Source organism: Rosa rugosa, chromosome 3, assembly GCF_958449725.1.
Source record: "Rosa rugosa chromosome 3, drRosRugo1.1, whole genome shotgun sequence".
NCBI classification, from domain to species: domain Eukaryota; kingdom Viridiplantae; phylum Streptophyta; class Magnoliopsida; order Rosales; family Rosaceae; genus Rosa; species Rosa rugosa.
In genome coordinates, this window is record NC_084822.1 from 54742649 (window position 1) to 54800829 (window position 58181).

The following is a 58181-nucleotide window of genomic DNA, read 5'->3' on the forward strand; positions in this document are numbered from 1 at the left end:
ATAAGCAAATTTGTTCGAATATTTGTATCAGAACTTCCAATTAGAAAATTTACAGATATGTTGGCTTCCCATGTGAATTCATCTGATAAATACATATCTCTTGTAGTTATGTGCTTATGTTACTATTGATAAAGTTGTGACATAGGAACTTACATCCAAAATCACATTATTTAGTTTTGTTTTCTAAGGGAAAAAAGTTATTTAGTTGTATATTTTGCCCTATTTCGTTCATTTCTGAACAATAAACCCGAAAACTTAAAAGGCAGGTCAAAATTTTAACAACACCAATACAAACAGAACATGCTTAATTCAGATTAATAGCAAGAGTACATTAGGGAATATATTATCTTTTTCTTGTTCATTTTTTGCTTTAACACGGGAAATCCTAATTTGACACCGTATTTGAGATTGTCGACAATGCAGGTAAGTTAGGTCTAGCTAGCTAGGTAAGTTATTTCATATCTCCCCTGCTTCCACATTCTGGCGTCGACAAACTGGGCATAAATTATTGATCATCATCCACTTGATAATGCAATCCCGATGATAATAGTGTAAGCAAGGCAAGCGAGTAATGGTGATCAGTTGATCATCATATCCTTCTTCAGCAAGCACCTCCAGACAAATAGCACAGTTTGGCGTCTGCCCAAGCATTTCCAATTCCGAACCAAGTACTCTCAATTTCTTCAAATCCTCCATGAATGATTCAGATGCAGGAGTCAGATTGTCCCCGTACGATGTGTCGTCCAAATCCTCGAATCCCTCCTGTTCAGAATCCTCCTCCGTTTCAGACTCCTCCTCTTGTTCCGACTCCTCCTCCGGTTCAGACTCCTCCTCCAGCTCAGATTCCTCCTCCGGTTCAGGTTCCGGTTCGATAAATGTGATGTCCGACATCTGCACATCGATAACCCGGTCGTGGACGGCGGCTTGAATCATCTCCACCGTTTTCAGAATAATACAAGGGTGCTGATCCTCTTCAACACCCACGGTATCAGAAAGATACCTTGCCAGCTTGTCTACTAACTTATCCATCTGCCAACCACACTTAGCAATCGTCCTTTGATACCTAGCCAACCTCTCCATCGTTATCTTTGAATTCCAGCTCCGCCACTCCGCCGAGAACCGCAGCAAATATACATGTGTAGATATGGGAATTGGAGTTTCGAGATCATAATCGTGGAGAATCGGATTATAGTTAGCAGTTACCTTAAAGAGCCGGAATCTGATCGGAAGTACGTCCACGCCGGCGCTGCTTGTGAAGGATCGGTTTATATGGTCTTGGTAAACTACGGTGGAAATATTGCGTCTCTCATCCGGAGATTCACGGCTTCCGGTGACGGTGGTGGTCATGGTTGCTTCTGCGACTAACGTGGTGGACTGCTTTTTTCACTGGTCATAATGGGCGGCGATTAGGTGTTTAATTATATATTAGTCTAAAGCGATTATATTGGTTTTGTATGATTTATAAGACAAAAAGAAGCTTCCGAGCTCATTAAAAAGTCGTCGGAATAAATCCACGTCAATATCGATCAGCTTAACCTTTTCCTTTGTCGTTGTTTAGGCATTCTTGTTTCTTAAGAGTTAAGCATAACTCTCAAGTACTGTGCTGCTGAGATTCCGATCGTGTTGTCAACATTATTTCCGTGGAGGGAGCAACTGACGTGGACCCGAACTATGTGACTTTATTTGGGAACATATATACCAAGGCCAAATGAGTCCTATTCGCTAATTACTTAGTTTCTTGCATGGATCTTAATAATTCTATACTCTATAGGGTTTACATAGTGGCCAAGGAAAGATGAGCTCAAATATATGGAATGGCTTGCACAAAGATGAAAGATTCAAAAGGACATAAAGTAATTCCTTCAATGGGCGCAAGTCACTTGATTCTCATTAATTTCTTCTTCAAGCTGAGCTTGTTCCTTTAACAACTATTAAACTTTCTCTCACACATTTCTTCAACCATATCTATTATCTAGCAAAAAGCATGGTCGGCATGGAGCCCTATTTGGACTTAGTCTTTGCGTTCCTACATCGTTTGTTCATAGCGAGTGACTTTTCGTCATTTACGTCAATTTCATTGAAAAAAAAACACTTGCCGGCCTTCGTGAAAAATATTTGGGCTTGTTCCTTTTTCGACCCAATCCACCTGGGAGCCCAAATCTCGGGTCGGGTCCTCCATCTCCCTCCCCAACCCCGCCATCCGGCATTTCATTTTGTCTTCTATCTCGGTTTACCCGCCACCTTTCTCATCCACCTTTTATTTTTTAAAGGTCTCAACCCATACACGCCTACGCTTTCCACACCTCTCTCTCAATTCCAAAATGGAATCGAGTCTGTCTTCACTGCACGAGCCTCACCATTTCTCTCATAACCTAACCTTTCGAACCCTAAACCCCATACTGAATCGCCGGAATCTCAACCTAGGGTTTCGAACCAATTCCACAGTCTCCGTTTCCGTCTCCAGCTCATTCTCCAAAACCGAACCGATCACCTCCTCCACACCCGAACCGGCCGCGAGCCCGGTCTACACTCCCACACCTCCGAACCGGGACCTCCGGACCCCTCACAGCGGGTGAGTCTTCATTTTGAGCTGAAAATTCTCTGATTCTTTTAGGGCTGTGAATTCAATTGAGTGTGATTTTCAGGTATCATTTCGATGGAACTGCTCGGAAATTCTTTGAGGGATGGTACTTCAAGGTTTCGATTCCGGAACGGAGGCAGAGCTTTTGCTTTATGTACTCCGTCGAGAATCCGGCGTTCCGTAAGAGACTGACGCCGTTGGAGTTGGCTCAGCACGGACCTAGAACCACCGGAGTCGGAGCTCAGATTCTCGGCGCGGGTGACAAGTACATTTGCCAATACAGTGAAGAATCTAGTAACTTTTGGGGAAGTACGTATTTTCTGATTTTGTGTTATTCCTTTGGTTGTTAGATTTTCCGTTCAAATTGTTAGTTTGTGGAGAAATGAAATGCTATTGCTCTAGTGGGTGCCCTGTTTTATTTGCTTTCGTCCGATGAATTATATTAGTATTCTCAGTGTTTCCACCTTAATGTCTTGATTGTTAACTTTGGAATGCATATAGGTAGGCATGAGCTTATGTTGGGGAATACTTTTGTCGCAGAAAAACAATCAAAGCCTCCAAACAAGGAGGTTCCTCCTCAGGTAATATTTGTTATGTTTGTGCACAACTGCATTTTCATAGTTCTTTTACAAGTCTAGCATTTCTGGCACATAATAGATTTGGATACGATTTTGTATGAAGTGTGACGATTCACATTTTGCATAATCTAATGTTATTTAAGACTGCTGTCAAGATATTAGAATTGCTGTGCAAGGTATTTTATTTCCTGTAATAATCATTTGGAGGAATTTTAGGTTTTTTTTTTCTTTTTTTTTCTTGGTTTTCTTTTAAATCTTTTCCCCCACTCATGCGCCGAATTGCACAGGAATTCAATAAGAGAGTAGTGGAAGGTTTTCAAGTAACTCCACTTTGGCACCAGGGTATTATTCATGATGATGGCAGGTAAATACCCCTTTCCCTTTTTAAGACAAATAATACCCTAGCTTTCTGTTAGAGGGTTAGGAAAGTATCTCCAATTTTCAAGTATTTCTGTTTCCTATCATATATATTAAGAGACACTTACCTGCATATGGATGCCATGTTCAAATATGGGCTTCCTCATAAGGGTCTTCAGTACTTTAAAGTACAATCTTGTTCGCGTTGCAGGACAAATTATGCGGAAACTGTGCCGACCGCACGTTGGGAATACAGTACCCGTCCAATTTTTGGGTGGGGTGATGTTGGCTCCAAGCAGAAGCCTACTGCTGGATGGTTAGCAGCTTTTCCTGTATTTGAACCCCATTGGCAAATATGCATGGCTGGTGGATTGTCAACAGGCATTTGCTTATCTCTTGCGTGCTTGCAAATAATTCTCTGGTTTATGTGGATTGATGACTTGTTGTTAACTTTGGAGATAAAACTTTTCTTGCCAAATTATCTTTTAGCTTTTTAAAATGGAATCTCAAAGTCTCCCCATGGTACCTTAGAAACATACAATGGGAAATTTACAAAAGAGCAGGTTTTGGACAGAAAGCTACAATATATTCTTCGCTACTCTCTGATATGAACCAAATGATTATTGCTGCACAGCATAAGAGTTTATGGTAATATTATACTGTTGGTTGAGTTGGAATCCATCTGCGTATGTTGTAGTGCCAAATCTAGTTATTGTTTGACACTAAAAGGAAAAAATTTATAGAGATAACCTTACTGTTAGAGACAGAGGATCTATATACGTTCAACGCTTTTCCCATGATGATTGGAATGCTAAAGTGATTTGTGAAAAGAACTATAAAACACACCTTCAAAAAGGCTTTGTACTTTAGGGATTAGTCTACAAATTAAGTATTAATTGTTGTTTACCTTTTGAATTTTATGGAATTTAATGTACTTGTATCAGGACAGGCCAAGCATTTCAATTATTGTATATAATTATCTGGCTCTAGTTCAGCTCTATCCTTTCCATGTTAGCGGGGGTTAGTTATCTGTCTTGTTGTGGAAAGTACCATTAAGGAACTTTATGCTTGGACGGTCATTGTTTTTTTTGTTTCTTGTATTTCTTTTTACATATGTTTTTTATTTTCTTCACTTTGTGCCAAAATTTCTTCTTTCAAAAACCTGCATACGATTTTCAGGTCATTGCCTCAGGTTTAAATTTAAATCTCAGGTTGGATAGAGTGGGATGGTGAAAGATACGAGTTTCAAGATGCCCCTTCTTATTCTGAAAAGAACTGGGGTGGAGCATTCCCAAGAAAATGGTTCTGGGTAGGCTTTTTATCCTTACATCGACATCTTATAGTGGTAAAATTAAGCTCATTCTTCGTCCTATTATTTGTTAGCATGTGAGCTTCATCCAGTTCCCATTGCGGAAAGGTAGCAGATAAACAAGATCATTTACCCACAATTAAGAAAAAAAGATTCCAATGCATAGTTTTCCAGTTTGCTATAGGGATATTTTGAAAGTTCTGGCTCCTAGTATGTTATTTTCACCAAAATAACTGGAGGATTCTAATGAATGTACGTGTTGGTTCTGAGCCAAACAATTAAATGCTGCAGACCCCGTCTTTTGCAGGGCCTGCTTCTCATTGGCCAAATCATACAATATGCTTCCCTAAGTTAAACACTTAAACTTAATTGTTGCAGCCTTGTACGAACATTTGATATAATTACGGTGTTATCTTTCTTCCTCTAGTGCTTCATCGCTTAACTGATGTCATACTGCAGGTCCAGTGTAATGTTTTTGAAGGGGCTAGTGGAGAAGTTGCTCTTACTGCAGGTGGTGGGTTGAGGCAAATACCTGGGTTATCAGAGACTTTTGAAAACGCTGCCCTGGTACCTCTCTGTGGGAATGCTCTTTAAAATGTTCTTTTCCTCCCTAGTTGCTTCAATTCACTTTATGTTATCCGTTTATGTGCTTTGCCATTGAAAATTAGGTCTAAAGTAGGTCTACTTTTAAAAGTATTTGTTCAAGTACTGTGATTGGTGTAAGTGAGTGTAACATTTTTCTTTTTCAAAATACAATGGGACAAATGCCGAAGTGAAAATTCATGTCTATATGTTCTTGGATTTGCTTATTAGGTAGACGATACAAGCACTTAGTTAAAGCAAATATATGAGAAACAGATAGTTCTGGATTCTTTTCGCATGATATGTTTGTGTACTTATGATGCTATATTTTGCAGATTGGAGTTCACTGTGGTGGAAAGTTTTATGAATTTGTACCATGGAATGGTGTTGTTAGTTGGGAAATCGCTACTTGGGGTTATTGGTCCATGGCTGCAGAGAATGAGACGCATATGGTAATTGAATATCTCATTTATTGTATCCTTCTATGTGGTAGTAACAAGAGTGTCATCCCATAACTTAGAAATTAAGTTTCTATGGCTGGCCCAAATGGTAGGTGTTCTCTAATTTTTTTGGAACATGTGATGCTACTATTACCGTAAATGTTTGAGCTGGTTCTTGCCTTCTATTTAATATCAGTAAGCATCTCATTTATTGAACCACTAACAGATTGGTCTTGTTAATGAGCAGGTTGAATTAGAGGCAACAACAGAGGATCCTGGTACAACATTGCGTGCTCCAACATCAGAAGCTGGACTTGCCCCAGCTTGTAAAGATACTTGTTTTGGTGTGCTAAAATTACAGATGTGGGAACGTAGATATGATGGCAGCAAGGGAAAGGTGCACATTTACTCACACTAACATATACATATGTTTTGTGCTATACTAGCAAAATTAACCTGTCTGATGATAAACCGAGGGGGAAAAAGTGCTGACCTGTTTCTACACAAGCCAACAACTCTAAAAAATGGTTAATTATTTGACATTCACATTTTATATTCAGTAAAAGCTAAAAGTTTTGTTGATTATGCCATGGTAACACCATACTCTGCATTAAAATCCCCCTTTCATCTGCCCTTCCGGAGATGGCATGGTAAAAGCAATGGTTTTCTCTACCTATGAAATTTCTGAATCAATGATCTAGGTTATAACATCTCTACAGAAAGTTATTTTTTCATGTTTGAAAGCCGTGTGCATTTTCTGTTTGGGGAGAGGAGTGTTGGAATACAGAGTTTTTGATACATCACTGTTGTGCACTGCATAGCTTTCTGTGCCCAATCTTAAGCATGACATGAGCCCAAAATCTTCTAAAATGGCGACTAGTTCTATATAGAAATGTAGTATGACTGAATGAGTCATAACACTCACAGTAAAGTACTAACTACAATACCGACTGTTCCTGTATATGTTAGAAATGTAGTATGACTGAATGAGTCATAACACACACAGTATTCAGTCATACACACACAGTAAAGTACTAACTACACTACCGACTGTTCCTGTATATGTTAGAAATGTAGTATGACTGAATGAGTCATAACACACACAGTGAAGTACTAACTACACTACCAACTGTTCCTGTATATGTTAGAAATGGTAGTATGACTGAATGAGTCATAACACACACAGTGAAGTACTAACTACACTACCGACTGTTCCTGTATATGTTAGAAATGCATTTAAATTGTGATACTAAACAAGCCATGCGGTGGATAGAATTGTATCGGTCATTTTCCAAACGTTAAATGTATGTTAGAGTAGGCATCAATAATTTTTAAATGGTCTCTTGGCTCTATTATGGGCAGTTATTAGGCAATGGATCATGGGGTCCATCTCAATTTGATGGTCCATGGATCCAACAAGGACAGTGGTTTTACAGTTTAGTGCTCATTTCCACTAATGTCAAAGAATCATTCTGCTTCAAAATTTTCCGATCTTACTGTATTTTGGCTTACATGTTATTACAGTTCAATTATTCTTATGATTTTGATGACTAATTCAAACTCTTCCTCATATTTGACCATTTTGATTGCATCTCTTTTGTAGATGATATTAGATGTTAAAAGCAACATGGCCGCAGTAGAAGTTGGAGGGGGTCCATGGTTCAGTGCTTGGAAGGGAAAGACCTCTACTCCGGAGCTTCTTAAGCGGGCTATAGGAGCTCCGGTCGATGTAGAAGGGGCATATAATTTGGTTCCACTATTCAAACCCCCTGGTCTTTAGTATCCTGTTCTTTGCCATGTTGAAGGAATGAATCTACCTGTTGTTTTTTTAACTCTAGAACAAAGCATGGACCATGATGATGTTGGTTTGGTGTAAATACAATTGGCTCTTCATTTTTTTCCTTGGCTTCAGAACATTTGTGCGGCCACATCTCTTCAATTTTGTTTACTCTTTAGTTTCTTAAATTCATACTTTTGCTGCTCGTGAGGGCATGGAGCAAGGCATATTGTCTTCCATACGGAGTAGAAGAGTGGTACTAGTCTACTAGAGATGGAAGCATGGCCACAGTGATTTTGGTTTAGTACATACTGCAATACAATAGCACCTCCATTCAAATTGCCCTAGCTTCAAAATCTGTGTACACAGACCTCCATTCATTCTTCTGTCGCTTATTAAAAAAGCTAGTCGCTATATGTAATGAGAGGACAAGGCCAGTGGAACATTTTCTAACAGTAATTCCTTTTGACTATCCCAATTATCGAAGGCAGTAATCTCTGGTGAGTCGTGAGTAACTCAATTATCCAAAGGCATCATATGTATTGCTGTCACCTTCTCCGTGATTAGTTTCAATCGCGAACTTTGTCTCTAGTGTGCTTGCGAATTGCGTACATGAGTCACTCAATGCAAACTTTGAAAGGAAGATCTTGTTTTAACCTCCAAATGCTGTGTTTCAATCTTAACCTCTTTTAACTCTGGTTTTCTTTAAAAAAAATCTTGTTTTTCGCTGTTTTTTAGTTAATAAAATAAAAAATAAAAAAAACAAAACCAATCATCACAACCTTTCCAAATCCCTCATAAAGATCACCCACATTCATATTAATGGTGCACTGGCACGTTGCACCGGTATTGATAGGTATTGTTCATGCACATTACTGGCACTTGCCACCGTTATTGATGGGTAGGCTGCTCACACGACCATGCATCATTAGCATGAGTTTCGCACTGGGTAACAAGTCACCGTCGTACGTGCATAGCATAGACGTAGCAAAAAATCTCTTAAGAGGGTCATATTTTATTAACTAATAAATTAAACTTATTTTCAGTTGTTCTCTAGAAATAACACAATCTTTATATATATACATCAGGGCCGGTCCTGAGATTCTAACGACCTGAGGCGAAAAATTAAAATGTGGCCTCTCATGTGTTTTGAATTCAATCGAGAAAAAAAAAATGTGTATTGATTAAAATGAATTGAACAAAAATATTTAATTTTTATTCATACATAAATTTTTAAAATACAAAAATTGTCTATATGAAAAAGGATAAGGAAAGCTGGGCGGCAATGTGTTATTAGAAAAGGAAAAGGAGAAAGTTATGTCAATAATTCATTGGAAGGGAAAAAAAATGAAGGGTCAGAGCCAAGGGTCGAACCCAGGCCGTGAGGAAAGGAGAAAAGTCATTGAAAAGGAAACAAAAAAAGTGAAATGTTAGAGCCAAGGATCGAACCCAGCTGGTGCTAGACGATTTCCTCTGTTTGTTTTACCAAAACAGCCAAAATATATTCGCAATACATATAAACAAAATTAAAACTCGGAGGCCCCCGGAGACCGGTGGCCTGAGACGGCTGCCTCAGGTGGCAGCCCTCAGGGCCGGCCTTGATATACATACACACATATTGCTATAAGAAAATTTAAGTGTAATGTTTCTAGCAGAAATTGAAAGACCCTTAAATCATGTTGAATAAATTTTGAGATTTGAGATGGACGATAAATATAAAAAAAATTATGTATTACTTTAATTTTGTTAAGAATCGTAAATACGCACATATAGGCATAATGCCATTATGGGCATTATCGATCAATAAGTTAAGAAAACTTTGCAAAGATTTGTATTAATTGGATATATGTAGTGTATTAATAGTGTAACATATTATTTTATTTTATTAAAGTTCAAGAATAATTAAGACTAATTAAGATAAGTGTGTATTAATTTTTGAAAATTAAGACTAATTAAGGATATTCCAAAAATTAAGAAGAGTCAATTTTATTTCATTCCATTAAGGTTCAAAATCTTTGATTCATATATTATTTCATTCCATTAAGGGTCAATTGCTAGCGCCCTTCGCCATGCACATCCCTTTGTTCTGTAAGTTTGGGCTTTTCTTGGCTACTATAATTTTGCGATTCATATCTACCTACCTCTTTATTTTCGTTTTTGGCGCCCTGAATATATCAAAATGGGGGTAGCTTGGCCCTGCGTAGTTGTTTATGCTGTGAGCATCAGCTTGATGATGCTCAACGGAGCTGCACTACCTGAAGAAACATTGGAATTGATAGCCGAGGCCAACAAGAATGGCCCTTATTTAGGCTTGGTCATTCCAAATTCTTTAGAAATGGATCCTCTCCTTCAATCTCCGAACTTCACTTCCTCTAATTTGACTATAGATTTTTCTGGTAATTATACGTTAGTACTGATTTTAATAGAATCCCCATGTTATTAAAATCTAATAACGACAATAATCTCGTGCTTATTATACCGTACCTCTGTGTTTTGTTTTTGTGGGTCTATCTATCTTCAAGGAAGGAGATTTCGGTTTGGAACGATTGCTGAAAAAAAAGTCATATTAGTCATGACCGGACTTGCCATGGTATATATTACTTACTATTAATTGTTTTCTCAATTTTCTTAGCTTCCCTTTAGTCTCTTCTCTCTCTTTCTCATTTCTATCTACAATCCTTTTCTTTGGGGCGTATTTGGTTGAAGATTAATGCAGGAATAACCACTCAGCTCTTGCTAAGCATATTCGATATAGAAGGGGTGGTGCATTATGGCATAGCTGGCAATGCAAACCCAGATCTCCATCTTGCAGATGTGGTCATTCCTCAGTATTGGGCGCATACTGCTCTTTGGAACTGGCAGGTAAGTTAAACCTACCTAAATACATCAATAAGGTCATGTTTTTGACCATAAATGATTCATTGATTTGTTAAGCATGGCGTATCATATATATATATGGTGCTTGCAGAGATATGGAAATGGACCAGAAGATGAGCTACCCCTTGAATCACAAGGAGACTACACCAGAGACATTGGCTACTTAAAATTTGCAAATTATACAGTCAATATGACAGATAGAAGCTCATACGACAACCTGTTGAACAATATCTGGTATCAACCGGAGGAAGTCTTCCCCGTCGATGGAACTCCAGAACAAAGAGAGCACGCCTTTTGGATCCCTGTTGATCCATTCTACTATGAAGTTTCCCAAAAGCTAGAGGTATCTAATTAAAAACAATACACCCTTTCTGAATTATAATTTTGCAAGCACTTTGTAATCCAATTTGTTTACTAAATGATAGAGTAGAGTAGTATATACTAATTAATATTATCTATACTATTTTTTTTTGTTTTGAAAGATGAACAATTCTTAGGTTCACCCCTTGGGTGAATGATCATATTCACCATCTCTTACGTTAAACGCATAATAAACGCATAATTTTCTAATCTAACTATTCATGTTGTATAACGTAATACAAATATTAGCTCTATAAAAAATCAATCAAATTGAAGACCTTTTAGTTATTCATTTCTATGAAATACATGGACGGTTCATCATAATAGTAGTAAGTGTTGTTAGAATCATTCATTTGTTTGATTCAATTAGATAATTAAACGATTTTCGATTCGATTGATTTTTTACAGAGATGATCTTTAAAGGCTAATTTAAGAGATGGACCATTGGATTATAAATTTATTCAGTAAAAGTATGTTAATTGACAATGGAGGTGAATATGCTCGTTCATCCTAAGAATTGTCCAAAAAAGATTATCTATACTATTATTAAGAGAAGAGGCTTTGTTAGCCAAAATAGAAAAAATGTACCATAATGACCCTGAATTATTAAAAAACTTTAAAACTCATAAAATAGATAGAGGTAAAATAGTCAATTTATAAAATAAACATAAAATTGAAAAAAAGAAAAAAAATGGTGAAAGTGGGAAGCAGATAAGTACGTGAAAAAAAAACTACAAACTTCCACAAAAAACTACCCACTTTTTTTTTTTTTTTAAATGTCAATTTTCACACACAGTGTGTATGGGTCCGTCTAGTTTTGTTTATTGAAATAAGGATCCACTTTCATTTATTTCTCAAGATAAGCATAGTATTGACGTGTATATTATTTAGGATGTGATACTGGAAGGTTGCCTAAACTCAACGACGTGTTTGTCACATACACCAAGAGTGGCAAGAGTCCAAAGGGGAACAAGTGCAAGCATTTACCTTGACAATGCTGCATATCGCGACTTCATATATGATAAGTTCAACATAACTCCGGTGGATATGGAAAGTGCTTCTGTTGCTTTGATATGTCTTCAACAAAAGGTGCCTTTCATTGTCATCAGAGCGCTCTCTGACTTGGCCGGTGGTGGCTCTGCAGATTCGAATGAGGCTGACACTTTCGTCACTCTTGCTTCCAACAATTCAGTCACAGTTCTTTTGGAATTTGTGAAACACTTATCTGCTGCTACTATCTCATTGAGCAACATTAATGTTTAATGATGTTTAAAGTTGCGGTGATGAATAATGATGTTTAATGATGTAGTGATGATGAATAATGATGTTTAATGCATGCCCCACTATTTTGCTTCTCTCTGTTTAACTGCATGCTACTTATTGAAATTTTGATGTATTCTGAAACATATTAGTTGGTCAGTGAACTAAAACATATTCGTGTTGTAACAACAATAACGCTCGAAAATAACATTGAAAAATGTTAGTAATAGTTTATTATCATTTTCACCGGATCGGAGAAAAACAGAGGCCCACCGGTCGTTTGCTTACTATATATATATATCTGGTCCCGTGCCAGAATATTAAACCCCTCACGACTTATATTCAAGTGGTAAGCTTGCTTTATTGCTAAAAAAAATCCAAGTTCAGGGTTTAGGAAGGAAAAAAAAAATTGCATTAAACTTTTTTTTTTATCTGATAATTTGCAGACCTAGCTTATGCCTTTGCCAAAAAAAAATACCAATTAGCTAATGCAAATTTATATATAGTTTTTCAGGTTTGGGAAGAAACTTTTTTTTTTTTTTAAATAAGATAAACAACTCAAATGTTACAACTAGTATTTCGTGAGTCGAACTCACAATCTCCTACTTGCGAAGGAGAGACTATGCCACCAGACCAAATGGAACTGGGTGGAAAGGAACTTTTTCTTAAGTGTTTGGTTTAGTTTAATTTCCAATAAATCTAAGATAGCGATTTGATTTGACCACATTAATTAAAAATTAATTATTTACCTAAATGAGCAGTGTCGGATCCAGGATTCAAAATAAGGGTGGGCTTGAAGTTTTCTTTTTTGACTGAAGTGAAAGGAAAATTTAGCACAGTGCCAGTATTTAACTAAAATATATTAGATATATACTTTATTGATATATTAAAAATAAAAACTCATCCAAAACTACTATTTAATCGATTACCGGAAAAAAATAAAACAAAATTTATTTAGTTAGTTAATTATTTTTTGAATAAAGAGCTGGTGCGGCTGCCCTCAAGTCTTGATTAAAGAAACTACTGAATACAAGGGAGGGACATTGAGCCTAAACCCCTTATTACAATAAGCATATTGAGAACATCCTGAATATAAGGAGTCTCTACAAAATAACTGTATTCGAACATGCACCAACTAGCAAAGAGTGCTCTACTAGCTACTCTATTTGCTTTGACAAAGCGGTGACATAACAGAAAGATAACTCGATTACAACGTAGCATAATTACCAATTCACAGCTTTCTTACTATGTTGCCGCTGGAAAATAAATCCGACGACACTTTGTTTCATCCTGCCACTAGGAGCTTGCGATCATTTAACCAATGATTGTCGCATCACTAGGCCAGACAAGGCACTTAGAGTGCATACACAGGCATTTAGCCCGACTAGCCCTACAAGAAACATGCACGGATTTATTACCCACCAAAAGCGAGACAAACCTAAGCAACTAGTGAAACTAAAACTAAAAACATAAAATAACCAAATAGCCCAGGCCTAGCCCAAATGAGGGCCCAAGCCCAAGCCTTGACCCAGGAAAAAGGACGACCATGGGAAATCAACCAAGTCTAGCCCAACCCCACCACAGCCTCCGGCGCCAGACCACTTCTTACTCCACCCCACCTCATTCGCCGGACCGCCACCTTGAACCTACCGCCATTCCCGACGAACCATGAATAAACACCGCCCCAACTAAACAAACCCAATCCCATATCGGATCCAATAGTTCCAACCCAGGACCGATTAATCCGATTGCACCACACTGAGCCTCCAAGCACACGCCACCACCCACCAACCTCCGATCGGTTCGACAACATGTCGCCACGAGCATGCCACCCCCAGCCCTTTGATCCCGCGAAACCAAAAAAGTCCCCCGCACGAGACTTCGAGGAGTGAAACCAAGCCTGATAACCACCACGATCTCCCCCTCCCTTATTGCACCAACAACCACCATGATCTACACGGAGTCAACAAAAGCCAGTCCGACGACGGCGCAAGGGCTCGCTGCCGGACATGGATGGAACGAGAGAGAGAGAGAGAGAGAGAGAGAGTTTTAGGGCTAGAGAGAAAAAAAGATAAAACAAAGTTTATATTTCTTTGCAATATACTCACTGAAAAAATAACCTAACATCTACAAAAAAAAAAAAAAACAAGCCCAACAATAATAAATAAAAAAAACAAACCTAAAGACCAAATAGTTTCAAATCCACACACAATAGAGGCCTTAAAAGACCAGATAGATCCAAAGCCACACACAAAGGAGGCCCAATGTCCAACTTCGAGTCCAATATGCATTGGGAGAAAGAAAAAAAAACATTTAGAAGAAATCAAGAAAATAGGAAGTTTATTGGGCCTCCAACTTCGAGTCAAGCATGTATTGCAGTATTGGGAGAAAGAAAAAAAAAACATATAGAAGAAATCAAGCTAAAGGATTGTTAATAAGGTGTTTCGAACTTGGGGTGGGCTTGGTATTAGTTAGAACACTAAACCAACCCTACATACATGTAGATCCGCCCCTGACAACGAGTAAGATAATCAGGAAGTAAATTATTACTTCCCAAAAACTCAAGGGATAGAGTATGGCGTAAGCTAAATCTATTCCGCCCTTGTATATAACTCATTTTGGATCCCTAACTATATCTGATGCAGGAGCATATAGAGAACAATTAAGTGACTTTAATAACAGCCAAAATCAAGGCAGCAATAAACATGGCAGCACATTAGTGTTGATTTCTTTCTCATATATTTATTTATAATTGCATAGATTTAGCGGTATTTTTATTATTAATTAGATAGATTTGATATTCATTTTGTAATTTTCCATTTATTACTTTTCCTTATCTTGATTTGACTCTTATGCTATTTTAGCAAGAGTTTGTCATATTTGTAAAGAAGTTTTCTTGACATTATAATGAAAATATAGCCGCTTTTCAGCTGCCTATAAGGAGTTGTGTTCTTCTTATTGCTGGTGATGTGTGCTATTACACATGTTATGGTCTGCAACAGATTTTGTTGACCACATCATGATTGCTCAGCAAGAAAATAAAGTTAGAGAAATTAGTTAGGCTAAAACAGAAACTGTTAAGCATTGCTTAGTGTGTAAGCAAATCTGTTACGATCGATTACTATATAAAACCATGTAATTAGCATTGTATAATCATTCTCTAGAAAAAGCAATACAGATTCATCTTCGTCCTCATCTCTCTCTTCCTCTATCTGTTATTTCTCTTAGTCTTTCTGCAAATCTCTAAATCTCAGCACCGTCGCCATCAATATCAAAAATGAGGGTGGCTTGGCCTTGTTTAGTTGTTTATGCTATGAGCATCGTAGTAGTGCAGGCTGCACTCTTAGTAGAGACGTTGAAATTGATCGAAGAGACCAACGATAGAGGCCCTTATTTAGGGTTGGTCATTCCTAATTCTTTCGAAATGAACCCTCTTCTTCAATCTCCAGATTTCATTTCAGCTAACCTGACTATAGATTTTTCTGGTAATTACATGCAAATTAACACAATCCATACAGGATGAAGGTACGTACTATATATACACTAATCTCATGCTTATTGATGTTGCCTCTACTTTTTCTTTTCTTTTTGTGGGTTTGATTCAAGGACGGAGATTTCGGTTTGGAACAATTTCTGAAAAGAAAGTCGTATTAGTCATGACAGGACTCTCCATGGTAATTAATCACCACTGTTTTTTCAATTTGTTTTATTCATTTCCCATTAGTCTATATGTAATTATATATCGATCTGCAATCCTTTTCGTCTGGGCGTCTTTGGCTGTAGATTAATGCAGGAATAACCACTCAGCTCTTACTAAGCCTATTCGATATAGAAGGAGTGGTGCATTGTGGCATAGCTGGCAATGCAAACCCAGATCTCCATCTTGCAGATGTGGTCATTCCTCAGTACTGGGCACATACCGCTCTTTGGAACTGGCAGGTAAATTAGGCCTATCTATCTAGCTAGGTAGATTAAATTGATGTCTTTGATTGACCTGTATATATTGTTCCATAAATGGTTAATCAATTTATTTAAGTCTTGCGGCATATATATGGTGCAGAGATATGGAAATGGGCCGGAAAATGAGCTACCCCTTGAATCACGAGGAGACTACACCAGAGAAATTGGCTACTTAAAACTTGCAAACTATACAATCAACGTGACAGACTCATCTGACAACCTGTTGAGCAACATTTGGTATCAACCGGAGGAAGTCTTCCCCGTCAATGGAACTCCAGAACATAGAGAGCATGCCTTTTGGGTCCCTGTTGATCCCTTCTACTATGAAATTTCCCAGAAGCTAGAGGTATATAACTGTAGTCAAGGGTATCTAACTGAAAACAATGCACCATTTTTCAATTATAATCTTGGCGAGCACTTAATATGTTCATTAAATTAATTTGTTTACAAAATGATGAAGTACAATAATATTCTAATTTATATACATTTCACTATGTACGTATTGGTCCACTTTAACCTCTTTTATTTCTTAAAAAAAGCATAATATTCACATTTATATGCTGTTTAATTAGGAGATGAAACTGGAAGGTTGCCTAAACTCAACAACATGTTTGTCACATATACCAAAAGTGGCGAGAGTTCAAAGGGGAACAAGTGCAAGCATTTACCTGGACAATGCTGCTTACCGCGACTTGATATACAATAAGTTCAACATAACTCCGGTGGACATGGAAAGTGCTTCCGTTGCCTTGATATGTCTTCAGCAAAAGGTGCCTTTCATTGTCATCAGGGCTCTCTCTGACTTGGCCGGCGGTGGCTCTGCGAATTCGAATGAGGCTGATACTTTCATCGCTCTTGCTTCCAATAATTCAGTCACAGTTCTTTTGGAATTTGTCAAACATTTATCAGCTGTTACTGTCTCACGTACCGAGCAGCATCTAGCTAGGTGTTGTGGTGATGAATTATGATGTTTAGTGCTGCATGTGGTACTTTTATTAGTGGCATGCTCGGCTATTTTGCTCTCTTCTGTGATTAATTGTAAAACTAAAAGGTATGCACTTGGTGAAGAAACAATACTGTTTGACGGTAATATTTTGTGAATGTTATTAATCGTCGGTACCATTTTCACAAGAGAAAATGTGACAATTTGAGTGGTACGTTAATTCGAAGTAGAATTCTTTTTTCCATGATTCTTTTTGGAGATATTTAATCTCCTTTATCCTGAGAAAGATCAACGACTTTGAATACGTGGACAACTTTTGGCTAATGTACATTTTGTGAGCCAAAACCACATCCTAGCAATTGTCTGATAAACAAATATGATTGTGGAAATAATGAATACAAAGATGGCATGGATAAGTTTTTTAAATGGAGAGTGATAACATTCATGGTTTATTACTTTATTAAAAACGAGACACAAAGAAAGAAGAAGAAAAACAAAAAGAAAGCGGAGAGAGCTTTTAAGACTACATTGTTACTAAGTTGAATTCTAAACAGAAATGAACATCCCATTTATAGGCATAACAATTGCAAATTACAATACTACCCTTTTCATATTCCTAACACACACACACCCCCCCCCCCCCCCAACCATCGGTTACAAAAATATATATACCAAAGCAATTTTATAAATGATATTGAAATTAAGTTCATGGCAGAGCTTGATGAATGCATATTTTTAGCCCAGAGTACAATATATTCGATTAGGCTTGTTAACGGAAAAGGTAGAAACCTAGCATACAAAACCCTAGTCTCGATCGAGAAGAGATTACAGTAAGGTATTATCAGCATGACAAACCCTAGTTGAGTTCAAATATTCAAAATAAAAAACCCTAATAATAATACAAACCCTAGCCCACATTATCTAACAAAGCTTTTAGTTCATTAATTTGTTATAATTTATGAGTACTATGGCACATATATGGTGCTCGCAGAGATATGGAAATGGGCCTGAAGATGAACTACCCCTTGAATCACAAGGAGACTACACCAGAGACATTGGCTATTTGAAGTTTGCAAATTACACGGTGAATGTGAAAGATGGAAGCTCATATGACAACTTGTTGAACAATATCTGGTATCAACCAGAGGAAATCTTCCCCCTCATTGGAACTCCAGAAGAAAGAGAGCATGCCTTCTGGGTTGAGGTTGATCCCACCTACTACGAAATTGCCAAAAAACTTGAGGTAATCAATTACGTACTTAGGCTTAAACTTATTCATTCGGAAGATCCTGCTATATGTATATACGTTTTTGTGAGATTAACAGTCAACCAAAGACCTACTGAATCAATAGCTCACTTAAAGGTGCATGAATGTGGTTCAATATAGTAGAACAGCGTACTCAATGATCAATCAACACCCTTTTATCTTATTAACAATAATTAGGCTAGTTACTAACTAATCATATATATGCTTATTTATTTAGGACCTAACACTTGAAGGCTGCATAAACTCAACTACGTACGTGTTTGTCTGAAACACCAAAAGTGGCAAGAGTCCAAAGGGGAACTAGTGCAAGCATATACCTAGACAATGCTGCTTACCGGAACTTCACATAAGATAAATTCAACGCAACTCCAGTGGACATGGAAAGTGCTTTTGTTGCCTAGATATGTCTTCAGCAAAATATGTCTTTTATAGCCATTAGGGCTCTCTCAGACTTCGCCGGTAGCTCCTCCGATTCGAACGAGGCTGATACCTTCATCACTCTTGCTGCAAGTAATTCGGTTATAGTTCTCTTGGAATTTATCTCAGAGTTGTCAGCTGCTACTTTATCTAAGAGCACCATCCCCGTTTTGTAGTGTGATTATATATATGATGCCTATTTTAGAGGCATGCCCATGCATCTTTTGCTTATTTCCATGATTAATCTCTATGCGACTTTTGTATTACAATAATGTAGATACCTCTACTCTCTACTAGCAAAGGCTAGTTTGCTATCTCACCAAGCATAATTAACACTCTCTTTGGGACACCCACAAGCCATGGTGAGGCCCAACCGCTACTTGCATCTTGTAGCCCTATGTTCAAGCTACGCTACGTACGGTATCCGGAAGTCACAAATCCGTTGCCGGGAAGCCACCTTTCCGGCCTTGCAAAGTTGCCTTCACAAACATGTTTTCTAGACTAGAATAGTGATTTCTAATATCCCACATCTAAGAAAATGTAAAGGAGAAGCATTCCTTCACCTATAAAAGGAATGCCTCCTCCCACTTAAACTCCACTCCATTACATCTCTGGTAATCTCGTTAGGCCGCAAGGCTCGACACACTAGTACACATTCAAGTGGACGTAGTCTCCCGCTAAGGCGGGAGGTGAACCACTATACTTCGCTTGTGTCGCTCTCTCTCTCTCTCTCTAAAGCTAACTAGAGACCCCTCGGTCACTAACGTTAACATTGGCGCCGTCTGTGGGAAGCCAACAAAAAGGCTTCGTCACGTACCTTGAACTTTTGGTCCGCTAGCATGACCGGCGGAGACATTTTCCGCTAGCGGGTCCGGCGGTGACATCTTCCGCCAGCATGTCCAGCGGCAACATTTTCCGCTAGCGGGTCCAGCGGCGACATTTTCCGCTAGCGAGTCCGCGGCGACATATTCCTCCAGCGAGGCTAGCATGTCCGGCGGTGACATCTTCCGCTAAGAAAGTCCGGCGGCGACATCATCTTCCGCTAGCGGGTCCAGCGGCGACATTTTCCGCTAGCGAGTCCGCGGCGACATATTCCTCCAGCGAGGCTAGAGTGTCCGGCGGCGATATTTTCCGCTAGCGAGTCCGGTGGCGACATTTTCCGCTAGCGGGTCCAGCGGCGACATTTTCCGCTAGCGAGTCCGCGGAGACATATTCCTCCAGCGAGGCTAGCGTGTCCAGCGACAACATTTTCCGCTAAGCGAGTCCGGCAGTGACATCTTCCGCCAGCATGTCCCGCGGTGACGTTTTCCGCTAAGCGAGTCCGGCGGCGACATCTTCCGCCAGCATGTCCAGCGGCGACATTTTCCACTAGCGGGTCCAGCGGCGACATTTTCCGCTAGCGGGTCTAGCGGCGATATTTTCCGCTAGCGAGTCCGCGGCGACGTTTTCCGCTAAGCGAGTCCGGCGGCGACATCTTCCGCCAGCATGTCCAGCGGCGACATTTTCCACTAGCAGGACAACGGCGACATTTTCCGCTAAGCGAGTCCGGCAGTGACATCTTCCGCCAGCATGTCCCGCGGCGACGTTTTCCGCTAAGCTAGTCCGGCGGCGACATCTTCCGCCAGCATGTCCAGCGGCGACATTTTCCGCTAGCGGGTCCAGCGGCGACATTTTCCGCTAGCGAGTCCGCGGCGACATATTCCTCCAGCGAGGCTAGCATGTCCGGTGGTGACATCTTCCGCTAAGAAAGTCTGGCGGCGACATCTTCCGCTAGCGTGTCCGCAGCGACATATTCCTACAGTAAGGCAAGCGAGTCCAGCGGCGACATTTTCCGCTAAGCGAGTCCGGCGGCTACATCTTCAGCTAAGCGAGTCCGGCGGCGACATCTTCCGCCAGCATGTCCAGCGGCGACATTTTCCGCTAGCAGGACAGCGGCGACATTTTCCACTAAGCGAGTCCGGCGGTGACATCTTCCGCTAGCGTGTCCGCGGCGACATTTTCCGCTAGCGGGTCCAGCGGCGACATTTTCAGATAGCAAGTCCAGCGGCGACATATTCCTTTGCTAGCGAGGCTAGGACAACTCCAACATAATTTGGGCACTTAATCAATTCCAACTCCAACTCGCTCCAAATCGGCATAAGATAAGTCACTATATCTTCCTTTACGCTCTTTCAATTTGAGCTAGTGCCATGCCAATGCCATGCTTTTACTACTTCTAAGCATGCCTACAATATATCACACTTGATATGCTTTTACATGCTTCCATAAACTTTTGAGCATGCCAACAACATTTCATAGATTTGGCAACACTTTCTAGACCTCACATGCTAGATATGCCATGCTTCGTACACCGATCTCAAACGATCTCTAAGCAAGTTTACAATAATACATAATGTTATTAGCAACTTTACTACAAGTACATGCTATACACATATGTCATGCTTCTATTTTAATTGCAACTCAATTAAATAAACATGGGACACTCAAATAAAATATTATTACTTACTCTATGTGTTTGTCATTTTTTCATGCAGATACAAACTTTACGAGTCTATGGTCTACGACCAACCGCCAAGCGGTAAGGCAACGCCTCATAATGACAATGACCGCTACGCGGCATTGCAGTCAAGTTTCTCCTCCGAGAAATAGTAAAGGGACTAGTTAACACAGCCTACGGCAGCCATTGATCCGATAGTTAACCCCGACGCTTGGGTACCAAAGATTGGGCTCGCTACCCAACACCCTCTGCTCCGCGCAGCTCCCCTCATCAAACAATTTTCCGACCATCCGGAGGTCTATAGCCAGGAGTGGGGGACTCCTCGCAGGGCCTAGCAGGGGCCCACCCGAAAGGGCAAAAGCGTTCGCTCCAACCAATTCTAGATGGATGACGCACTCGCACTAATTATATATGCTTGATATACGGCACAAAGCTACGCTTTGGTATCAACCTGCAAGAACACCCTCCTTGACTGGGGACTTCGGGGACTTATACATACAGCCCAACATAATTAGCAACGGCCACGCTCATGCCTCAGGGCATCACCATCGAGCTACCCGTTAATGCCTCATGGCAACACCGAGCTCCTGGCTCGTGCCTCAGCGGCACCGCCGAGCTTTCACTCTCTCGCCTCAGCGGCAACCACCAGGCTTTCGCGCTCGTGCCTTAGCGACACCGCCAGGCTTTCGCGCTCGTACCTCAGCGGCACCGCCGACTTTCGCCCTCGTGCATTCCCGGCACCGCCGAGCTTCCGCTCATGCCTTCCCGGCAACCCCCGAGCTTCCGCTCATGCCTCCCCGGCAACCCACGAGCTTCCCGCTCATGCCTTCCCGGCACCCCGAGCTTCAGCTCATGCCTTCCCGGCAACCCCCGAGCTTCCGCTCATGCCTCCCCGGCAACCCCGAGCTTCCGCTCATGCCTTCCCGGCACCACGAGCTTCCGCTCACGAGCTTACCGCTCATGCCTTCGCGGCACCCCGAGCTTTCCGCTCATGCCTTCCCGGCACCACGAGCTTCCGCTCACGAGCTTACCGCTCATGCCTTCCCGGCACCCCCGAGCTTCCGCTCATGCCTTCCCGGCAACCCACGAGCTCCCCGCTCATGCCTTCCCGGCACCACGAGCTTCCACTCACGAGCTTACCGCTCATGCCTTCGCGGCACCCCGAGCTTTCCGCTCATGCCTTCCAGGCACCACGAGCTTCCGCTCACGAGCTTACCGCTCATGCCTTCGCGACACCTCGAGCTTCCGCTCATGCCTTCCCGGCACCCCGAGCTTCCGCTCATGCCTTCCCGGCACCCCGAGCTTCCGCTCAGGAGCTTCCCGCTCTTGCCTCCCCGGCAACCCTTGAGCTTCCGCTCATGCCTCCCCGGCAACCCACGAGCTTCCGCTCATGCCTCCCCGACAACCCTTGAGCTTCCGCTCATGCCTTCCCAGGCAACCCTTGAGCTTTCGCTCATGCCTTCCCGGCAACCCACGAGCTCCCCGCTCATGCCTTCCCGACAACCCCGAGTTTCCCTCTCACGAGCTTTCCGCTCATGCCTTCCCGGCAATCCTCGAGCTTTACGCTCATGTCTACTCGACACACCACACGTTAATGGAACATTGAATTTTTCTACCATTTGTCGTTTACCGACCGCGACAAATCAAATTCTTTTCGCGTTCCATTAATACGAGCGAAAACCAAACAGACACAACCGTACGCGCGGTCATCGTTCATGAGTTACAAAAGCATACCTTCGCGGCGCTCATGCAACTTGCATCTCACGAGCATAACCCCGTCAAACTCGACCTCGTTCGTCTCCTTGCGCGCGTCACGCATTTATCATATGCAATCCATATGCTCACACGACCATGTATCACGCACCTCATACATTCGTATATACCAACACATATCAATGCAACTCACATTTGTTGCCCAATGCAACAAGCATTCTACATATGCCTATTTTTTGTCTTTGTCGTGCAGGTTAACGAGTCCCTTCTTGCTTACGGAGTTCGGGGACTTGTAGGGGCTCCGTACCGCCCGGTTACTTATGCTTGGTGACATCATGTGTATAACTCCCCAACCAAGAAGCTCCTCTTACTTGGGGACTTCGGGGACTTGTAGATACCTCTACTAGCAAGACTAGTTTGCTATCTCACCAAGCATAATTAACACCCTCTTTGGGACACCCACAAGCCATGGTGAGGCCCAACCGCTACTTGCATCTTGTAGCCCTATGTTCAAGCTACGCTACGGTATCCGGAAGTCACAAATCCGTCGCCGGGAAGCCACCTTTCCGGCCTTGCAAAGTTGCCTTCACAAACATGTTTTCTAGACTAGAATAGTGATTTCTAATATCCCACATCTAAGAAAATGTAAAGGAGAAGCATTCCTTCACCTATAAAAGGAATGCCTCCTCCCACTTAAACTCCACTTCATTACATCTCTGGTAATCTCGTTAAGCCGCAAGGCTCGACACACTAGTACACATTCAAGTGGACGTAGTCTCCCGCTAATTCGGGAGGTGAACCACTATACTTCGCTTGTGTCGCTCTCTCTTTGTCTCTCTCTCTCTCTCTCTAAAGCTAACTAGAGACCCCTCGGTCACTAACGTTAACAAATAACGAATAATACAACTGGCTGATCTAGTTTTGCACAGTTGGGTCAAGTATGGTCCAATCGGGCAATGTGATTGGTTTCAAGATTTAAGGGGAATGGCTTATTCGAGAGCTTAATGATTGCATATTGTTCAGCTCAAGCTTAATTTTTGAAGGTATATACTAAAGGGTTTTTTACCTCATTTTTAGAGATTTTTTTCCCACTTACCCCATTAAGTTTTTTTATTTTCCTTTTACCCAAAACACCCTAAACCCCATTAAGATTTTTTTTTTGTTTATTATTATTTTTTAATACTATTTTACCCTCACCTTTTTTTTACTTAGAGAGAGAGAGAATGGAAGAGAGAGAAACCATAGGAGACTTCGCCGGAGCCCCGTCACCGGCCACCAGAGTCCGGTTACCGATCGCAGGAATCCGGCCAACTTTCACTGGAATCCGGTCACCGGCCTCAGGAATCCTTAAGTTTCAAAATTCATCAATATTTGGATAGATGAATGGACGAATTGAAACAAATTATTATAAAAAATTAAGATAGCAAATTGGCTAATTATGAAAATCTAGGATAGCAAGTTTCTATCAATAAAACCTAGAACCTAGCAGATTGATTATTAAATTTCTTTTATCAAGCCGCGCACGCTTTCATCCCTAGAGCCAAGTTTAGGGCAGCAGTGTATGGAGAGGCATTTGTTAATTTTTAATGGGAATTCCAGATACTCATATTTTCAAGGGAGAAATATCACTTTGGTCATCGAACTATGGGTTGCTCGACACTTTGGTCATCCAACTTTTAAAAACTTCATTTTGGTCATCGAACTATATCACTTTGGTCATTCCGTCAGTTTTCTCTGTTAACTCCAGGGGTATTTTGGAGATGAAATGTTTTACCCGCCATTTTTATAACTTAATCCAATTTTCCCCGCCTAAACATAAAACTTCATCCAATTTTGCCAACTTTTCCCTCCTTTTATTCATGCATTCATCATCAGTAATCCAAGCATACAACAGAGAAAAATAATCGAGTCAGAGAATGATTCAAAGTGAGGGAATATAAGAGGAAGAAAAATTTAGGAATTATAAGAAGGGAAAAGTTGGCAAAATTGGATAAAGTTTTATGTTTAGGCGGGAAAAGTTAGATTAAGTTATAAAAATAGCGAGTAAACCTTCAAATCTCCAAAATACCCTTGGAGTTAACAAAGAAAACAGACGGAATGACCAAAGTGATATGCGATGATATAGTTTGATGACCAAAATAAAGTTTTTAAAAGTTGGATGACCAAAGTGTCAAGCGAGCCATAGTTCGATGACCAAAGTGATATTTCTGCCTATTTTCAAACCCTATTACCTCCCAACATGGCCTAGTGGGTGTAGCTACTTTTGCAGTAGAATATATAAATAGATCTTGGTTCCTGGTGTCTTCTGCTTTCTCTCTCTTTCTGGAAAATCACGATGGGAAGTTCATCAGTAGTAGGTTGGACTCTTCTTTATGCTATCTTGGCTCTTATCACAACCCAACAGCACTACTCAAATGCTGCCTTGTTGCCGGAGACACTCAAGTTGATCGAAGCGGCCAACGCCGATGGACCTTATTTAGGGTTGGTCATTCCAAACACTTACGAATTGAACCCTCTTCTTCGATCTCCAAACTTCACCTCAACTGACTTGATCATTGACTTTTCTGGTAAACATATATATATATACACACACACACTGCTGTGTTAGAAGTTCAATTACCATCTCACAAAACCTAGTAGTTGACCTCATATATGTGTTTCTTATCTTTCAAGGAAGAAGATTCAGGTTTGGAACCATTGCTACAAAGAAAGTCATATTGGTTATGACAGGACTGGGAATGGTATATATATCTGATTCCCTTCTATCAATTTTCTTTAATTGGTTTCTTCACTCATTTCATTCCGGTTCTTCTTCTTCCCTTTTTATTCTGTGTGGATCCTGTTAGCCACTTATCCTTTTGTAGATTAATGCAGGAATAACCACTCAGCTTTTACTAAGCATGTTCAGTGTAGAAGGAGTGGTGCATTATGGCACAGCTGGCAATGCGAATCCAACCTTCAACCTTGCAGATGTGGTCATTCCTCAGTATTGGTCCCATACTGCTCTTTGGACCTGGCAAGTAAGTAGCTAGTTTTAAATTGAATCCCAACATAGAAGTTAGGTAATTTAGCACAACCATCATAAATTTACTACTAACTGGGTCAGCACTGATATTGTATATGCTGCTTTCATATATAGTAATTACTTTTGGGTTCAACATAGAATAGTAGATTACCATAACTTCAATCGATCTATATAATCTGTATAGATTATAGAACATCATATTCATTATTTACACTGACAATACACACTATCCATGGCTAGCAAACAAGAAGAGAGACAAAAAGATGAGATTATGAATTTAGTTTAATACTACTGGAATATTATATATTGTATCTCGTAGCTACCATATCATATCATAGATTCATAGATATAATCATATAAACACATGCACTTTTTGGATTTTGTACCTACCGTTATATAATTTTCCAAATGGTGCAGAGATATGGACATGGGCCTGAAGATGATTTGCCTCTAAATTCGATGAGAGATATTGGGTGCTTGAACCTTGCAAGTTACACAGTGAATGTGACAGATGGGAGCTCATATGATAACTTGTTGAACAATATTTGGTATCAGTCAGAGGAAGTCTTCCCCATTGATGGAACTCCAGAACAAAGAGATTTTACCTTTTGGGTCCCTGTTCATCCCTTCTACTATGAAATCTCCAAAAATCTAGAGGTAAAAGATTTTCTGTTAGCTCGTGTTTTTACTTCCTCGATTCAGTCCTAGCTAGCTATGATTTACAAATCCAATATATGGTTCGCATTTGATCCTATAGATATGTACCAAGTGTTTTGAATTCATGTTTCACACACTTTTACAATGGCATTTCCATCTGGAATTAATTAATCCTTCAGAATGAGAACAATGCGTTTGGTTGAGTGCCTTAATGGGGTATCGAAGAGCAAGAATGAGGCTTTTAAAGCTTGTTTTGAGAGTTTATTCACATAGTTGCCTCTAAGAAAAATTTCTAGAATAATCACTGAAGAAATTCCTTATATTTATACATCAATCTAGCTAGGAGTAAGAGTAGAGCAAAACCAAGTAGAGATTTGGATCAAGTTAGGTTTAGGTGATCAAATAACGCTAGTTAGTCTAATGAATAGTTTAATATTCTTCTAACTAGAACATACTTATTATGAACTTATATATATGCATCCACGGTTTTTAGGACCTGAAACTAGAAGGTTGCCTAAACTCAACATCATGTTTGTCACATACACCAAAAGTAGCAAGAGTCCAAAGGGGAACAAGTGCAAGCATTTACCTGGACAATGCTGCTTACCGTGACTTCATATATGATAAGTTCAACGTAACTCCGGTGGACATGGAAAGTGCTTCTGTTGCTTTGATATGCCTTCAGCAAAGGGTGCCCTTCATAGCGATCAGGGCTCTCTCTGACTTGGCCGGCGGTGGCTCTGCGGATTCCAATGAGGCTGACACATTCAATACTCTCGCTTCCCATAATTCAGCCACAGTTGTTGTTGAATTTATCAAACAGTTATCAGCTGCTAGTTGTGCATCTATTATGTGTCCTAGTGATGATGTTAACTAAAGGGGGCATTGCCCATTTTGCTATTTGTCATAGGGGGATTTTGTAATTTAAATTACTTGAGGGGGGTGGGGGGGCTACTTTATCAATTTAGTTACTATAACATCAATATTATGGGCCACCAAATGGAGGTGGCATCAGTACTTTCTTGTTTCCTTCTGCATTATTTCAAATGAAAGAAGGTCAATCATCATTGTAAAGATGACAATGCTATTACCCAATTTGATAGAGCTTTAAAGAGCTAGCAGCTTGCAATGCCTTATCTTCATGCTTTCCCTTTATTTTCCTGATATAATCTTCTCTGATCTTCATCTCTCTCCCTAATCTGCAGAAAAAAAATGAGAATTTCAGTTGTAGCTTGGCCTTGCATAGCTGTTTACGCTGTGATCATCAGCTTGATGCTTAAACACACAAATGATGCATTGTCTACAGATACACAGAAGTTGATCGACCAGGCCAACAAGAGTGGCCCTTACTTGGGCTTGGTAATTCTGAATTCTTTCGAACTGGACCCTCTTCTTCAATCTCCAAACTTCACTTCAACAAACTTGATCATAGATTTTTCCGGTAAACATACAGAAACCCATTATGAATTTGACTTTCACTGCTTCAATATCATTCCTTTTACTTTATTTATAGTATGTTTTTCATTTTCTGGGTTTAATTCAAGGAAGGAGATTTCGGTTTGGAACCATTGCTGAAAAGAAAGTCATCTTAGTCATGACAGGAGTTTCCTGTCCATGGTAGATATATAGATATTATATATCTCTTTCAAGTTTCTCAATGTTTCTTGTTTCTTTCTGCTCTTTTCATTTCTGTTATTTGAGATTAATGCAGGAATAACTACTCAGCTTTTGTTTAGCTTGTTTGATATAAAAGGAGTGGTTCACTACGGCATATCTGGCAATGCAAACCCATCCTTTAACATTGCAGATGTGCTCAATCCTCAGTATTAGTCCCATAGAGCTCTTTGGAATTGACAGGTATACATCTAGCTCTATCTATAGTTGATTTCACTAGCTAATTAGTATCACGTACTAATCACTAGAGACAATAACCCAGCAAAGCTACCTACATAAATGTCTATATGCATATATTGTGAAAACCACACATGTTAATCAATGGTGGAGGCAAGAATTAATGCCTTAAAAACACTGTGGCACTGTGGCAGTTTCAACTTTCGAGCATAAATTGCTTCTTGTTCATCTACTCACGATCAAGCAATGTTTAATCCATCGTTCATGGCATGATGCAGAGATATGGAAACGGGTCTCAAGATGAACTACTCCTTGAATCACAAGGAGACTACACGAGAAATTGGCTACTTCAAATTTTCAAATTATACAGTGAATGTGACAGGTGGCAGCTCATTTGATAATCTCTTAAACAACATTTGGTATCAACCTGAAGAAGTCTTCCCTATTGATGGAACTCCAGAACAAAGACAGCATGCCTTCTGGGTTGCTGTTGATCCCTTCTACTATGAAATCTCCAAAAAGCTTGAGGTAATCAGCCTGCTTAGTATATACGATACATGAATTAAGGCTATATAATTATGCACATATGTACATGGTTTTTAGGATTTGAAGCTTGAGAGTTGCCTAAACTCAACAACATGTTTGCCCCATACCCCAAAGGTGGCTTTAGTCGAAAGGGGAACAAGTGCCAGCATTTTCCTGTCTAATGCTGCTTACCGTAGCTTCTTATATGACAAGTTCAACATAAGCCCTTTGGACATGGAAAGCGCTTCTGTTGCCTTGATATGTCTTCAGCAAAGGGTGCCTTTCATTGCAATCAGGGCTCTCTCTTCTGGTCTAACTGGTGGTGGCTCCGATGATCACACTGAAGCTGGCAAGTTCATTAGCCTTGCTTCGAAAAATTCAGTTACAGCTGTTGTGGAATTCATCAAACAGCTATCACTTTATTAGATGCTAATTACACATTGAACCACCATCTATATATCTTCCTCATGTTTCTAAGTTTATTGCTCTAATATGCCTTTCTTTGTTTCTACTTTGAGAGATGCCGATTGTTATGAAACTAGTAGGGTACCAGGGTTTAACTCTTGGATTTTGAAATTTAGGTACATCATCCTCAATCAAAAATTACACAATACAACACATTTAAAACTTATACCTGTTTCTGTCCTATTAAGGACACAGACAATTAGTCATAATCCATAACATCAACCTTATTTTTATGATTCATTTATAGATTGATTAATATGTCAAAATCCAGTTGACACGTTTTTTGGATTGACAAATCCAACTACTACGACAATAAAACCCAAGACTTCTCCGAAACAGAGCTAACTGAACACTAATTTGGTGCGTAGTCTAACAGACTAACAACCATCCAAAATTTCCTTCAAATCTGGAGCAAATAGAGACCATAAAAAGAGTACCTAGAAGTAATAGATACCAAGGTAAAGATCCATTTTATCCACTCTCTCTCATATTATGTCCATCTTGCTCAAATCCCTTGCTCCTCTCTCCCTCTTCTTCTTCTTCTTTACTTTTGGGAATTCTAGGCTTCCAAAAATCCCGCTTATACTTTTTTTCAATGGAGGAGAATATGAATATTACAAAGCCGTACACAATCCAAATGAAGCGATCAAACATGAGAAAGAGTATAGAGGTAGGTGGGAATTGGTTTCAGAGAATTCAGGTGTATCAGCCATGCACATAATCATAATGCCTAACAGTAATAAGGCCATTATGTTTGATGCTGCTGGTTTTGGCCCATCTGAGATCTCATTGCCCGCCGGAGATTGTCGTCGGGTTTTGGACAGCAGACAGGAAGTTGAAGTTTATGAATTGGATTGCTGGGCTCATGCTGTGGAATTTGACATTGACACTGCAGCTATTAGGCCACTTAAGGTAGGGTATTACTAATTTTGGATTGTTTCATTGATGCTGTGGAGATTTCTATATTTTGGTAATATTGGACTTACTTTTTCCATTGTTAGCTAAAATCAGATTTTAACAGATACTTGGTGCTCATCTGGGGGGTTATCAGCTAATGGTACACTTGTGCAAACTGGTGGATGGGATGAAGGAGGAAGGTCTGTGAGATACTTCAATGGATGCAGTAGTTGCGATTGGGAGGAGTACCCCATATCACTTTCCGGCTTAAGATGGTACTTACCTCTTAGCACACGCTCTAATCCAGTCACTCATAAGATATATATCTATACAAAACAAACGTTTACTTTTTATTAATCTCAAATGACTATACAATTCTCTAATATTAATTTGATTTTGTGTACAGGTTTTCTACCCAACATATTTTGCCAAATGGGAATTTCATAGTGGTTGGAGGCCGTCGGATGTTCAATTACGAGTATGTCCCTAAGGCGGGAAGTTCGAATAAAATAAGCTACGCTTTATCATTTCTCCAAGAGACGAGTGATCTTGTAGAGAACAATCTCTACCCATTTGTCTTCCTCTCCACAGATGGCAACCTCCTAATTTTCGCTAACAATCGATCGATTTTGCTCAACCCAACCACTAATAAAGTCGTACGCGAACTCCCCGTCCTTGATGGTGGGTCTCGCAACTACCCTGCATCCGGGATGGCGGCATTGCTACCTATAAAGCTCAATGACCGGAACCCGAATGTAATCCGAGCTGAAATTCTGGTCTGCGGTGGAGCGGATCCCAGAGCGGGAAAGTTTGTTCAAAAGGGTATATACGCAACTGCACTACAAGATTGCGGAAGGATTGATATAACCAACCCAAAAGCCACGTGGCGAAAGGAGATGATGCCGACGCCAAGGATCATGGGAGATATGGTGATCCTTCCCACAGGTGATATCCTTATGATTAATGGAGCCAAAGAGGGCACAGCCGGGTTGAATTTTGCGGAGGATCCGAATATTACTCCAGTAATTTATAAACCCGATAACCCAATAACCCGACGGTTCATGGAGCTAAAGGAAACAAAAATACCAAGAATGTACGGTTCAACCTCTACATTATTGCCAGATGGCGCAGTTTTAGTGGCTGGGAGCAATCCAAACTACTATTACAATTTCACCGGTGTGAAATATCCAACAGAGCTTCGGGTCGAGAAGTTTTACCCGCCATATTTCGACCCGGAACGGGTGTCGGACCGTGCTGTAATAACATCCAATTACATGGGTGGAATGGTAAATTATAAGAGAAATTTTGTGATTGAGTTCCAAGTGAAGAAAGCTAGGGTGAATCCATCAGATTTGAAGGTAACAATGTATGCACCACCATTCACAACGCATGGTTTTTCGATGGGACAAAGACTTCTAGAATTGGCCATAACAGAGTTGAAAATTGTGGAATCGGAATTGTTCCGAGTGGAGGTTGCGGCACCACCAACGGCCGAGATTGCTCCACCGGGCTTCTACTTGGTCTTTGTTGTGCACGCTGGTGTTCCTAGTTCAGGGATATGGCTCCAAATTGCATAGATGATATTCTCATTTTGATTTTTTCCTTTGTTTTGTTTACTGTATATTATACATGTTAGTTAGAACTTGTATTGTTTTGGATATAACTAGGTAAACAAAACAAACATTATATTATATTTATACGGTTTAAGATTTTTGATAATTTTTCATTTATTAGTGAACCTACGAACTATAAAAATTATCCCCACACTAACAAAACTAGCTTGAATCTCCATTCGTCAATATACTCAATTGTAATACTTCAAGATATTCCTTAACTCAATGTCAAATAAACTCATAGGGTGTAAACTAATATATAAAATAAAAGACTAATTAAATTTTCTCCTTAGGGCAAGGATAACTCATGGGTATGACACCTTAGACCATCTCCAATGAATACGTCAAATCCACGTGGAGATCTCTAACGGCTAGAAAAAACATCTGCAACCCCTCCAACCCATGGGGTCTTATCTGACGTGTAAATGACATTTTCATTTGGGCTGTCAAATTTGACAGAGGCAAAGGGAACTATCTTTTATTTTTGGGGTTTTGTCTATTTACCCCATTTCTAGGGATTTTTTTCCCCCTTACCCCATTAAGTTTTTTTAATTCCCTCTTACCCAATACACTCTAAGGGAGTCTTCCCTAATACCCCATTAAGATTTTTTTTTTGTTTTTAATTTTTTTTTAATACCATTTTACCCCTCACCCCTTTGTTACTTAGAGAGAGAGAGAGAAAATAGAAGAGAGAGAAACTATAGGACACTTCGCCGGAGCCCGTCACCGGCCGCCGGAATCCGGTCACCGGCCGCCGGAATCCGGCCAACTTTCGCCGGAATCCGGTCACCGGCTGCCGCCCACCGGAATTTGCAGAAAATCTCACCGGAAAGTTTTTTTGCCCCCAATAGACATCTATTGCCCCCTAATAGACGTCTATTGGGGGCCAATAGACGACTATTAGCCATGTATTGCCCCCCAATAGACGACTATCAGCCATGTATTGCCCCCCAATAGAATTTTCGTTTGCTGGAATGAAAATTAATCTTCCTAAATTAGACAAATAAAACTTTAATTAACGAAAAAAAAATAAGAGATTACATCAATTTAAAACATCTATTGCCCCTCAATAGTCGTCTATTGCCCCCCAATAGTCGTCTATTCCTTCACATATCTCTCTGTTTAGCCTTCACCTTTTTTTTTTTTTTTCGAGAATGAAACCTTCACTTTCTTGAACCAGTTTCTCTTGCCATTTTTGCTACCTCATCTTTCTTCCTCCAATCCTTGAAACTGGTCTTTACAACTTGGTTCTGGGTTTCGAAGACAACCAGAGTAGCAGACATGTTGGATCTTAATGTTGATGTCTCTATCGGAGAAAGAGAAAAGATCTGGGCACCCTATCGGAGTTCAACCGTGAGACTCAAGACCAGACGTCGTCTTCAGCCGGAGATGTCATTCAGCGTCTTGGTCCAGATCCGGTCACCGGCGAGCTGACGAGCTGACCAGAAGCAGCATCTTCAGCCGGATACGTCGTCGAGCTCATTGCTGGAGCAGCAAGAGGAAGAAGGCAGAGTGCTCCTCCGCCGGAACTGGAGATTGGAGAGAGAGAGGGAGAAACCAGATGGCACCGGGACTGAGTTCGAAGAGGAGAGAGCGACAGAGCTTTCATGGCAGAGAGAGAGAGGGAGAGAGAAACCAGAGGGCAAGGACCCAAGGGGATCGGAAACCTTCTTCGCCGGTAAGGTCACTCTGGACCGCCGAGGAGGTCGATCTCGACCATCACTCACATCCTCCCCTTCTTCGTTGGCGAAATTTGAAGATCCGTTTCGAACTTCTGCTAGGACTTCTGCACGATCTCACTGTTGACTTCGTTTCCGACGACCGGCGACCAGGCCGACGGGGATGTGGCCAGATCATGAGAGAGAGAGAGAGAAGAGAGAGAGAGTGTGTGTGATCGAGAGATGAGAGAGAGTGGCATTGATGTAGTTATTTAATTAGGTTGAGGGTAGACTGGTCATTATACTCTAATTTGGGTTAGTGAGAATAAAAATATGTTGTTGGGGTAAGTGGGATAACTTTTGCTCATTTTGGGGCTTTTGGTCAAGTACCCTTTATTTTTTTATTGTTTCTTCCTCTTTCCTTCTCTTCTCTCTCTTTCTTCCTGAGCATCTCTCTGTAACTATGGAGAAACCCAATCGTTTTCCCAGTCCCTTGCTTGTAACAAACAATAAATTTGAGGAGGAAGAAGAAGAAAACTCTTTCAATTTGGAAATTAGTACAGAATCAAACACTGAAACCCACCAAGAAAGTCCCAAGCTTTACTCAAAAGAAGCCAAAACACAACCAACCCTTTCTGTTTCTCCTCCTCCTGATTCAATTCCGAAAGGAAAATCATGTCAATTAAACCCATTTGCAAGCCTCAGTTCCCCATTACTGTACTCAACTCAGCTCCAAAGTTTGGATGTTCGATTTTTAGAAAATCCAAATCAACCCATACCAAAATGCAGACCTTCAGATTCAATTCAAATTTTGGGATAAAGAGAGATAGTGCACAGTAATCCAAATATGATCGAAATCAGATAGGGAGGAACTTACCCAGCCATGGGTAAACGGCGAATGACGATCGAAGACCACCGACTTTGTGCCTCTTGAAGTTTCTGGGTTCAATTGACCTATAGCCTTGAATAATCCTAGTCAGTTGTTTATATGATTAATACCCATCTGGCTTTCCTTTAATACCCAGCTTGCTTAGCTTTGGTCTGGAGAGGAAGAAGAAGATAGAGAATGACTGAATGAGAGAGAGAGAGAGAGAGAGAGAGAGAGAAGCAGTCGAGAAGAAGATAATGAAACTGGAAGGAGAAGTTGAGAAGGACTCCTTAACAGAATAGTTAATTGTTTATGAATTAAATAAATTTTAAAATGAATAAAATATTTTTATAATTTGACATATCCATTGGAGATGAAGTCTAGCAAAAATAACATTGTCATGTCAGCTTTCAAATTCAATTTTGACACACTCAATTTGACATTTCCCGCTGGATATGCTCTTAGAGGTTCTGGATTAGCACCCTTCTTCACCCAAAAAAAGGTTTTTTATTTTTGGCTCCCAATGGCCACCCACGTTTCTTCTTTGCGTCCTTACTTCCAGTCTCCTCCCCCTTAGCTGGCACCATATATTGTGCCTGCTGGAGTCTCCACCAAGTTAAGAGATGTAGCATAAAATTTAGTAGTAAATTCTGGTACCTTAACTTTCTTAGAGCAAGTCCACCGGAGGTCATAGTCATAGTCATAGTCAAGAAAAACCTGACTACATGACCTTGAGATGGATTTTGCATCTTCCACCGGTTGTTTTTTGACTGGGCAAAAACCACTCTTTCTTGACTACAGCCAAGAAATAAGTCAATTCCATGACTTATTTCATGACCGATCAAAGCCCATATAGAGACAAGAAAACCAACTGAACGTGGCTGACATCATGAGCTTATCAGAAGTGGTCGACGCGCCTACACGGGGAGTGGAGCACCTTACATCGACGCGTGGCGCAAGCATGGACAGAAAGCTCAGCGCGCCAGAGGTGGGGACGGCATGCCACTTGGCACTAACCCGTTGGTGGATTTTGAATTCTGGGCCTAACGGTCAAGCAATCCCTGCCCTTCATTTCAATCAAACTTTCAATCCTACGGCTGCCAACAGTGAAAGAGTGAACAGTAGTGTGAACAGTGTTGACCGGGCAAGAAAAACAACGGGTGCAAACCCATGTCCAGTGGCAGTGAATAGAGCTTGACTGGTCGAATTCTTGACTTCTCGACTTTGACATTTCTTGACTACGGGTGCACTTGCTCTTACGAGGCATGAACAACCTCTCCCTTCATTCCATAACTCTCCTAGCGCAGCCTTCAACTTCTTGGGCAACACATAAAAGGACGGTGCTCTGTCCCTTTTAAGATTAGAATTGCTATGTAGACACTTACACATAATTTTTTCAGTTATTTATTCTACAATTAGTAATCTTAAAAAGTTTTTTTTAATTGTTTTATTCAAGAAATAATGAGGCAATCTTGAATTTAATATAATAGAAAGTAGGAAGTGGTTAGACCTTAATCTTCTATTAGCATTTTCATTGTCACTTGGTTTGATTTTATATTTTATATCTTTTAAGTTTTAACTTTATATTTTATATCTTTTAAGTTTTAACTTATATTTCAACACGTTGATTTTCTCATTCAATAATCATAAAGTCGTGATCTTAAATGTACATTACTACTATGTACAAATATTTTACTAAAAAAACAAACATTCATTAAAAAACCTATAGAATCCAAATTCCCCGGATCTTCTTTGGCCAGGGACCTTTTACATGACTTTGAAATTTTACCGCCATCCCTAAACTATAATTGCAACAACCGACCTTAAAACCTAAAATTTTCTCGGAGGGGCTTCCAACACTTCGGGGGAATTCAAACTGCCCCCGATCTCGGATCCCAAATTACCAAACTGCCCTCACTCTTTTCCACTTTCGCTTTTTAGATCCCTCGTCTCCCTCTTCCGTAGCCGCCATCCAAGTCGTCCTCCTCCTTCGTTTTCCTCTTCCCTGAAAAAGTCTCCCAATCTCAGAACTCAAATCCAAAATCCGAATCGGTCTCTTTCGATTTTCGATCCGAACATCCGGAATTCGAATCGCCATCGCGCGCTTTCCCTTAGAATTTGATTCCGGTTGCAGAGAGATTAGGGCTTCTTTTTATGGAGAGGATTATCGGAGGAAAGTTTAAGCTAGGTCGCAAAATTGGGAGCGGTTCTTTTGGTGAAATATACCTCGGTATGTTTCAGATCTTCTTCCTCTTTCGAATCATCATAATTATCGTCTTTGATTATCATCTCGGTGCTGATTAGTTTTTTTTCGCCGTGGTGTTTGTTTCAGCTACTCATATGGAGACTGGAGAGACCTTGGCGGCCAAGATTGTAAGTCTTGATTGATTCGTCGTCGTTTCGAGTGATTAGGATGATTTCTATGGATAATTGTCTGCATGGATTGTGAATTGATGGCATTCGAGCTGATTCGTTGCGGCTCGTATGGTTTTTGATGGAATTTCATGTTAGAATTAGGCTCTCGACGATTTTGGTATCTTAATGTTATTGAAGAAACTGGTCTATGTGTGTATTAGCTTAACGGTGTAATTGATTCATTGATTTTGATTTTGATTTTGATTTTGATTTTGGCAGGAAAGTAACAAGACGAAGCATTTACAGCTTATGTATGAGGCCAAGCTGTATAAAGTTCTACAGGGAGGAAGTAAGTTTTGGTTTGAACCTACTTGCTCTTGCATACTATTATCACCGTGAATCTTGGTTTTAACCGTAAGTAATTGTTTGATTTGGTGTTGTTTCAGGCGGCATTGCAAGCATGAAGTGGGCGGGGTTTGATCATGATGATAACGTTGTCATCATAGACTTGTTGGGGCCGAGTCTTGAAGACTTATTTGTATACTGTGGGAGGAAGTTTTCACTGAAAACAGTCTTAATGCTGGCCGAACAGATGGTAAATTCGCAAGTTATTTTTTACTTTCTTTAGATACTTAGATAGATTATCTAACTGGTAAGGGTTGATTGTTTACCTGCTGCTAATGTTTTCTCTTCCTGGCTTTCTATTGCAGATTACGAGAATAGAGTATGTGCATTCGAAAGGGTTTTTGCATAGAGACATCAAACCAGACAATTATCTCATGGGTCTTGGCAGGAAAGCAAATCAGGTAATTAGTATGTTTCTCTTTAACAACTAACTTTCAGGAGCTTTTAAGAATATCTGTGGTTTATCAGTTCTTTATTTGTTTGTTTATTTTATTTTTAATTATTGTTGAAAACTCATTCATCAGGTTTACATCATTGACTTTGGACTTGCGAAAAGATATCGGGACCCAACTACAAATCGGCACATTCCATACAGGTACAATTTAAGACATGGGTTCATGCATAAATTCTGGTGATGGTTTGGCATTCAAGTCTGTTATACTAAATGTAGACAAGTCTGTTCAATTCCTGGTTTATTGCCTAACTGTATCTATTTTTCTGGATAACTCATACAGAGAAAACAAAAGCTTAACAGGAACTGCACGATATGCTAGTTGCAATACCCATTTGGGAATCGGTAAGTAGAGAGGTGTTGTTTAACTCTGTTGTAAATGCTTGGCTGTCTGTATCCTCACCTTTGTTGTTTCATTGTTTTAGATCAGAGTCGTCGGGATGATTTGGAGTCACTTGGCTATGTTCTTCTGTACTTCTTAAGAGGAAGGTATGCCGTGAATTCATTACCACATGTCAGCAGATAATTTTTCAATTGAAAGATTCCCTCTGGAGTTCCAGTTAGGGTTTCTTCTCGGTGTAACTTGTATTGTTTATTACAAATTGTAACTTGGATGATCAACATCGTTTGCACAATGCTTTGATCATACAGCTGAGTATCCTTGCTGACTGATTGATTTCTATGTTTAGCCTTCCTTGGCAGGGTCTAAAAGCTGCAACGAAGAAGCAAAAATATGATAAGATTTGTGAGAAGAAGTTATCAACTCCCATTGAGGTATGTATTCTGTAGATTAAGCGGCTGGTGTTTGGAGGTAGTGGGTTTCTAATTTCTTTTTATTCGAGAAAAAGGATATTGTTACAATGGTAAATGTGAAAGCTTTATGTTATCATTTTAAGTCGAAAAATGAACTTTTGTCACATCTGTTTTCAGGTGCTATGTAAGGCGCATCCTGTGGAGTTTGCATCCTACTTCCACTATTGCCATTCCTTAACATTTGATCAACGTCCGGATTACTCATTCTTGAAGCGTCTGTTTCGTGACTTATTCACCCGCGAAGGTATGATATCATTCCACCATCATGACAGAATTTGTTTAGTCCCTAATATAGAATTATTAATTGTACCTCTCAAGGTGTATCCTAACTGATTGTCTGTGTTTATTGGTGTTTATTCCCACATTTTACAGGATTTGAGTTTGATTATGTATTTGACTGGACAATCCTAAAGTACCAGCAGGCGCAACAGACAAGGGCTCATGGTCAATCAGCTGTTAGTATTTGCATAAGCCTTTTTTTTATTTTTTTTTATTTTTATAACTATCTCCTTTTGATTGATTCTGAGGATTGCTCTTCTTTCAGCTGTGTTCGGTTACTTGCATTAGATTTTTGATATTGTTTCTTCTGACCGTCATATAATTTGCAGCCAGCTGTAGCGACAAATGGTCAAGTAGTGACTAGCAGTCGAGCAGTGCCTATGGATGTGAGGAATCAGGGTAAGTTCTGGTTTTGACTTCATATCCAGGATGATTAGTGACCTAAGCCTTGATGAGATTTGTGTTTTACAGCATTGGGAAAGCCTTTGACATGTTACAGATTTGTGTTTGATTTACCAAATTTTTCTTGGGCCTAAGGTTTCATTTGTGGATTTTCAGGAGTTGATGATGTTTCTAGACAAGCTCAGCCTCGAGAACATAAAAGATCAAGTCATCTTGTTCATATTCACAGGCCATTTAGATCATCTGCAGTCCAGAATTTGAGTGCTAATAACTCTATTGAAAAACATGTATGGAACTTGTAATGTAAATCATATTATAGTCTTTTGCGTATTTATCTCATCTCAATTTCATGAAGTATCCATTCCTGTTGCACATTGTCCTGTGTTGTAAATCATTGTTATTCTTTCATGATTGTTGCAGAATACGGGCAATGCTCTCAAAAGAAATTTACCAAAACCTGAGGGGCCAGCTGAAATTGCTAATGTAGGTCGCCAGCACGGTGCTTCAAGCAGTTGGATGCCATCTCCAAATCGAACTTCTCAAGCAAAGTAATAGGTATGGAGTGTTTTATTGTATGAAATTATATTATTAATCTGTATTAAATGAGAGAAATTACTCAAAATCTGCATATTAACCTCTTCAGCCTTGGTTTTCTCTCTTCAGCTACAGATGTAAAAGAATTTACTCGGAGCATGCATCTTGCTGTAGCAAATGTAATGAAGTTTGGATTGTTTGCTTGGCATATGATATACCTGAAAAATGTCTGGTAAAACATGACCACACTGGATGCAATAGGACTTGTCTACAAAGCTTGGAGTTTTCATGTGCATAGGTGGAAAGGATTGGCCGAGCCCGTTTAATGTTGTGTGGATGACGTGTAAAGTTTGTTTACCATTTTAGTTTGATAAAGATCATAATTTTTTTTACAATATAGTTTGGTGACCATGTATCTTATTTAATTCAGGATTGAGTTGCTTTCTGTTCTTATTGCTGTAACTTTTTGGGATGAAAGCCCTGGATGTTCATCTGGATGAAGTTTCAAGTTTGAACCTTAAGTACCCAGGTCCTTCAGAATCTGGAAAAGTGTAAACTAGTATTTCAGGTATAAGTTCTCATGGAGTTTCCATAGAAACCATAATTATTTGATATCTGATTGTATTATTAACATTACTTTTCTTTGCTTCAGATCTTGATAGGAGATGGGTTATAAAGGATGAAAGGAAGGAACTTCATTGGAACTGTTGATGTCAATTCAAGAGGGTATTATAGATATTTATATATCCTTCCTTCTATATTGGTCTTTAAATTCTTCTAGCTTTGTATCTATAGTCCATTACTTGAAGCAGGGCCTAACTAGGTTATATCTTCATGTTCATTAGACTTTTCAGCCCAAGTTGAGGAAACCCTCATTTGCCCGATTCCCTAATTCCCGGCCAGAAATTATGTGTTACACAGCGTATATAAAATTTATTTATTTTCTCTGGAGACTAATTTACTCGCACGTTTGTTTCTGCAGCAGCCTAGCAGAAAATTGAACGTTTGTGTTGTCTAGATTGTTGCTCACAAAGTCATCAAACTAATGGGTGGTCCAAAAACGGAACAGAAAAACTAATGGAGGTGGGAGTGGGACGTCCGAATTGTTGATGCTCACTCACCTATAAAACATGATTAGTATTTCAAAAGAAAACATGATTAGATTAGAAATGAAAACAATGATTAAAGATTTTATCATAAACTGATACCCTTGGTTGGTGCCTGGGTCGTTGTCTTGAATGTTAATACCACCCGACTACTATGGTGAAGAACTCTTGGGAGGGTTTTAGGGGATCTTGGTGTGCCTCCAATTTATCTTGATGGTTAAGTTTTTCAAAATCGCAATCGAAGATTAACCCAACTACGGTCCCAAGCTAAGGTCAAAATGTTATTTTTCCAACATTATGATCAGGGAATACTGTGAAAGTTACATGGAAACAAAGTGAAAACAAACCAGCTTTACCAGGTCTGCTTTAAAACTTTGCAGTTGACATGATAGGGCTCATTTCATTCTAAATACATGTCAACTGTCCGATTTCAATCGGACAGTAGTTGAGCAAATAATTCCTGGTCAGCTGCTGACCAGGGGAACGAGACCGTCGGTAGTAAATCTCTGATCTTGGCTCCAACTAAATAAGTACCCGTGAAATTAAATCAATGAAAAATTTCATTAACACTTATAAAGCGTGCATTAACTAGAATTTCTTTTATGAATTTCATAATTAATGGTAATCAATGAACTTCATACACACTCTTATCATGGGAATCTAACCCAGAAAGGGCCCCTTCTGCTTAACTTTGGACTTTGATAATGGTGACAAAAGAACCCTAGTAATGATGAAGATGAACTCCGCCGCTCCAGAAAAAGGGTCGCTTTCCTATTTATGTATAAAGCACATACGTGCGGAAAAGAAATTAAAAGCAGCAATAGAGTTAGTGATGACAAAAAATGATCATTGGGTTTTAATTGGCATATAGAATTTGTACACATCCCCCATTCCCACAATAAAAAGAATCATGCAACCTACTTTTTCTTCCTTGTTAAATGCGTACTGTGCTGTTGTACCTCCTCTTCATCACCATCGTCTTATTCTAGCTTTCTTTGCTAAACTAGATTCTCCATTGGTAGCCGAGCTTGAAAAGTAAGGGACACTTATAATGCAAATTGCAAGACCAATATTGTGGAAAAACTTTGTAGCTAACTCTCTCTTTGTGCTTGTGTTATGGTGTCAGTGAGCTCTTGTAGTTTGAAATGCTCGACGAATCGACATGGGTTGGAGAACATAGACGAAAATGGTGGCACCAGTATTGGGGCGGAGGGTTTATGTGCCCCGCCACCCGAAACTCCGACGGAGTCCATGGAGTTTCTGGCGAGATCATGGAGCCTCTCGGCCATGGAGATCTCCAAAGCTCTTTCCCACTCACATGTTGCTTCTAGGAGTCTTGAGAATAAGTCAGCATTCTCTTATGATGGTATTGCTGAAACTCGCCATTCAAGTTCCATGCGTTTGAGCGAATCATCTGTAAGTTTCTTCCTTACCAAAATATATATCTTATGTTACTGTCGATCCCTTTGTAATAGTAACTGTTCTCTCGTCAGTTAAGATTTAATCAGTATGTTTATGTTGTCATATTGTTGGATTTAGAGTCTAGACTATTATTTAGGTGGACTATTGGTTAAAGTGTGTGGTACAAATCGACAGTCTAGAGTGCATTAAGTGCTTAGTGGCTATAACCTAACGTATTCCTACTTAGCAGCTGCCTGGTGGAGTTAGCCCTCCGATTTCGCCAAGAAACAGTGATGAAATGAAGGTATCTCTCTCTCCAATCTTTCAATTTCTAGTTGACGATCACCATAATGTTCTGTCTGCTGCATGAGCGCATGATTTAAACTTGTCCATAATTGCTTATTAACTCTTTAATGTTTCATTAAGTATGCCTGGTCCCTTTGCCTGGTGTAATGACTGCATTTAACTTTTTTTAATTGCGTTATAGCCTTTATACTAGATTTACAAAAACCTTCTTTTCCCATAAACTTTTACAGCTGGTTAATTATATATGCAGGAGTTGTTTTTACTACATCATGCACTTCATCCAGAGTTCCTTTCCAGTCAACAACAATTGATCAATAATGGGGTACTGATATCACATAATTCAACCTCAAAAATCCATGAAATTCTTTTCGATTTTCATTTTCGTGGTTGTTGATTCTCACTATGCAGCTATACAAGAGCATGTTGAGAGGTAAAACAATGGGGAGATGGTTAAAAGATCAAAAGGAGAGAAAGAAGCAAGAAATGAGAAGCCAAAATGCCCAGTTGCACGCGGCAGTTTCTGTGGCTGGAGTTGCTGCTTCTGTAGCAGCACTCGCGGCTTCAACTGCATTGCCTGAAACTGAAACATCAGCTGCCAGTGCCCGCCACAAAGCAGCAGTATCCGAGAGGACTGAAATTTCGACTGCACTAGCATCTGCAGCGGCTCTGGTAGCTTCACGCTGCATCGAGATTGCAGAGGAGATGGGAGCTGATCACGACCATATTCTATCAGTTGTCAGTTCTGCAGTTAACGTGAGGACTAATGGAGACATCATGACCTTAACAGCTGGAGCTGCCACAGGTACTAAGCTCAAAACCTCACTAGTTTGGCTAAGCTTTACTCACCTTAAACAGTCGCTGAGATCAATGAATAACAGCTTTACGAGGAGCTGCTACACTTAAGGCAAGGCTACAAAAGGAGTATGGAGGCACCACTTTTGCACTGGCTGAGGAAAAATGTGATGGAAAAGAATCAAACTCAGCATTGAACTTTGTCTCAAAAGGAGGGGAACTTCTGAAACGCACAAGGAAAGGTATATGCTTTAGAAGGGGCATGATCAATACACATTCATGAGACAGTAATAGTGAATTTCAATTACTAATCTGGAAACTGAATGAGATTTAACCTTTTGAGTCTTTGACTGCAGGTGATCTCCACTGGAAACACGTTTCTTTCAACACCAACTCAAATGGGCAGGTAAATTCTCATAATATGACAGGAATGAACTCAATTAACTTCTAATTTGCAGAGAAGTTTTTGATTGCTTGTAGGCCTTGAACACGAAATAATTATAATTTATGTAGCTTAACTCAACTTCTTCCCTTCTCAACCTTTTAGAGTGATAACAGGTTGTAGCCAAAATGAAAAGCAAACACATGGCGGGAACATTTACAAAGAAGAAGAAATGTAAGAAAATTTTCATAATCAGAGCAAGAATTTTCTATTGATTTCTGCTCCTGTCACCCAACATGCCGTGGTGTGATGCAGGTGTAGTCTCTGAAGTCTACTGTGACATAGCAGCGTGGCCAGGAAGGGAGAGGGAAGATTGCAGCAAACCAAGGGCATACTTTGGCATCAAAACAGCTGACAGGACAATAGAATTTGAATGCAGAAGTAAAAGGGACAAGCATATGTGGACTGAGGGGATTCAGAATATGTTGAATTTCATACCAACATAACATATGAAACGTTACAATTTGGATTGATGTAAAACTAAATTGTTTTAACTTTTTCATAGCAATCAATGTGCACCCACCATCTCAAAATCCTAGAGATATACATATGGGTAGCAAGGGTAGCACTCAAAACTGTTAGCTTGTACAAAGTGATGTATCTGCAAATTGGGATGGTGTATGTTCTCTCATGAGCTGCTTCAAGATTTCTATAATTGGCAGATTGGAATAATCTACAGTCAAAATTGTCACAAATCTTCAACTGTCTCATTTAGAGGCGTGGTAATGATGCTGTTACTCATTCTAATTCCTTCAGAAAATCAATATTATCAACAAAAACCTGCAGGATAAGAATGTCAGAAAGAAAAACAAAATTAAATCATTGAATAAATTAAGTATATATGCGGATTGATTCATGCATAAAAATACAATACGAGTATATTACAAAGCAGAACTAAATATGTTATTTCAGAATTCCAATTATTAATATTTTGCACCATTAGTTGGTACCAAAACTACCAGAAATCTAACAATCAGTATATTGGAAATGCAAAGGAACTAAAGAAACTTTCACTTATAAAAAGCATTTAATAGGTCGTACCGATTTCCAGCCATCGGGGTCTAAGCAAGCAGTTATCTTGGTGTTGATACCTGGCAAGGGACCAGGTTCAAGAATAATCTTCCCTCCAGAGAGTCTAACTGCTTCTGCACTTTTATAAACATCGTCTGTGCCTATTGCAATCTGTTAACATTTGGTACTCAGTCTCTCTTCGTATATACTATAACTCGGATTTTCGCAAGTAAAACTGGTAAAGATCATATATAGAACCTGCAAAAAGTAAAATATATTTGTACTATAAAAGGAATAGCATATACCTGAGCATAACCATTTCCTTTATCATAATCAGTGATCCCATAGTTATATGTCAGTTCAAGCACTGGACTATTATCTTCAGTACCATATCCCAACATGGCTACTGTATACTAGAAACAAGGCAGAAACAAATATCAGGTAGAGCAACAATATGCTGAGTTGCTGACAATGGACAATAATGAGCATAACACATTTATTCAGATTTTAGCATGCTCCCTAGGTCCATAGAGATATGAAACATATACAAGTCCTACAAAAACAACCACATATATGCCAAAGTAGCAATGACATACTTTGGTCACAATGCCTAAAATGGTCTTGCAGTGTAAAGAACTTAAGTGTATGCGCTGAGATTTACATAGACATGTTAAACAACAGAAATTGTCAGTACATAGTAAGAGTGAGGTTACCTTGTATTCGGGATTATCTCTTGTGCGGAGAAGTTCCATTCCAAAAGCCTTTCAGTTAGAGAAACAAAACGGTAAAGGCTTCAGGAAGCTTATTCCCATAACAGCCTAACTAGAAACAAATATTCAAGTTTAATTAAGAGAACTTGTTAAACACAACTCACCTTCATATAAAAGTTAATAGCACGGTCAAGATCACCTACACGAAGCATCACTTGTGAAAAGGGCTCTGGTGTAGGCCATTTCTCTAAAAGCTCAAACGGATAACCATCAGGATCCTCAATAAGAGCAATTATTGTACTGCCACCATTGGCAGGACCAGGTTCCCTGGTAACTTTCCCTCCCTTTGCCTTTATAAGTTCCACTGTTTTGGCAACCTACAGAAACTTGTATAACTTAAGTAAGCTTACAATCTTTACATATAAAACATGATATCTTAACAATTTTCTGTTGGTGAAGTTAGAGATGGAGGACTGTATATTTGCTACATTCTTTACAAGCAGAAATACTAGTAGGCATGTTCTCATGGGAGACTAAACGAATAACGCTATTCCTCATAGAGAGAAATGACATTGTTTTACAGTTTGACTTGATAGAATGTGGGTCCGAAATGTAAACCAAAAAATGAATACAAATATAGAGTTATTTAGCACAAAATAGAACCACATCTATATTCAGGAATAGGTACTTACATCTTCAACTGCAATACCAAAGTGGCCAAAACCAGTCCCAATGTCATACTTGTCCACTCCATAATCTATCAGCAGTACACATTAAGTTTCAAAATCCTATGAACAGAAACTGTGAAAGACTTCTCTAAAAGGGGAAATTATGCTTGTGTTCTTACAAAATTACAGATAAGGACTTACTATATGTAAGTTCAACAGTAAAGTTGGAATCTTCTGGCCCATATCCAAGAAAAGCGTTCGAATATTGCTCCTCAGGTATGTCACGTTTTCTCAACAGCTTCATCCCCAAACACTCAGTGTAGAATCTGCATATGAATAATAATACTTAGCTATCTCTAGAACTGCATTGTTGAAACCTATTTTCTGCAAAAATAAATAAATAAATAAACGCGTACTTTATAGTCTTGTCCAAGTCCCCAACACGATAGACGACATGAAGCATTCTTCGTTTATCATTTTTTACCCATTCCAATGCATCTTCCTGAGCAATTGCAGCACCTGCTTGTGCCAAATCAGCAATTGGGGCAGCCTCTACAGGTTTCCCCTCTCCTCTCAGCAATTGAGATGCTTTTGCACCTAATATTTGTGACTGAGGAAGAGCTGGAGAACCACCCCGAAGCCACAATTACAACGCATATTAAAATCCAATACGAATTCAACACAGAGTTAAGAATTAATTCAAACCAAGTTCCCTACAAGCTACAACATACTTTGCAACATTCTTACACATCTTTACAAAGCAGACACAAACATCAAGATGGCGCAAGCTTTTGTAAGTTGAACATTGTATAATCAGCATAGACTATCTAAATATGAACTCTTTTCAACATTCCAATGAAAAAAGCCTACAGCTTTCCTCATCTCTCTCCTCAAGAAAACTACATTGCAAAATTTCAGCAACAGCTAACCACATTCTGGTAAGTTTAATAAACAAAGACAAAGTTCCAAGCTGGAAAAAACCATAAATTTCCAATCTTACATTGCATGAAATCACATATTCAACATTACACGCATACATTGCACATTGCGGATAAAGTTTCATTGCTACAACCCAAAAATGAATCACAACATGAAACCAGGAAAAAAAGTAAAACAGGGTTTTGGTGGAAACGAGAAGAGAGATTACCAGAGCCAAGGTGAAAGAGAGCGAGTCTTCGAGAAGTAGAACAATAGGAAGAAGCAGAGTTTCGGACATCACAGAATCTCAAGGACGGAGATGGCTTAGGAGCAATGGAACAAGGCCTTAAGAGATTGAGAGTGACCGATAAAGACGCCATTTTGGGGTTGTGTTTTGTATATCACACTCTTCTCTGCATTTGTGTGTCTCTCTGTGTTTCGCTCATTCAGAGCTTCTTGCTCTTTCTGTTATCTGCATGTTGGAGAAGATATGCCTGCGGGTATTTGGGCCTTGTGTGTGTGTATTTGGGGCCTTTCTATCGACACAGTGGTATTCCAGGCTTGGACCTAAATGAGTTTCAGTTGGGCTAACTTTTTCATCTTACTGTGCTAGTTTGCTTTAACCTTAGGCCTCGTTTGGTTCACGGAAGGGAAATCAATTCCCTTGTCTTTCCCGTGGGGAAGAGAAACTAAAGTTCTTGTCAGATTTCATTTCCTGTGTTTGGTAAAGCAGGGAAAGCATCCAGGAAAGACCATTTGATTTCCCTTCTGATGTCTGGCTGGTGCAGGAAAGGAAAGTAAAAATATATCAATGTTTCAATAATACCCTTCTATTTTAAAATAAAAACAACCTAGAATGAATTTTCAACACTACCAAGGGTACTCAAGCAATTAATGTTGGGCTATTATTGTCCAAAACTATTGCAATTAGGCCTCATCAAAAAGCCCGCGGATCAAGTGGGCCGATGGAGGCCCGCTGGCCCGCAGGGCTTTTGGCCCGGCCCGGCCCGTCAAAAAACCCGCAAAAGCCCGCCTTGGTGGGCCGATGGAGGCCCGCAAAAAAGCCCGCAAAAACCCGGCCCGGCCCATAGGCCCGGCCCGCCAAAAGCCCGCTAGGCCCGGCCCGTAAAAGCCCTCTAGGCCCGGCCCGTAAAAGCCCGCAAAATATTATATATATAGACACATATAGATATATATTTGTGTGTGTGTTTATATAGATATATATACATAGTCATATAGATATATATATATATATATATATATATATATATATCAATATATCATATATGTGTGTGTGTTTATATATATATATACTAGCATTTTATTAAATTTTTTTTTTTCAGAAAATAAAAAAGAAAAATGTTGGTTAATGCAGAGAAAAGAAAATGGGAGAGAGAAAAGTGGGTTGTGGATATTTTTTTTTCAAATTTTTTTAATAAAAATATATTTTGTAAATGTCTTAATTATCTTTATGATTTAATTAATTTTCAAAGTTTATTAATCTTCTAGGGTTAATTCTGTCAAAATTTTAGATTTTGGCTAACAAAGCCTCTTCTCTTAATAATAGTATAGATATATAGACACATATAGATATATATTTGTGTGTGTGTTTATATAGATATATATATATAGTCATATAGATATATATATATATATATATATATATCAATATATCATATATGTGTGTGTGTTTATATATATATATATAGAGATATATATATATATATATATGTGTGTGTGTGTGTGTGTTTATATATATATATATATATATAGAGAGAGAGAGAGATATAGATATATATATATATATATATATATATATATATATATATATATATTAATATATGTGTGTGTGTTTATATATATATATATTTTTTACCACACTCATAATTTATTGTAATAAACTCATCCAACGGTCGGTTTTTCCATTTTCTTTGAATTGATAGGGGTTGCTCTTTGGAGTGTATGATATATAAATATAGGTTTATAAGAGTAACTACGTTTGACCTAGTTGATCGAATTCGAAACGAGAACCAAATTGGCTGAATTTTCTACAACCACCATAAAACATTACAATCTCTCCATCGAGCGGTTGGTTTCTCCGAATTCATTTTCTACTTCATGGTTGCTTTAGAATGAACCTAAACAATTTAAATGCAATGTGTAAGTCATACAACTATAGGAATAAAATTGGTATAGACTAATGTGTTTGTAATTAAAATTAATTTTTTTTATCTTATATCCACGCACATCCATTGATGAAATATATACAAACGTGATGTGAAAAAATAAGCACGTTTCGCAGTTGTCACGCCATCGGTCAACCAATAAAACATATAAGTGACTACGGTTGACCAATCCGATCGGATTCGAAAATATGGTGAAATTGGCTAAATTTTTTACCACACTCATAATTTATTGTAATAAACTCATCCAACGGTCGGTTTTTCCATTTTCTTTGAATTGATAGGGGTTGCTCTTTGGAGTGTATGATATATAAATATAGATTTATATGAGTAACTACGTTTGATCTAGTTGATCGAATTCGAAACGATAACCAAATTGGCTGGATTTTCTACAACCACCATAAAACATTACAATCTCTCCATCGAGCGGTTGGTTTCTCCGAATTCATTTTCTACTTCATGGTTGCTTTAGAATGAACCTAAACAATTTAAATGCAATGTATAAGTCCATACAACTTTAGGAATAAAATTGGTATAGACCAATGTGTTTGTAATTAAAATTAATTTTTTTTATCTTATGTCCACGCACATCCATTGATGGAATATATACAAACGTGATGTGAAAAAATAAGCACGTTTCGCGGTTGTCACGGCATCGGTCAACCAATAAAACATATAAGTGACTACGGTTGACCAATCCGATCGGATTCGAAAATATGGTGAAATTGGCTAAATTTTTTACCACACTCATAATTTATTGTAATAAACTCATCCAACGGTCGGTTTTTCCATTTTCTTTGAATTGATAGGGGTTGCTCTTTGGAGTGTATGATATATAAATATAGGTTTATAAGAGTAACTACGTTTGACCTAGTTGATCGAATTCGAAACGTGAACCAAATTGGCTGGATTTTCTACAACCACCATAAAACATTACAATCTCTCCATCAAGCGGTTGGTTTCTCCGAATTCATTTTCCACTTCATGGTTGCTTTAGAATGAACTTAAACAATTTAAATGCAATGTATAAGTCATATAACTTCAGGAATAAAATTGGTATAGTCCAATGTGTTTGTAATTAAAATTAATTTTTTTTTATCTTATGTCCACACACATCCATCGATGAAATATATACAAACGTGATGTGAAAAAATAAGCACGTTTCGCGGTTGCCACGCCATCGGTCAACCAATAAAACATATAAGTGACTACGGTTGACCAATCCGATCGGATTCAAAAATATGGTTAAATTGGCTAAATTTTTTACCACACTCATAATTTATTGTAATAAACTCATCCAACGGTCGGTTTCTCATTTTCTTTGAATTGCTATATGTAGCTCTTTGGAGTGTATGATGTATAAATATAGATTTATAAAAAATTAGTGTCTTTAAAAATTTATTTATCAACAAATTAGTATCTATATATAAATATAGATTTTTTTTGGTACAATATAGTTATATAGATTGTTATCTTTGGTTGTATTTGATCATTATCCATTGAATTTCCAAAGCTTGATTAAAAAAAAAATATACTTGTGTCTTTAAATATTTATTTATAAATAAAGCCCGCAAGGCCCGGCCCAAAAAAGCCCGCAAGGCTAAGCCCGGCCCGGCCCGAAAAAGCCCGCAAGGCCCGCTTTATATGGACGGGCTTGGATCCTTTGATTTTTAATAAAGCCCGGCCCGGCCCGGCCCGCAATTATTTAAAAATATAGCAAGGCCCGGCCCAAGCCAGCTATGAATGGGCCGGGCCGGGCCCGGCCCGGCCCGTTGACGACCCCTAATTGCAATTAATGCTGGGAAATGAGATGGGAAACTCAATCCCATGAAGTTTGAGTGGAATGAGTTTACCCCCAACTTTCCTCTATGTCAGGAAAACATTTCCGGACTTTGTGGTTACCAAACAAAGGAAAGGAATAACTTTCCTTTCCCAAGTCCTTAAATCCGCGAAACAAACGAGGCCTAGGATGAAACCAAAACTCTTTCACGGATACCAGTCTTACCAGATTATAACACACGAATTTGGTTAAAATCGTATGTTCTTATTTTCTCATCAAAAAATTTTCACCCTCAAATAATAATTTTTTAAAAATTTCTCGAACTGATGGAAGTCATGGAACTCAATAATCACAACATAAATTTCTTTTATGATTTTTCAAAGTGGAAAAACCATAAAACTCATAGAAAAAAATTTGGGCGAAATTTTGATGTTCTATTAGTTGGAAAATGTTCTAAAATCATGTAGTACGGTAAACTTATGGGAAAATTTTGGTAATTGAACCTGAATTATGGACCACTACGAATTTCAGTACATAAAATTCTAAAACATAAACTTTGGTACATCAAATTAGAAGCCCGACCCAATATACATACACGACGTCAATGACGTTGTTAGTTTGTCATATTTTGAGGGGTAAAACGGTAGAGGTCTCTCTCTTCCCCTTCCTCACTTTACTTTGTCATTTTGCCTCTTAAATCCCAAGCCCCTATGCTCATAACCACCGCCGCCGTCGCCGACGCCTCTACCCCCAACCTCACCACATGTCTCGACCACACCGACTTTGGCCTCTTCTTCCTGACTTGGTCTCGCCCCTTTCTCGTCCTCCCTCTGTCTCCTCTATCCTTCTCTCACTCTCCTCTCTTCATAACTCGATCGGCATGCCCTCCCCTCTCTATTCAGATCGATTCCCACCAAAACAAACATGGTTCTCTTTCCCGAGACGAATCGAGACAACATAATGGGACTCTCACCAATAACTTATCCATCACCAACAATCAATTTCATTCAATATCCCATTCAACACTACTCGAACAATTTCTCAAGCCAGACACAAAACAAGAAACAATTCCTTCTAGAACTTTGAATTTACCTTCAACAAGTCAGATTTGCAGTATGGGTTTGGACTCCCTCGCAGCAGCTTTCTAAAAAACTAGAAGGAGAACTCGGTGATGAATTGGTATCTAAGCCTCACTGTGCACAACCTAGAAATCTTCGAAGTTTAACTTCCACTCAAGGTCAGGCCTCGTCCAGGGAATCAGTCGAACCAGAAACTAAGCCCAGACGCGTCGGAGAAGTCGCCAACATAGAAACAGCATCGAACCCGAGCTAACCCAGAAACCAAGTCGACAAAACTCCATCAATTTTGAAAACCAATTAGCCTAACACGTAGAGAATGGCATGAAGATGAGTTTCCATACTAGATGCAGCTTAATCTGCCGCCTGAAATTGCAGAAATTGCAGAGGTTGCCGGTGAAGGTTCGGGCTCCTCGTCGTCGGGTTTCCTTTTCCGTTCAATGCATGGACGATCCAAGGATAGTAGGCTATTGGCGACGGCGAGACGAAGAAGATGGTGGTTGTCCATCGTCTATTGGTGGTCGGATGGTGGCGCGCCGGCCGGGTTGGGTCGCGGAGGCGTCTCGAGTCACAGGCTTACGGCCATGGAGGGTGAGAAAAGAAAGAGGGCTTGAATTGAGGCCGGGCTGGACTCAGTGAGAGCCTGGGCACAGTGAAGATCGACCCTCGAGGCAGTTGAAGCGGTTGTGGATGTTGAGGTGAGGGGTTGTAATCGGAGGTGGTGAAAGGCGGTGCAGAAGCGTGGTTATCGATGACAACAAAAAGAAGAAGGAAAAGAGATCCCAGAGTTGCAGAGCCATTGAGAGAGAGAGAGAGAGAGAGAGAGAGAGAGAGAGAGAGAGAGAGAGAGAGAGAGAGAGAGAGAGAGAGAGAGAGAGAGAGAGAGAGAGAGAGAGAGAGAGAGAGAGAGAGAGAGTCAGATAGGAAACCATTGACAAATGAAAAATCTATTTTGCCCTTCATTATATGTGTAATGGCACGACGTCTGACGGAGTCAGACGTCGTGTACGTATATTGGGTCGGCCTTTTTATTTGATATACCAAAGTTTTATGTACTGAAATTCGTAGTGGGCCTTACTTCGGATACTATTCATGATTTTTTCCCTAAACTTATAGTATAAGAGAATTCCAGAAAACATTAGTGTAATAAACTTCAACTCGACATATCATTACATTCGGATGAACCAATAACACCTCCAAACTTATAAAATCCTGCAAAAATTTATGCTTTTAAGTTTTTTTTTTTTTTTTTGAAGGGTTTTGGAACCCAGCCAAGCTGGGAGGCTCATCCCTACGCCTGACTTATTATATTAAAATTAGACATATGCATCGAGGGGGAATATGCTTTTAAGTTTAAATTGTCATAAAATTGCAACATAAGAACTGTAAGAGTATCATGGTGGCAACTAAACAATCAACCTTAAAGCATGGATGAAATATACAAAAACGCACGCTTGTGCCATTGTATTGCATGTTTATTTAATTTTCTTTTTTGTACTTGTTTTGCTGTGCACGATGATATTAAGAGTTGGGTTTTTCTAAATGTACCCAGCAAATTTTTACACCCAACAAATTTATAAAATCTCTAACTACACCCAACAAGTATTCTTATAATACCCTTTTCTTTAATTAAACCCAGCAAGAGTGCAAAACTCATAGCAAAATCCATACACTCAGTAAACTCCCTCGTTCTTTTGAGATGAAGAATAACAAACTATTCTTGTGAAATCTGCTTGCAATTGTTGTATGATTTTGTATGAGTTCAACTGAGATGTCTTAATTTGATTCCTATGGCACTCACATCTTTCTTATTAGGAAAAATAAATAAAATTGTAGCCACTGAGAAATAATGAAATACATACCCAGAGTTCACCCGTCAGTTATCTTCTTCTTCTCAAAATTGCAGCTATACATCTCTCCTATAAAACAGTTAAACTCGGCTTCTTCTTTAGAGTAAGTTTGATAATACTTGCTCGGGCATAATCGATTGGTTAGTTCTCATTGTTGAAAGTAATCTTTTGCCTTTGGTTAATCTTAATATTGATGAACATATGTTTTTATCAAATCTTATATTCTTCCATCCGGTTGAGAAATTAGGTTTTGCTAACAATAAGGCTTATGATGATGGTGTCATGTAGATGTCAAAAACTCAAACTCTAAATGTCTAATATACAAAAGAAGAAAAACAAAGAGCGCACTATAGTAATTGCAAGGATATTGGAAGGAGAGATGGATGTCAAGGGAAAGATTAAGAAATGAGAAAGTAGTGATGTAAACATCAAGGCATGGAGCCCATGATCCCTGATGCACCTTACAACTTCTGCTTGTTTCTGGGCATGTTTTCATTCTTTTGATGGGTACATTGTTCGGTGAAGTTGAGGGTATTTTGGGGAATTAATTGGATTTTTTTAAAAATAATTTATAAAAATTATTTGCTGGGTGTATTAAGAAATTTACTGGGTACATTTAGAAACACCCTAAGAGTTTGGAAAAATTAAGAATCGTGTGCATGCATTATGACTCAGAAATGTCGCAGGTGATAGAACAAATATTGATTAACGAATAAGCTACAAGATTAAACCCTTAGAACATGGTCATCGTATTCTACAAACATCCGAATCTTTGACATTCAAGCTCGATCTCATGTCCAGAATTCTTTAATTATTAGTGATCCGTCAGTTTCATTGAATAAGAAAATTCAATTATTTGCCAAAAAGAAGAAAAACAATAAGGATTAAATTCAGTTTAGTCCCTTAAACTTTAGAGCTAAAATCAGTTTGGTCAATCTTTCTGAAAATTAATTACGATGGTCCCTATACTCTCAAATGATATCACACGAGTCCAAAATTTGAATATGAGTCCAAAAATGACGTCACGTGCTGAGTTGGAGCCGACATAGGGCCCTACTTTTCAACATTTGACCCCTCAAGAAGGGTAAAATGGACATTTCACCTTTGAACATCTTCCTTCTTCTCCAATTCGATCAAAACCAGTCAATCAATTCGATAAAATGTCGGCCTCCTCCTCTTTTTTCAATTCAATCCCCAGACCCGAATCCGATCCAACTAAAAGCTGCCCAAATCCGAGTCATTGCAGGTGGCCACCGCCACTACCCACTCCATTGACCCGATCGTCCACCTAATCCAGATCCTCCCCTACACCTTCCTCCGACCGCCTCGCCTCCTTTTTCTTCTAATCACACTCCTCTCTTTTCTCTTTACACCTGCAATTCCGACCAACCACCCCAATACAGAGCACGACCGCCACCGCCCCACTCCAAACCCTCCTCGACCTCATCAACTTCCAACAAAATTCCATATCCATGATATCAAACTGAGCTCAACCTAGACAAAATCCAATTTTTCAAACTGTTCCCAATCACATATACAGATTTGGGATTCAATCCAAAACCCTGAAACAAGAATTAAAGCAAATAGGAATGAGGGAAGGAGGAGAATACCTACTTGCGGAGAGCGGGGGCTATCTTATTGGACATAATCACCAGTCACTCACTTACTCAATTCTTCAATTCTTGCTCAATAGCCTTGTTCGCAGCCTCGAGATCTCCATCAAAGAACATATCCCATTTCCCATCCCACTTGATAAAGAACTCAGTATCTTCATTAAACGACCCAGAATTATATCAATCGAATTCAAATTCAGATTCTTCACCAAACAGCAGATGGAACAAGAGCTCTCCTTCAAATCAGAATCAGCTTCAATTTCCGGCCAAGGTTTTGACTTCGACGCATGACAGGGCGCTTTGAAGGGAGTGTTGAGCCACGTGTCAACAATCTTGATGGAGGATTTCAGCGTCGTGGACATGCCAGAGATGGGAGGACGTTAGAGTTGGGCGTTGAGGGCGTCGGAAGGAAAAGACACGTGGCTGCGAAGACTTCGGGGAACTTGTTGCTGAAGATCGCGTCGCCGACGCCGGTGCCACAGGCTACGATTCCGCTGGTTTCGATGTCGGCGGCGGAGGAGGAGGAGACGCGGCGGCCGACATCGGCGGTGATGGAGTAGTAGGAGGAAGTGCCGAGGTCCTCGACATCGATGTTGAGCGAGCCACTGCTAGGATTTGATTTTGATTTTTAATTTCTAGGATGTGAAATGTGGTTGAGTTCATGGTGGAGGTGAAGAGAGAGAAATGAGCTCTTGGGTTTTGGGGCTTTGATTAAAGTTTGGGTTCAAAGTGAAATTGGGATTTGAAGAAGGAAATTGGGTCGGAGAGATGGGTTGAGAAGAAGAGGAAGAGAGATGAGGAAAAGAGTATGGGGTCAAAGGCTGAGTCAAAGGTAATAAGGGGTAGTTTGGACATTTCATCCAAATTGAGGGTCAAATGTTGAAAAGTGGGGCCCTATGTCAGCTCCAACTCAGCACGTGACGTCATTTTTGGACCTATACTCAAATTTTGGACTCGTGTGATGTCATTTGAGTGTATAGGGACCATCGTAATTAATTTTCAGAAAGAGTGACCAAACTGATTTTAGCTCTGAAGTTCAAGGAACTAAACTGAATTTAATCCAAACAATAATTACAGAAAGACGTTGTAGTTGCCCAGTATCATTTGGTCTAGTGGCATAAGTCTCTCATTTGTAAGTGGGAGGTCATGAGTTTGACTCACAATAGGCTAGTTGATTGTAGAGTTGTTGATTGTATATGAGTTGTTGATTTGATTATAAACAAAAATAATTAAAAAAAAAAAAAACGTTGTGGTCTAAATTAACCAATAGTGGCCTCTTTTTGTTTTTTTTTTTTTTTTTTCCGATCAATAGCTAGCTAAGTCTTGTGCTCGATGCAGAACGTTTGAATTATTCATGATTTGCTCTTAGAATTGGTAAACCTTAGCTTGTTTAAGGAAAATATGATTTGCAGAGAGAATTGTAGTAGTATTATTGATAATAGGAGCCTTATATATAGGGATTTATAGAGTACACAAAAGGTAATAGAATCCGAACATAATTAGGAAATATAGAACCTTCTCCTATTACAACTCTAAGACTAAACCCTAGTTTGAAGAGACACACATGATGTCAACTTCCTTCAACATAGCTAGATTTAGGCCTGGGCACGGGCCGGGACCGCGTGTCAATTAGCTAGGCCCGGGACCAAGCCCATATTTTTTGGGCCGGGCTCAAATAAAGATTTTCAGTTATAGGGACCGTGAAGGACCAAACCAAATAGGCCCGGGCCGGTCCTGCCGGGTTTTCGGGCCCAAACGAAGAGAATAACTTCCATTCATAGCTTCTTCAAAGTTACAAAGTACGAACAAATGAAGTTTCAATTTGAAGAAAAATGAAGGTAAACAAAGTACAAACAAATGAAGTTACAAAGTACAAACAAATGAAGAATTGAAGTTTCAAACATATCAAAGTTACAGACCAAATAAAATTCCAAACCAAATAGACAAATAATATTACGGACCAAGTAAACTAGCAGTTTCAAACCACATTAATTTTCTTCCAAGCCTCCAGCTGCTGCCATCAAATGGTGTCCAGCAAACCATGTCATCCTACAACCATTTCACATTATGCATATCACATTATTAGTTTACAACACACATCACATTAAAAGCTTACAAGAGAAGAAGTTTTTGGCAGAAAAACTAGCAAGCTGATCACATTAAAAGTTCCATTTCAATACAACAGATCACAATAATCTCAGGTCGATCTCTGTACCACCAAGATCAGCTATTGATACTGGAACCTGTTCCATAGTAAAATAGAAAGGTATGTAAAATGAAGGCAGCTTCCATACTCTAGTTTGAAAAAGATGCGTGCATGGAAAACTCAGATCTTTTATGTGGTTTAGCAGCACAAATATCATGCTAGGTTCGAATCGATTGCTGGGTTCGAATCGATTGCTGGGTTCGAGCTGCTACGATTGCTGGATTCGAATCGATTGCTGGGTTTCTAGAAATCGGGATATCGGGAACTCGAAGGCTACAAATGTTACGGATTGCTGGGTTCAAAATCGGGTTTTCAGACTAGGGATTGCTGGGTTTTCAAGGGCTAGGAATTCGAGTGGGTTCGAGCAGATCCAAGAAGGGCAGAAGGGATTGAGGGCTACAGA

At 39.5% G+C, this 58181-nt stretch overlaps 8 protein-coding genes and 2 pseudogenes across 12 annotated transcripts; 8 read left to right on the forward strand and 2 right to left on the reverse strand.

The window, feature by feature from the left end:
- Positions 1-288: 288 nt before the first annotated feature.
- On the reverse strand, positions 289-1664 carry LOC133736044 (uncharacterized). Its single transcript, XM_062163481.1, has one exon. The coding sequence runs from the start codon at positions 1345-1347 to the stop codon at positions 457-459; it is 891 nt and encodes a 296-aa protein (XP_062019465.1). The 5' UTR covers positions 1348-1664; the 3' UTR covers positions 289-456.
- Positions 1665-2249: 585 nt separating this feature from the next.
- Positions 2250-7748, forward strand: LOC133736041 (tocopherol cyclase, chloroplastic). Its single transcript, XM_062163478.1, has 10 exons — positions 2250-2572; positions 2646-2890; positions 3083-3162; positions 3447-3523; positions 3728-3897; positions 4728-4825; positions 5285-5392; positions 5743-5859; positions 6095-6244; positions 7451-7748. The coding sequence occupies exons 1-10, from the start codon at positions 2322-2324 to the stop codon at positions 7625-7627; spliced, it is 1473 nt and encodes a 490-aa protein (XP_062019462.1). The 5' UTR covers positions 2250-2321; the 3' UTR covers positions 7628-7748.
- A 1928-nt stretch (positions 7749-9676) lies between these two features.
- LOC133736043 (bark storage protein A-like) lies at positions 9677-12227 on the forward strand. Its single transcript, XM_062163480.1, has 5 exons — positions 9677-10020; positions 10147-10214; positions 10331-10486; positions 10593-10844; positions 11753-12227. The coding sequence occupies exons 1-5, from the start codon at positions 9804-9806 to the stop codon at positions 12122-12124; spliced, it is 1065 nt and encodes a 354-aa protein (XP_062019464.1). The 5' UTR covers positions 9677-9803; the 3' UTR covers positions 12125-12227.
- Positions 12228-15304: 3077 nt separating this feature from the next.
- Positions 15305-17215, forward strand: LOC133736042 (bark storage protein A-like). The gene is made up of 5 exons (XM_062163479.1): positions 15305-15606; positions 15728-15795; positions 15905-16060; positions 16182-16427; positions 16654-17215. Exons 1-5 carry the CDS (start codon positions 15399-15401, stop codon positions 17047-17049), a joined length of 1074 nt encoding a protein of 357 aa, XP_062019463.1. The 5' UTR covers positions 15305-15398; the 3' UTR covers positions 17050-17215.
- Positions 17216-17991: 776 nt separating this feature from the next.
- LOC133737961 (uncharacterized) lies at positions 17992-18884 on the forward strand (annotated as a pseudogene).
- An 8928-nt stretch (positions 18885-27812) lies between these two features.
- Positions 27813-29402, forward strand: LOC133740700 (uncharacterized; annotated as a pseudogene).
- A 524-nt stretch (positions 29403-29926) lies between these two features.
- On the forward strand, positions 29927-32089 carry LOC133740699 (aldehyde oxidase GLOX1-like). Its single transcript, XM_062168646.1, has 3 exons — positions 29927-30353; positions 30453-30613; positions 30745-32089. Exons 1-3 carry the CDS (start codon positions 29934-29936, stop codon positions 31913-31915), a joined length of 1752 nt encoding a protein of 583 aa, XP_062024630.1. The 5' UTR covers positions 29927-29933; the 3' UTR covers positions 31916-32089.
- Positions 32090-36422: 4333 nt separating this feature from the next.
- LOC133735584 (casein kinase 1-like protein 3) lies at positions 36423-40661 on the forward strand. Of its 3 annotated transcripts, XM_062162987.1 has the most exons (17): positions 36423-36707; positions 36810-36850; positions 37112-37181; positions 37279-37427; positions 37543-37638; positions 37762-37832; positions 37972-38033; positions 38114-38177; positions 38378-38462; positions 38619-38745; positions 38874-38956; positions 39107-39179; positions 39339-39469; positions 39603-39737; positions 39846-40284; positions 40369-40442; positions 40562-40661. In XM_062162987.1, the coding sequence occupies exons 1-14, from the start codon at positions 36632-36634 to the stop codon at positions 39732-39734; spliced, it is 1260 nt and encodes a 419-aa protein (XP_062018971.1). In that variant the 5' UTR covers positions 36423-36631; the 3' UTR covers positions 39735-39737; positions 39846-40284; positions 40369-40442; positions 40562-40661. The 3 variants fall into 3 exon arrangements, with proteins under 3 accessions (XP_062018971.1, XP_062018970.1, XP_062018972.1); XM_062162986.1 differs by having other exon boundaries at positions 40369-40661; XM_062162988.1 differs by having other exon boundaries at positions 36425-36707; positions 39110-39179; positions 40369-40661.
- Positions 40219-44209, forward strand: LOC133735583 (VAN3-binding protein). 3 transcript variants are annotated; one of them, XR_009859142.1, is made up of 10 exons: positions 40219-40284; positions 40369-40442; positions 41949-42238; positions 42471-42527; positions 42780-42851; positions 42938-43331; positions 43408-43563; positions 43678-43727; positions 43869-43937; positions 44019-44109. XR_009859142.1 is itself a non-coding variant. In XM_062162984.1 (10 exons), the coding sequence occupies exons 2-10, from the start codon at positions 40427-40429 to the stop codon at positions 44207-44209; spliced, it is 1284 nt and encodes a 427-aa protein (XP_062018968.1). In that variant the 5' UTR covers positions 40219-40284; positions 40369-40426. The 3 variants fall into 3 exon arrangements, 2 of the variants coding, with proteins under 2 accessions (XP_062018968.1, XP_062018969.1); XM_062162984.1 differs by having other exon boundaries at positions 43880-43937; positions 44019-44209; XM_062162985.1 differs by having other exon boundaries at positions 42474-42527; positions 43880-43937; positions 44019-44209.
- On the reverse strand, positions 44175-47565 carry LOC133735585 (probable lactoylglutathione lyase, chloroplastic). The gene is made up of 9 exons (XM_062162989.1): positions 47300-47565; positions 46569-46773; positions 46354-46478; positions 46177-46241; positions 45649-45861; positions 45488-45535; positions 45080-45187; positions 44805-44945; positions 44175-44543 (listed from the first exon to the last, which is right to left on the reverse strand). Exons 1-9 carry the CDS (start codon positions 47448-47450, stop codon positions 44502-44504), a joined length of 1098 nt encoding a protein of 365 aa, XP_062018973.1. The 5' UTR covers positions 47451-47565; the 3' UTR covers positions 44175-44501.
- Between the last annotated feature and the right edge of the window lie 10616 nt (positions 47566-58181).

Excerpts from the sequence above, each read along its gene's own strand:
- LOC133736044 (XM_062163481.1), bottom strand. The coding sequence starts at position 1,347 with ATGACCACCACCGTCACCGGAAGCCGTGAATCTCCGGATGAGAGACGC.
- LOC133736041 (XM_062163478.1), top strand. The coding sequence starts at position 2,322 with ATGGAATCGAGTCTGTCTTCACTGCACGAGCCTCACCATTTCTCTCAT. Across the intron at positions 3,524-3,727 it reads ATTATTCATGATGATGGCAG|GACAAATTATGCGGAAACTG; the intron begins GTAAATACCCCT and ends TTCGCGTTGCAG. Across the intron at positions 3,898-4,727 it reads GGCTGGTGGATTGTCAACAG|GTTGGATAGAGTGGGATGGT; the intron begins GCATTTGCTTAT and ends TTTAAATCTCAG.
- LOC133736043 (XM_062163480.1), top strand. The coding sequence starts at position 9,804 with ATGGGGGTAGCTTGGCCCTGCGTAGTTGTTTATGCTGTGAGCATCAGC. Across the intron at positions 10,215-10,330 it reads TCATGACCGGACTTGCCATG|ATTAATGCAGGAATAACCAC; the intron begins GTATATATTACT and ends ATTTGGTTGAAG. Across the intron at positions 10,487-10,592 it reads CTGCTCTTTGGAACTGGCAG|AGATATGGAAATGGACCAGA; the intron begins GTAAGTTAAACC and ends TGGTGCTTGCAG.
- LOC133736042 (XM_062163479.1), top strand. The coding sequence starts at position 15,399 with ATGAGGGTGGCTTGGCCTTGTTTAGTTGTTTATGCTATGAGCATCGTA. Across the intron at positions 15,607-15,727 it reads CCTGACTATAGATTTTTCTG|GACGGAGATTTCGGTTTGGA; the intron begins GTAATTACATGC and ends GTTTGATTCAAG. Across the intron at positions 15,796-15,904 it reads TCATGACAGGACTCTCCATG|ATTAATGCAGGAATAACCAC; the intron begins GTAATTAATCAC and ends CTTTGGCTGTAG.
- LOC133740699 (XM_062168646.1), top strand. The coding sequence starts at position 29,934 with ATGTCCATCTTGCTCAAATCCCTTGCTCCTCTCTCCCTCTTCTTCTTC. Across the intron at positions 30,354-30,452 it reads CAGCTATTAGGCCACTTAAG|ATTTTAACAGATACTTGGTG; the intron begins GTAGGGTATTAC and ends AGCTAAAATCAG. Across the intron at positions 30,614-30,744 it reads TCACTTTCCGGCTTAAGATG|GTTTTCTACCCAACATATTT; the intron begins GTACTTACCTCT and ends TTTTGTGTACAG.
- LOC133735584 (XM_062162986.1), top strand. The coding sequence starts at position 36,632 with ATGGAGAGGATTATCGGAGGAAAGTTTAAGCTAGGTCGCAAAATTGGG. Across the intron at positions 36,851-37,111 it reads AGACCTTGGCGGCCAAGATT|GAAAGTAACAAGACGAAGCA; the intron begins GTAAGTCTTGAT and ends TGATTTTGGCAG. Across the intron at positions 39,470-39,602 it reads ATAACTCTATTGAAAAACAT|AATACGGGCAATGCTCTCAA; the intron begins GTATGGAACTTG and ends TGATTGTTGCAG.
- LOC133735583 (XM_062162984.1), top strand. Across the intron at positions 43,728-43,879 it reads ACACCAACTCAAATGGGCAG|GTTGTAGCCAAAATGAAAAG; the intron begins GTAAATTCTCAT and ends GAGTGATAACAG. Across the intron at positions 43,938-44,018 it reads ATTTACAAAGAAGAAGAAAT|GTGTAGTCTCTGAAGTCTAC; the intron begins GTAAGAAAATTT and ends GGTGTGATGCAG.
- LOC133735585 (XM_062162989.1), bottom strand. The coding sequence starts at position 47,450 with ATGGCGTCTTTATCGGTCACTCTCAATCTCTTAAGGCCTTGTTCCATT. Across the intron at positions 45,862-46,176 it reads TTGGTATTGCAGTTGAAGAT|GTTGCCAAAACAGTGGAACT; the intron begins GTAAGTACCTAT and ends AAGTTTCTGTAG. Across the intron at positions 44,544-44,804 it reads ACCCCGATGGCTGGAAATCG|GTTTTTGTTGATAATATTGA; the intron begins GTACGACCTATT and ends CTTATCCTGCAG.